Genomic DNA, 60,368 nt, shown 5'->3' on the forward strand with positions numbered 1-60,368 from the left:
TCAGGGCTTATTATGTGCAGTCAGTCTTCCAGTTGGGTCAAAATTGGCAGTCTTTAAGTGGTTGGGCTCCTTTCTACGAAAAATGTTGGCTTTCCAGTCAAGAGTTAGAATGTTTGAAATGAAAAGAGCTTCTAAATAACTCCAGTTTGGGTGCCCAGTGCTCCTACCCTCCTTTAGCATCCTCTGGTCAAATTATAACTCACATGCACGCACAAACATCCCATGACAAGTCCATTGCCAAGGTGCTCCATGAAAAATACAGTCTTGTTAATGTTCACCTCCAGATAAAACCCAGACCACTATAACCCAGGTGAAATATAACTTTCAGCCAATGTTTGTTCTGACAAAACACTTCTAGCCCATCCCATGGGGAGATTGGTGCACTGGTGCTGAGCCCTGCTGCCTTGCTGAGGCAACTAACTTTTTCAGTTCACTCTAAGTATCAAATAAATGAGCAAAGCCCTCTTTAGTGATAAATCTAGAGTCTGAAGCTGGGCAGTACCCAGCGCAGAACTTTTGGAAGGGACGCGGTAACATTAACATTGGAAACAGGAAACATCCAAACCAGATTACAACACATGGGCACACAAAGAAACACAATAAGCACTCCAACCATACAGAGCTAATGGAAAGCTGTTCTATACTGCCTCTGTCTCTTTTTTGGCAGTTCCTCAAATTCACAATTAAGAATGATGCAAGTGCGATTAGAATATTCAGCAAAATCTCAATAGTTTATGGTTTCTACTAAGTTATTTCCCATGAATCCAGAGAGCTCATAAGATCATTCTGAATAATGAAGTAAGTTATTCTTATAGGGACAAGGTATCATTATCTAATATTCATCATGACAGAATACAGTCATCTTGCAATTTATGCTGCAGTATCCAAGATGTTATCTAACATCCATTATCAGCTAGCCTTGAACTGCCTGTATTACATTTAAATAAAGAAACCCAGACAGGTGAGATGTTCTACAAAGACGCCATTTTCAAACAAGAAACAGAGAAAAATGCATTAGCTTCTATAAATGTAATAAACTCCTACTGATATCTGAAACTCATTACAGCACACTAACAAGCTTAAAGGCTGATTACTATGCTAAAAGAAAGAAATAGCTTTGTTTCCTTTATGGGAAAGGAAGTAGTATATCTGCTCTTCATTGTACCAGTCCATCTGACTGCCTTTGGGCATCTGTCCAGATTGCTCCGATCCTTTTTGTTAATGCTACATTCACGAAATAACCCCTTTTCTCCCTACAACTCGCAGTCTCTGAACACAATTTAAGATATACGGGATGAAATTTGCAGGGCTGCATTTACTGTTTCTAGGGAAGTAATTTAACTGATGATTTCTCTTTCAAATCCAAAAAGTTAAAGAAATGACAGAGCACAGCTGATAATGCCAGTTCTTTCCTCTGGCGAACTGATAGTAAGACGTCAACATAATGAAATTCAGCATTGTGCAACTAGGCAACTGGGTGCCAAAGGGGTTTTAGAACACCGTGTATAGGAATACAGATTCAACAGGTAACCAATCAGTGCTAGAACAGCCAGATCCTTCTATTGAATCATCCTCTCAACACAAACTAGCATGGGCCAAAAATATGTGGCTTGTTTCCCCTATGGAAAAAGAGCTATTTTGGAACAACTGCAAGATATGAGTTAAAATATGCAGGATCCTGGTGTCAAAAGGTATATCTTGAAAAGGTTTTTGTGGTGACTTTTCCTATGTTTTTTGCCTTGCATACCATCAGGATTTTAATCTTGCCTGAAGCTTTAATGTTCACTTCCTTTCTGATGATGTTAAAAAGCCAAAGCCAAATGTGGAAGCACAGGAGAGGATGGGGTTTCCCTGGAGCCTGTGTGAAACCAGGGCCATTCCTGTGAGTTGGCTGTAGGTGAGCCCTGCACCTCTGCCAGGGCTGTGATGCTGAGCCCTTCCTCCCTTCTCTCTGCCCTGAAATCCCTCTACTGCCACTATGAATCCCAATTAGCCAACAATACCAGATGTCCCATTCTGTGTGCACCTAATGGGAATTTATGGCTGGGGGTCAGAAATGACAAAAACACTACATTTTTTTTTAGCCATAGGGCTAAAGTATCAAGTATCTAACCAAACCAAAAGGAAGAAATGTGGCAGCGTGCGAAGGAAGAAGGCCTTAACACTTTGCATGGTGGAGGTCATCTGTGCTTACTTAAAGTACTGAGTTCAAAACACATTTAAAGAACCCCTTTCCACAGTAGTTCAAGCATTTTCAGTGCTGCTTGCAGTTAAAGGATAATGCATTTAATTGCTAATTGCCCCGATCAGAATTAACTTTCAAAAAGCCAAGGGAAAGTTGCTTTCTCTGAATTCCCTTAATTTAACTGGCATGCATAAACCACTGTGCCAACTGAAATAGTAGAAGCAGTGCGTTTAGCTGTTGGAGTCTTCACGCTACTTCAAGACGCTGTGTTCAAGAAACGTTTGGATGTTGTGTTGAGGAATATGATTTAGCTGGTTAGTATTGGTAATGGTTGGCCTAGATGATCTCCTAGGTCTTTTCCAACCTTGATAATTCTGTGATTCTGTGAAGACACAGCCAGCCAACTACAGGCCGCTTTGGAGACAATGATTCTGGCTGGATTTCTGGTCTGTTGCTGCACAGCAATTCTATCTATATCCATAATGCAGAAGAATATAAAAACAGAGAAAACTTTGCAAAGCAATCTTTTCTTTTAAGAAGATTTCATCCTATCTTAAAAAAGAAAGAAGGAAAGAAAGGAAGAAAAAAGTAAAAAGGTAAGCGGGTGTGAGGAGAAGGGGAGAAAATAACCACACAATTAAAAAGGAGAACACGATCAATCTTTTAAGAACAAATAAAGAAATTCCAGTCCTGTTTTGAAAATGCATGATGTGGATCAAGTTTGGCTATAAAAGTGCAGGAAGCCAGTCAGTCTTGAGGAGAGATGCCAAGAATTTTGCAGTAAGCAATGTCATTCAAGTCTTCTACGCGAGCTGCAAGCCTGACATAATGCCTCACGTTTGTTCTGAGCTGCTGTTATTATTAGGCAATAGCACATGTAAGCATCCTTAACACATTCAGCTTGTCAACATATTTCAATCTCAGGGGGAGTCAAAATCTTTGCCTATCATGTCCAATAATGCTCTCAAAAGGCAAGAGGGAAAGAGAAGGGCAAGATTATGGCATACAGTCCTTGGAGACTGTGGATTTTGAATCACTCAAAGCAGTAACGATCCACAGTCTCTTGCTTAATCTTTTATTTCCTTTCTCTAATGAGCCCGGCTCTATGAATATAGCAGCTCAGAGGCAGGAGATCTATCTGCCACTTCAGAAAGCAAACACAGCTTCAAATTTGACAGCTTTCTTGCTGTTAGTCTTTGTTCTGAAACCACAGTAACACTCTCCTGATCATCTGAAGAGCCAGGGGCTCTCAGCCCTATCCTGTACTGATTATGGTCTTGTCTCCTGTCAACTTGGTATATTTGTTCAATGCTTTATTTCCCACACCTCAAACTAAAGCATCTTTACAACTAGAATTATGGAGAGTATTCTGGAAGTTACTGAAAAACACTTGAAAGACAATACAGTTGCTGGCCATAGCCAACATGGGTTCACAAAGGGAAAGTCCTATTTAATGAACTTCATTTCCTTTTAGCTCCATCTAGCTGAGGAAGGGAAGTCAGTTGGTGTAATGTTTTTTGGATTTCAATTTAAAAAAATGACAAAACTTCAAAAAGTGAAAAAATTTTCATAGCAAGGACACTCATTAACAAATTCCACCAATCACACTGCTTATTTAATCTATCAGATAACTTCAGGAGTGAGACGTTTGGTGAGTAGTCACTTCTTACAGTCTGCAGCCTATGAGCAATGTTAGCTAGGTTTGTAGTGTTGTATTGGAACAACTACATTTAATAAGAACAGCCCCTCTGGATCTGAGAGAGGAACATTATGTCTCACATCCAGGCTCCCACAGTGATGAGATTCCTCTGATACTGAGCAGGAACTGGACAAGTATGCCACAAAACTTACCCCAGCATTCTCAAACAACCTGAAGGTAAGGCATATCCTAAATGTGATCTGCTACTTAACAGTCAAAGGACTTCTCATTTTCCTGTGTGTTTCTGAATGCAGATAAACCATCAGGTTTCTGTAACAAAGAAGTACCTCTTGTTTTATTTTGAGCTATCACACAATAGACCAGTTCAAGACACCATATATCAGTTCAAGACCACTACTTCTTAAAGAATACGAGGCCATCATGACAAGCACTCCCCTTGCACTACATCAGTCCTGATCTTACATGCAAACACTGAAGGTGTTGTTCAAATCACAGGATACGTGACTTCAGCACCTGAACATTTTCTTTTACTCTTCAATTTCAGTACATTTTAAAATTGGTCCTGCTGTTCAATCAAAGGGTCCCATATTTTCACAACAAAGGCAAAACAAGACGTGCAGTCAGATTCCAACTTTATCAGATTTGTTAATAGCTTCGCTTTATTTAATCCTTTGTTTTCTTTTGGAGAAGGATAGGTGGGAGTAAGGAGATGAAGGTATTTATAACACTGACTGGTAAAGAATATATTTGCTTTCAATCTTTGCGCAGCAGGAAATTTCAGGATTCTGACCTAAAAGTCAGGCTTTGGGGGAAGGACCTAAATATAAATATTTTATCACTGCTGACTCACCACCTGGTATACGTGCAGATTTCCTTGCATTTAATGCTTTAACAAGTGAAAACCTCCAAGCCATTCCCATCACAGCTGGTCATAATTAGACAAGAGGTTATTCCATTTTGTGTGACACCATCCAGAAGGGCACCAAGCTGGGGGGAATTAGAAGAAGGGGTGGCCAGTGCTGGGAGTTGCTGTGTCTAAGGTGTGAGTTGTTAGTGGGCAGCTCTACTGTTAGCTGGAAGTCAGCTGGGAGGACGCTGCATTGTGGCTGTATATATATTTATCATTGCTGATATACATATAATATATATGTATGACTATATATATAGTTATCATTGCTTTTTTTTCCCCTTGTTTCCTTTGCTGTCATAGTAAATAGTTTTTATCTCAACGTATGAGTTCTATTTTGTTTCCATTTCTCCCTCATTCCTCTGGGGAGGAAGAGTGAGTGAAGAACCACAACAGCCTGCTCCAGTCATGCATGTCAGAGTGAAGGAAACACAAGGAAAATCACATTTATACATAGTTAAGTGATCAAAGATTGATTTTAGACATTTAAGAAATCCAAGAAGTTTGTTTAGGGTAGCAGTATCTTATATAGAAGCCAGCAAACATGACATTAAATATGCTCAGGGAGCTTCAGACTATCTAGGGATGTAAGCTGAAGTAAGGAAATGCAGAAAGATCAAGCCAACAATCCTAAATGCCTGAAAGGCTATAATTGAGGGAATCTATTTCATTGTTTTTCATTATTTGCCTGAAATGAAATCAGGAAGGAGTTACTTAAATTTAATTAACTGAAAAACACCTGAATATTCAGAGCAGAACTGAATGCATGGCAGCTCAGCCTTCTTCACTCATTACTAAACACACCAGCAGACTGCCTTCGCCATTGCTGTCCTTGTCTAAAACCTGGAAACTCCATTCAAACATCCCAAAATAGCCATCAAAGCCCAGTTATGCTTCACTGTTGACTCCAGCAGTTACCAGTGAGAAACATGAAGTGAAGCCACCACTATAGCAAAGCTGAAGTGGAGATGACATAAACTATAATGACATAAGCACAGGACACAAGGCCATGAGAGGGAATGCCTCAGGACAAAGCCCCAGTGAAGGCAGACCCCTTAGCACTGCTCCCTTAACTTCCCAGGCTACCCAGCATGTGGGACTCAGTACACATATGGACTAAACATCCTTCTGAACGCTGCCCTTATTACCTAACACACCTGTCTATACGACTGCTTCCATCTCCAAGCAACTGCCAGCAAAACAAGATCAATAATACATGTAGCCCATTTGTGAGCATATGCTCAGCAAAATGCTTCAAATGCAGCAATCGTTTCTCACTTTGAATGAAGTAAGCAGAGCCACGCAAACTACTACTCTTGGTCATACAAGCAGGTCATACAAGCACACATAAAGAGACAGGAAAAAGGTGTTGAGAAAATGGTCTTAATTCAAATGTCTGATCACGAGACATTTCCTGGCAAACTGTATTTGGATTTCTAAACAGACAAGCAACAAAAGCTCAGGTTTTAGCAGCATTAACTTCCTTCAGGTTTTTATACAGGAGCATGGCAAATGTACTGGAGACATCCCAATATTTACATTTGCAACCTGCTCCTTTTAGGTTATCAGGTTAAAAAGGAAACTAAAACACAAATTGCAAAACATAATTTGAAACGTCACATAATAAGAGTAATCAAAACTTAATCGTGACTTGGTTAAATTGAGTTATAATAGTTATCAGAATGGTTCAGGTCTGGGATTTCATCCCTGACGACAAAGAAGAAACAGCTAAAAAGCACTCAATAGCAAAGTTAATGGAAAGAAAAAAGCTCTCCAGTGGTATAGGAGAGGTGTTCAGAGGGGAGAAATTGCTGCTTAGAGTTTTAATACATAAGGGGCTATTTGACCGGCACTATCTGTTCCCTCTCTTTCTCCCACACATCACAATTGTTCTCACTACAAGCAGTGCTCCTGAAGATAGCAAGGCAGATCCAAACAAACTCGTCACTTTGTACATGACATGCCCTTGGTTCCAGCAGATTGGTCCAGCCCCCTGGTGCAATTTCACAGTTTGATAAAGGTGATCTAAATCCATGATGTCACCTGAAGGAACAAAGCTGCTCCCAGACTCATGTTCCTACCTTTGTGCCAGCAGTTGCGCTCACATAGACGTCAGGACAACCAGGTCTACAAGCTGACACACAGTTGAAAATTAACCCTAGAAAATGACTGGCTAACTACAGATTCACTACACAGCCACCCACAAGTCAGTGCTGGCACAGGGAAGGGAGCAGAAACATGCAGACAGGCAAAGGGCAGCACTGGCCATTTCAGAGGTGGTAGACTTTGGTAAACTTCAAAGTCCATCCTGTATTAGCTGTGAAGCACCATCTCCCAGGTATATCAGTTTTTCATATTGTCATCCAAAATCAGGGAAGAAAACTCTAACTCCATTGAGGTGTCAGGAAGCTGCATTCCTTTATTCCTCACCATACATACCGGGTGACTTGATGAACAAGCACATGCTCTTGGAGTTCAGGTTCCACAGTGAAGAGGACCACTAAACCAAGTCCTTGTGCCACATCCACATGTCTCTTAAATACCTCACCTCACATACCTCTTAAATACCTGTGTTTTCACACAGTTGTAGAGTGATGAGGTCTCCCCTCAGCCTCCTCTTTTCCAGACTAAACAACCCGAAGTCCCTCACTTGCTCATCATAGTTCATTTTCTAGTCCTTTCACTAGCTTTGATGCTCGAGTAACTTAATGCCCTTGTTGTACTGAGGTGCCCAAAGCTGAACACATGCTTGAGGTGAGGTCTGACGGTGCCACATGTAAGGGGACAGTTGCTTCCCTAGTCCTGCGAGCCACATCATTTCTGATGCAGAACAAAATGTCATTGGCCTTCTTGGCCACCTGGGCACACTGCTGGCTCACGTTCAGCAATGTTCAGTTGTGAATGTAACTTATTAAAGACACAAATGAATTTAAGATTATGTTTTGATCATGCTTCACGGCTTTAAGATCTTCATATCACGATGTCCACAGCAGATGCAAAGCAGAGAGTTCATGCCAAAGATATAGTATGAATTTTCAGTTTCTGAAAATGGAAATAATCAGAGAACAATAACCAAAGTCTAAACTATTTTTTTCCCCTTTGAAAGCAGAATAAAAGGAGAGCTGATGACTTAGCTGTAAAAAAGAATGATTCAGCCCATAACGTGCCTCACAGGAGGTAAACCTGAATTTAAAACACTTAAAATAAATAAATAAATAAATAAGCCATAAAGTTGCCAGCAACCAGTATGAAAGGCTTTGCCTCTCATTTGATTACTGGCATAAAAGTCACTAAATCCCAACTCTCTGGATGAATCAGTAAAAGTGGGTTAACACAAGCTACCACTCGATATTTTCAGTTCTTTCAATTTATATATTACAGCCCAATAAACAAGATTTTCCTTGAGTCATCAGGCAGTCAATTATCAGTATCAAATTTATTCTCATTTGCTGAAGAGCATTAAGGAAGAGCCACTGTCACTTAAGCCAACCAACTTAGTTCATTTTTGCTAGTCAATAAAAGTAAATTGTTCTAACAATGAATCAGGGCAATTTTCTTAGGAGATGATATAACATGGCTGCTCATTGAAAGCAATATTCCAAGATCCTTTTCAAGTACAACATTCTCACAACTTCCAACAAAGATGTCAGTTACCAGCACATCTGAGAATCAGAGTCCAGACCTGAAGGATCTTTTTACTCTGACAATACAATCCATAGCCATTTATTTCAACAGCCTGTAATCTACACCTTTTTGTCTATGCCATTCATAGTTGTATGTAGTGGACCAATAGCATCTATGCAGACTTAGCTCTATTTTGATAGCTGTCAGTAGCATGTATGGTAATAGCACTTCCAAACGACTAAATCCTAGAGAGACTCTATTGCTAGGCCCTTGCTAGCAAGGAACAATAGCTATCATATATCAGAACAGCTGTCAAACAAACCTAAAATAAAATAATTGTAAGTATAAGAAATGCCAGTGGAAGAAAAACTGTCTCCTGGTTTGCAGTTTTACAGTGTATATTCACATGCAGTAAACAACAGGCTTTACAGCTGACAGCATCTGCTCTCTGGCCTTTCACAGTTTAAAATGAAAGTAGGTCCTCTGAAGTGAATTAAGGGTAAGAGAGCAGAAATGTCTCAGAAACAAGATAAGTTTGCCAGCCTGGAACTGGCACCCTGTTAATCAGTGCCACAGTTAAGCAAGAAAAGTGAAAAAACAGCCCTTCTTGTCCTGTTCCACACCCTATACCTGGGGCCACACTTAGTTTTGCCAGACCAAACACCTTGAGACAAGCAGCAAACAACTGGTCTGGATCCCAGCTCCTGAAGGTGGAGATGCTCCTTTGGCAGGTTGCAGGTCAATGAGAATCAGAACCTTCCAGCCTTGGGAGCCTGACCCCAGTTACACAAAAACACTTGTATCAGCTCAGAATTTATGGCTTCTCCTGGAGATTTTCTGGATCACATAAAATCTGATTATTTCCAAAGCAGTGCGGGAGCCATTTCAGTTCTTGCCTACACCCTGAGCACTTCCCCCTTTATAAAATAACATAACCACAGGAGATTTGGAAACAACTGTAAATTACCTTCTAGAACACGGGCACCTAATTTTGTTACATCTTGAATGACTAAACCTTCTTGTAGCTCTCCAGGATAGGACTGCAGGGAGGGAAACATGAATTAGAAAAGACAAGAATGGAAAGAGAACACAATTAAACGAGCAATAGTAATACAGAATAATATTAATTACGTGATACCTGACACCTCATTAACTCACTCTTTGAGATTCTACAGCAGAAAATCATGAGGAAAAATACAACAAATAAATGGAATCTGTGGGCCAAAAGTTTGAACAATTGAATGAGGTTTCTCATGCCCTTGGAGACACATCATTTATGAACATCTCTGTTTGAATCTGCAAAGCGAGGCAGGTAAACCTACCAGACATTTATCTGGAGTGCTGGATGTTAAATAATGACAATTCTTCCAATTTATATGCTATACATATAAAAATAACCTAATTGAAAGCAGAACACAATTTCCACCATGTATCAAATCCCATATTTTCCACTAATAATGAACAATATATATCTCATTTGGATGCCATAAGACATTCTTTCTTTCTCTTAGCAATGGTGATAAAGAAAGATTGTGCTAATAAAGGTGGCAAGATCTATTTTTGAGGATGGTAATACAAAAAAATGCTGCTCTAGAAGCAGTTGTAACATTTACCAAAGGTGCCCATAGATTTTACTTCCAGACAGGAAGATTATGACCACAGACTGGGCTACTAGGAAGCATCACTGACAGATGAAGCAATTTCTGCATCAAAGCCCATAAAACCCTGTTCTGACACCTCCTCACTTTCCAGAGGGCTGTCATGATTTACAGGTTTTATATCATATCTCTATGCTCCTGTGGGACTCAATGGCCATTAGCCCATTCTGTTAAATATGCACCTCACATACATAAAACAGTGTTACTGTGCGTAGTCATAGAACTGGAATTGTTTGAGTTTGAAGGGACCCTTAAAGGTCTAGTCATACACATATATGGATTATGAAAATGGCTATAAACTAAGAAATTTTACATCTTAGAAGAGAATTGCTGAAAGTCTCCTCTTCTTCCCTCCTCACACAAATGGAAGGGATCAAACCCAAACCTGTTGTCACCTGATTGCAAGCACTTTAGGGCCAATGTGCTGAATTCAGCCTCCTTGAGAAAGCTACACTACATCTTTGGGATGTTTCTACATAAATATCTTTATTAGGGCACAGTACCCCCATTAACTGGTGTTTTCATTAAGACAGTAGGTCCAAATACCTTTAAAGACACAAACATGTATTTCCTAGCAACATACCTAGGGAATCCATCTTTGTTTCGCTCTGGTGGTGACTAACACTGAAATCAGCACTGTCCTTGTGTGGGGTGGGCTGGGGGCAAGCTTTGGGCTCTGGCAAGGACCATCACTCGAGGTGGATCACAAGCTCTCAATAGGTCACAGTGAGCATCTACACCAGCCTGAAGTGCCTCCTCCTTCAGCCTCTCACCATTCCTCTTCCACCTCTTCAGTCTATACAATGTTTTTTGCCTTTTCTTGAATGCATTTTCCAAGAGGCACCACCAGCATGGCTGATGGGCTCAGCTGTGCCCTGGGTGGGTGCATTGGAACCAGCTGTGGACCACTGGTGCCACTGGAACCAGTGGCAAAAATGCATAGCAAGTGGGCTTAGTGACTACATTGAAAAACAATGTGTTGTAGCTGAGAATTTGCTCTATCAAACAATGCTATTGGACTCTTTGTACCTGCTATAGTTCCCATGGGAATAAACAGGAGGCATTACTTTCGGAGCAAGCTATCTATTGTGGTCACTTTATTAGCATAGTAATTTTATGTTATCTCCATCTGTCCCAATGAAAGAAACATCTCTAACCACCAAGCAGGACCCTTGTAATTTTTCTCATCAAGACTTCAGAAACAAAAATCCAGATCTAAGCAATTATCCCCTGAGAAAAAAAAAAACAAGAGCGAAACTGGAATGCATTAGCCATAAATGAGGCAATTAAGTCTAACCTTTGCTAACCTGGCAGGTCAATGGCACAAACAGTATGCCAGGAGTTATTTGGGTCCTATAGATGCCCTTTAAAAAGCCAATTATCTGGAAATGAGCAACTCTGACAGATTACAATACACCAGCCTTCAGAAAAGGCCGGCAGGGGAAGGGAGGGGCTTCGGGGTTGGCCCACACGCAGCTTTTCAGCATAATTGAAAAGCTCTCACTGTTCCGAGGAAGGCCAAGGCTCCTTTCAGCTGAAGGTCTTTGGAATTAATTGCGCTACCTCTTACTAAAGAACGGCAGGGCGTGTTTTCTTGGATGCTGTGTCAATGTGTGAATGGGTTTTTAAGAGGCACAACAAATTACAAAAGCAAAGCAAAAAAAAAGAGAGGGGACATGGCAAGTTATATAAATAAGAGTGCCAGATCTTTCCAAATTGACTGGATGAGATGAAACAAAACAGAACCAAGCTTCAGTTATTTCAGAAGGAAACTGAAAAAGGCACCAAAACAGCCATGGGGCACATACAGACAGTGGTTAGGAAGCAGGTAGGACAGCACAGCACATGTGTGTGCACACACACGTGGGGGAAAGGAGGGCCTTTGATTTCAGTTCAACTTTCACAAACCAAATCCTCATCTACACACCATTTTAGAAGGAGCAGGGCATGAAATCCCACCCCCGGGTCATCTCCAGGTAACACTGCTGGCCTCGCAGCTTATGCTTTAACCAAGGGATTCCAGCCCCAAATGTAGATTTGAGATCAATTATTTTGTTACAGATGTTATCATTTATTCATTTATTCATTTTAATTTTGTTTCTAAGTCCTTGAAACAAACTGAACCTGGGCAGTGTTAGGGATGATGGCTCAGCTATAGCTGACTGCATTACTGTAACATGCAAAAACCAACACTACTTTTATCCATCACAATACAAAAGGGACCTGCACATCAGCAGTACCAGTTCCACTGGCAAGACAAAGGCTACTATAATGCTTGAACAGCAGCAAACCTTCTGCACAGATGGGAGCTACTGCCATCTGCACTAGCACCAGGATGCAGCCAGCTGTGCCAGAGCATGGTCAACAGCACATGGTCAGTGCTTGCTACAAGCCAGGCCCTGAATACCTACACCAGCAGCCTGGGGTAGTCTGGTGTGGGAGGAGCAAAGAGCTACATGGGGTTAGGAAGTAACGCACGTGAGCGCTGCTGCTGATGCGGGCTCCTGCCCATGTGTGTGCTCTTGTTTGTGGGCAACGAGACAGAATATAGAAATCCATAAAGCATCAATAGAGAGCAGAGAGCAATCGGAAAACATGAGATCATGAAACAACAGAGTGCCACAAAATCATTACATGCTCATCTTCCACATATAGACTGGATACCTCCGGCTTGGGAAAACAAAAAACAACTTCCAGAGCACCCAGTGAGAATAAAAACAAGGGCAAAAACGGCCACATCCAGCAGCTCTGCAGCTACCCCATGCGGCTCCCCTGCTTAAAAAAAAAAAAACCACAAAAAACATCTTCAATGAGTATTTATTACCTTCAAATTCAGGTTTAAGGCATCAGAGTGCTACATGCCAGGAGCCCTCCATAGTCCACAGCACTGAGCAGCTGCTTACGCAGCCCATAACACAGGTGAGCCCAACAAACACATCTCCTGGGGTGCTACTTGTTTAATGAGCTGGGATATCTTAGCAGAAATAAATGCATGAGTTTTATATTTATTATAGCTCACGATATAAGCAAGTAAAATGCATGTACCATTAGTTAAGCCGCTTTCTCGTTTGATTACTCTGTTATCAGAACTCCCTGGGGCGATCCGACTACACATTGCCCTATATTTAATGGCAGTAACTGCTGGTGTACCTGATCTGACAATCACAGGGCTTTACAGCTTCTTTTCTAAGAAAATATCTCCAGAAAGTCTGACCTTGCTCCTTTCAAAGAACCAATGCACAAAGAACACACCAGGTTCCTCTCAGCAGCACCCACTGCCTCTCATTAACTTCCACTCAGCCTGCTGAATGTACGCCTCACCAACACGGGGGAGCAGCTTGTTTCTTACCAGTCCTTAAACAAAGTCCTGCCCATTCATCTCCATTCCCACTGCTATTTTTTCCATTCCATTTACTGCTCTGGTCTGCTTTTTCCCCCCATGTACATTATCACTGCGGTAGCTTTCCTACATCTCACACCAGCTGTTCACTAAGGACCCAGCTCTCAGCGCTGCCATCCCTATGTGCTGGCTTGATCCTGCAGGGCCAGCCCTGCACCCACCGTGGCCCCAATAGTATAGGGGCCACCATTCTTATGCTAATTCTGCTCCTTGTGCCATTCAAGTACATTCACTTCAGGGAACTGGCAGGACCAGGAAAACTGAGAGGAAAGGGAAAAGGTTCATGTGTTTCCCTTGGAAAATAACAGTGTGTTTGATTCTACCTCAAGTTAGTCCCAGCATCTGGGAACAAACCCTGTACCCTGTCTTCCTATGTCTGCCAGTCTCTGTAGGAAGGCTGTTAATGAAGAGCTGCACAAAGGGGGAACCACCTCTCTTTCAGAACCTGGAGAAATCAGTCTTTGAGATCTCATCAAAACTGCTACCTAACCTTATCTTCTCACATTTAGTCACCCAAGTTCCTGCACACCTCATTTTCTTACAGCCTTCTTAAACACACTTCTCCCATTTTATCCAGTTTCTCAGTCCTGCCTCCATAGGCACCAGACCAGGTCTGTTCTGAGCACACAGTCTTTCTCACTAATTCAACTCCTTCTCGCTGTTCCATGCAGGCTGCTCTTTCACAACTCATTTATCCCATTTCAGTGCTTTTACCTTCTGGTTCTAAACGTTACCAATCCAAATCAACTTTTTCTCCTTTTAAATGTTTAAAATGTTTCTTGATTAATTGCATGTTGCTCCCTGCTGCTTTGGCCAAAGACTCAAACAACAGGTCAGAATCATAACGTTATAGTAGCATCACCTGTCCCCTCACCTAGCGCACTGACAGCACTTCTTATTGCTGAGCTTTCAGCTGCCAAACCCAATACCCCAGTAATTAACAAACAGCCACTTGGCAAGTCCTCCTGCTGCTTAAGTGTGTGGAGGTCTTCATCGAAGGTCAGTGCAAATGGATCCTTCAACTTGACCGTGCATAGATACTCTGTAGGGTATGTGCACACTTGGTGTCAAGCACTCCTTCAGTGTAACGTCAAGTGGAGACAGTCAGACTGAAGGGACACTCTCAACACAAAGTTTGGAGCTGTAGCACATTTTCACTCAGGCCTATGCCAAACAACGACTGCGTACATCCACAAAGAAAAAGCAATCAAGGAATTCATTTGTTTGGGTTATTCTCGCTTCACAGTGCTGGAACAGATGCTCAACTCCCTATTCATTTTCTCCAGCAAAACCAAACGACTGCCAGTTTATTTCCACACTCAAAGCTGAAATAAAAAACCAGGATCCCACACACTCGCTGAGCAGCCTCTACAAAGGGACTCTTTTTCTTGGAATGGGCTACAGCAATAAGAACTTTCTTAAGTGAAGACGTAGTGAACAAAAGAGCAATGGTTGTGACCTCCTTTTCTATTTTATGTCCTGAAAAGGCAGCCCAATGGGTTTATTTTGTTCCCTGTGAGACTTCTTTCTGTTCAGCACTTCTGTCATCGAAATCTGGCGATGTCAGAAATGTTCCATCTTTTCTCCGAAACAACCCAGAAATACCAGGTAGGAAAAAGGTCCTGCATCAACGTTTTATCCATGTGCCAGCAATTTAAGACACATCGACTTCATAGACAGCATATGAAAGAGACCTTTAAAGAGTCCTAAGCAATGAATCGTGTCACCTCAGTCAGCTGCATTCATTAGGTTATAATGCACGATGCTACCGATACTTTCAGAACAAAATGGGTCAGGCAAGATAAGGACCTTGTAGTACAACAGCAGACAGCAGAAATTCTAGCTGTGGTTCTAATAAGAGCAGCAAGAAGTCAGACTCCTCTTCCCCTTTGCAGATAATTAAATAAATCACTTAGAAGCTGCACCATCATTTCCAAATCCCTTGTCTAAAAAAGGAAGCTCTAATTAAATTAGATATTAAACCCAATTAATTAAAGCTGCACAACTTCTGTACAGACGCACTTGCTTTTGCGCGAGACTTACTCGCATTCAACTCTCTTTCTAATCAACATAAGCAAAATCAATACATGAGAGTTAATGCAGCTTGCTGTAGTTGAAGGATGAGTTCCAAGTCACTTAGTTATAGTTAATTTAGAAAAAATGTTCTCTACTATAAAAAGTCTGCCCAAATCGCCATTATCTCTTATTTGAGAATCAATTGTCTGACTTGATGACAAGGAGTGGGGCGATGCATCGTTCCACTCTACACATTGAATGACTAATTTGTGTTTTCCAGGTAGCATTTTAAGTGACAAAAAGTCGAGTTTTGACTGTAACAACTTGTCAGGGCCTCGGGAGGGCCTCCCGCCACCCCAAATGCCCTCTGCTTGGCAGCAGCGGGCCAGGCTCCCTGTTCCACAGCTCCACAAGGACAGGCCCATGCTATGAGGCCCAAGAAGGAACTTACATCCCTGAGGGTCAACCCAATAAACCAGCCTCAGCCACACACCCATTTAAGTGTCAGAAACTGCAGAAATTGCTGCTTGGCACAATGTTCACAATTTGTATGAATGAAAGCCATCCTAACAGAGGCAGCAGCATCGTGCTGCTCACAGCCAGCACCAAGGAAAGCCCTTCCACTGCTGGGAACAGCACGAGCTCCCACAAACTGCTCCACAAAAAGGCTTGCCATAGTTTTGACTCATCTTCCCTCTCTTCCCACTCACCCCACTTGCTTTCATCATGTTTTTTCCATTCAGCAATTCCTATGTTTCCTGTATTAGTTCCTTACAGCCTGCACACCCCTCTCAAGCCCTTCCTTCCTCCAGTCCCCTTCTCCATCCTTCCCCACATCGCTTTACAAGCACTTAAAAAGGCAACTGCTCAGCACTCAGCAGAATGGGAAAGCCCAGGCCCCCAGGGAACCTTCTTGCTTCGTCCCAACCTCGAATAGACTGACATGGGAGCAATTAGAATGCAATTTTATGTAATAAGATGATTTATTCATTAGTACAAGGCACAGATAAAAGCTTACGGCTGATGAGAGAAGCAGGTTTGTTACAGCTGTCAGTTCCACCAGCAAAACGTATTAGTCACTTCATCTTTCTTTTTATCAAACACCAAAAGCATCCTATAATTATGTGTATGTGCCCTTCCTTATGGGAGCCTTTGCAGTTATTTTCATAATAAAGTAGCAACAATTAAAGTGTCATTAAATGATCGGTCTGTCAGTACATTTGATTGACCCATGCATTCCTGATTTTTTAATTATTTTTATTTTTTAAAGATTAAACAGTAAGATTTTGGACTCGTTATCTGTCTTCTCCTCAGCGCAAAGGCTAACAAACTTTGGGTACCTTTAAGCACACTATTGACCAACAGACCTATACAAAATTTCAGATGAATTCTTTTCAATGCAGCAGGAGTCTTATTCCTTGCTTGCTTTTGAAACTATTTTGGCAAAGTCTTAGTACCTACTTGGGCTCTTTTGAGGTTATACTTCCACGATGAATCATACCTGCACCACTGTTGGTATAAGGAAGAGACTTAAGAACCTTGATGCTTTGGTTCACTATCTCACATGCTAGGAAAAATGGGCTGAAAAAGCCCTTACCCAGTTCTCCTGGGTCCTTTCATATTCCCCCTATTTCCCAGCTGCCCCCCAAGGACTTTCTGTTCTTCAGAACAGGAAATTACAGACAAACCACCAAAGAACAGTGTCTATCACAGAAATGCTGGTGATGGTTCAACCTCCTTCTGTATGAACCACGCCATTCACGCCATTATTCAGCATCCAGCACAAGAGAGGAGAGCATGAGCTCTACCCTGTCACTGTTACAGTGTGTAGGTGATAGTTTTTATACATTAGAGCCTAGAAAAAACAACAGCATGCATTGGCCTCGTTAAAGTTTCAGAGAGTGAAATTAAATCCCCAGCACCCAAGCAACAGTAGAAAGGAAATCTGTGGAATCAACTGAGTCTAATAGAAAGACATCATATGCAACGCATGAGGCTCCAGATCTCCCTCCCCAGAGTAAGTGAAGCATGACAACAGCTAGGGCCTCTGAAAATCAAAGGAAAATCAGGGGAAATTATGTTCCATCCATGGATTTCTTAGGGCACAAAGACCAAGTTGTGGCCTCATCATGGATGAGTTTTACACCACTGGTGATTTCTCTACAGCAGAGGAAAGCAAATGTCTTCTAAAGAAGAGCGTGAAGTCTAACAACCTGAAGATCAGGCGTTGTGTTTGCAAAGGGTGCTGTGATAGGCAGGCTATGTATTAAAGAAAAAAACTTAGAGAATGGAAACATCTTAATTGCGTTAAAAGAGCTCATTAAATGCTGTCATTAAACGTTGTTTCTTTCACTCATGCTTTTTTTTTTTTTTAGTGAAAGAGAAGTGTCAGAAAAAGCAACAAAAGACTTGATATCTTACTTTGTAAAGGATAACATTCATAATGCTCCTTTCTGCAAGGATGCCTCTCCACCTCTCCCTTCACTGGAGGGAAATAACTAATTAATCACCCTAATATCCCAGTCTTCCAACACTCTTCAAATCAGAGGTACACGCAGTAGGCAAAAGGGTGTCTGCCTGGATTTGAACTGCAAAAGCAGTACATAAAAAGTAATGAGGATTACTCATAAAGCACTCAAGACACATTGTTCTGTGCTTCATGAGGAAGTATCCACTACAGAAGACAGCAGTACGGCATGGGAATACACCGATGCTCTGTACAGACCTCAGTAAGCAATGTGACCAATGGCTTACATGGGCTAAAAGAAGAGATTTCTCAGAAGAATTCCCATTTTTGTTTCAGTTTGCATCTATGTTTCATCATGGCTGACTCAACTCTCATTATTTGAGACAGCACATCCAATGAACCTTTGTTCATTGCACTACTTAGGAACAGAAAAGCATTCATGTAGTTCACTGTAGGCTTAATCCTGAAGCAAGTTACGCTCCCTGCAGCCCCATCCAAGCATGTCCTAGAGCCTCCTGCCACCAGCCGGCTGGCACTTCTCTGCAACAGCTACACGAGCTACCTTCCATTCTTCTGTGCAGACTCCACACCAGTCCCTGGCTACAAACAAAAAGTGTTTTCTTCCCACAACAGTGGGACTTGAATATCTCTGCTGGAAATGTATGTATTTCCATTGCTTTTGTACAGAAATAAAGATATGCCTTCAAAGCAGTTCCTCTGGCAAACACATTCTGTTTCTTAAAATATTTCAGAGATGATCACTTGCTCTATTAGGTGCAAAGCATCCAGCTTCTAAGTCAGCAGGCTCTGTGGCAATAAACTGACAACACACATGAGCCCTAGGCCAGCAGTGGTGGTGCCTCTCTGCTGAGACTAACTGCAGATATCTGACAGTGTCATAACTAAGGACAATTAGTGAGGTTACAGCAGCCTGCAGCAAATTAGCCTGAAGATAAAGCTACATGAGTCATAACCAGGCTCTTTCGGGAAAATATCAGTACAAACATCCTTGCTGTCTATATAAAAGCACTGCTGTTTAAAGGTTTAAGGTGCCAATATGCACAACACAGTGATAAAATCCTGCACTGAGGATGTACTGCAACAACAGAACATTCAACTGTTTGCACCAGAACGCTCAAAAAACAAAAATCAAAGAGAAACCCAACAAAAAGCAGGAGCATGTCATACCGGTGTTGCAATTCTGTTTATTCATATAAGTGATATAAACCTTTTCAGACACTGCTTTACTAGAAATTTTGTTCCAGGTTGGAGAAAGATCCTGAGAAATTTCTCTCTAGTCTTCTCACAGGTGATAGGAACCAGCACAAACCAAACACTGCTGTTGAAATCAACAGGTGACATGCTAAATCACACTGAGGATGAATAGCAGCCTCCTGCCAGCAGGCACAGCCAGCGAGCAGATCCTGATTCAGCTGCACTGAGGTTTTTCAGCATCTGTGCAGCAGGCACATGATGGCCCAAAGTGAGACAACATCCAGAGATTCTTTAATCGCCTGGGGTTTAAGCCATACTAGTTCATACTCCAAGAACACATGCTGCCACCAGCAGGCTGAGGGAGGAGATTTCTTCCCCTCTGCTTAGTGCTGGACTTGCCCACTCTAGAAGGACACAGAGATACTGGAGCAAGTCCAGCTGTCTTTATGACTTTGTGGCACCTTCCAATCTCATCCACTCTGTGATCCTGTGACACATTGGCTTCAAGTGTCTGTCACTGGCCTTACATTCATACAAGCAAACAGCACCCAAGGCAGAAAGAGTGAATACACAAAAGGACATGCAGGACAGATCAACTTCTCAAAAATATTACCTTTTTCCTTTATTTCTTCAATCGTAGCATGTGTACATTATGCATCTGCCTACCCACGTACTTGTGACAGTTCTGCTTTGGCATGCCCAAGTTGTCCACATAATTCTGGGGAGTATTAAACTAAAATGCCAGCTTTCAGATTAGATAGATGAGTGGCTTTCTGTATTCTTGTCATTAGTTAGGAGACATATCTCTGAAGATCTCAGATGCAAATAGGCTTTGCCCTAATGTTTACTGACTCCTGGAGGAAAGTAACTGAGCTGAGTCACAGCACACACAAAAAAGGGAAACAAGCACATATGCACACGTGTGTTTCAATCATCTCCCCCAGGAGTTTGCACTTATTTCACACAGCAACACAAGTATAAGATGCAAACGCCTCTTTCTATACAAAAAATTAACAGCCACAAAGAAATACAATTTCCAACAGGTGTTTTATACACATTAAAAAGTTTTAGCATCTGGAGGAATTGAGCAGCTGCAATTTGATGTCTGACAAATGCTACAACTGAAGAATGGATCAAAGCTGAAGGCCCAGTGCTGTAACACAGATACAGAATGCTCTGTATCCCTTAACCTTCATAAAATAAGGACTGGATAAACATCTGCACATGAACAGAGAACCCACCTGTACTATTACCTGGCATGGGAAGTGATGCAACCCCACAAAGTTACCCTTAAAGGGGGGAGATTTAAGAAAAAAAAGATGGGGTAAAGACAAGAAACACAATTTACAGATCGATAAATCAATTTAAAATAAATCAATGCATTAATGAAACTGGAAAAACTTGTTTTCCACCCCACTTCTGCATGGGGAAGCATGTCCCGTGGCATGGAAGAAACCACACAGCTGTCAGCTGATCTTTTAGCTTCATCTGAAGGGTACGCTGGAACTTATCCAAATAGGTCCATGCCAACACCACCTCCTTCTGCATTCAAAGAGAGTCAAGGAACATGCACCAAATTTAGCAGTATTATTAATCCTGATCTGCAGAAAACACTGACACTGTGAAACTCAGCACTTCATCCTGGGGGTCAGAAAACTTCTTCCTCATTTAAAATAGACCAGGAAAGGCACAAGGTAACAAGTATTCCAAATAAGGTGATAGTTTTAGTCTTCTTTTCACATTATTATTTTTAATAAGCCCACTTAGTTTAGAACAGCAAAACACATCACAGTTGTGTTTTGGCAACAGCATTCTCTATAGTTGTATATTCTCTATATAGTAGTATATTCTCTATAGTAGTATAGTAAGATTTTGAAGCCATTTCTCAGATCAATCTCTGCCTCCAACAGAACTCAGATCTGTCACAAACAGTCCTACATCAACTCCAGCTTCCTATTAGACACCTTTCATGCAACCTACTTCAGTGGAAGAGGAAAGAATCTCCAGTAATTTATTGGGGTTTGGGCAAGATCTCTACAAGCAATAGACTTAATTGCACTGAAGGAAAGAATCTGTGTTCCAGTAATCATTTGCACTGTACTTAGTTACTAAGTCAGTACCTCTTCACATTCAGTGATCCTCATAGCTCACTTACTGCCATTAAGTTTAGTGCTGGCCCTTAGTATGGCAGAAACATGGTCCAGTATAAAGCAGGAAGCTAAATTTTGTTAACTGCTGTCTATCGGGGCTTTTGCAAGAACACTGTCTCTTAGGATTTATTTCCAGTGCCTGAAGAAACCCATAGCACCACAACAGCCTATCAGCCCTGTGCAGCAGAGGTAGCACTCCAGCACCTCTACCCTGAAGGTTGCACATCCTTATTCAACAAGTGGAATTAAGAGAAGCAGAGCCCCTTCCCACTCACCTCTTGCTCCTCAATACAGGCATACACACCTGACGTGCCTTCATCAGCAGGCACTACAGAGCAGCTCAGGACACTGGCCTTAAACTTAGTAAGGTAACTCACTCCTCTGAGAAGCTGCCACTCCACAGAGCACATCCAGGGCAATACAGAGCACTCTTCTCTAGTTTGAAAGAGCTATGTTTGTTTTGCTAATGCTATGCATTTCTGAAAGAACTCCTACCTTTTACGAGCTCTGATATTCGAGAACCAGAGCCCATTTACACTACATATGTACTCCAGCACTCTCCCTGTCAGAGGGAAGGAAATAGGTTTATGGATATAAGAAAGGAACTGCATAAAGAATATGCAGGGAAGCCTGAGAGGTTACAAGGAGAATTTCTGGAAGCCATTACGCTATGAAGAGCACTAGCAGTACAGGAATGCTGTGATTCTAAATACCAACACAGTAGAAATGACAGCAGTAAATGCAAGAAAAACATGTTTAGTCAAACAACACAGCTTGGTCTGGGGCAGAGGCCAGAAATTGTAAGATTTGCTTTGCTTCACAGAAACTACTGCAATTTCAAGCAAGTCTAGCTAGGCATCAGGGCATCCTGCCACACAGGAGCTACAAAGTTCTGAGAGCACAGCTGAGAAAACAGTGACCCTGGATCAGCTTCACCAAGCATTCAACACAGCTGCTTCAATCCACCTTCCCTCAACAAGCATTTCAGCACAAACCCAAGCACTTTTTTAGCCAACATCTTCAAGTCTCTGCCAGTGGTGGACTTAGAACTGTGGCGCATACTCTAAATTCAGTACACTTTTTAGGGTCACATCACATGGCCCAGCACTACCCTGACTGTAAATATACAGCAAGCAGAACACTCATTGCCTCAACAACCCACTTGTGAGAGAAGGAACACTTCAGCCTCTGCTTACTCCTTTTAATTGGTGCAAATGGGCCAGGTGGATTCATTTCCCCTCAGCTGGTTCAGGATTCTCCATACCTCTGATATTTTCAGATTTCCTGTGAAAAAGACAAATACAGTGCAGAGCTATCGGGCTAAAACATTCTACAGATTGCATCTCCTCTGAAATAGCTGGCACGCCACTCCATTTCTGAACGTGTCTACTTGCATCATGTATACATATTTTTTTATATTATTTCTACCAGGGATGACAGAACAAAAGCAGGTGTTTCTTGGAAGTGCAACCCTGCCTGAAGGCAACTGTGACCAATCATCATAGCCCTCTGCAGCAGAGATATCTAACAAGCACAGCAGATACAGAACCAACAGCAGATGACAATAAGAAAGGAATCCTGTTTTCACTGGTGGATGCCATTAAAAGAACAAAAGGTTTAAGAAGAGGCCTGCAATTATAAGGAAGGTCAGGGGAGGCGACCCTCCCCCTCTACTCTGCCCTGGTGAGGCCACATTTATACTGCTGTGTCCTGTTCTTGGCTCCCCAGCTCTTTATAAATATCTAAAGGTGGGAGACAAGTGGATGAGGTCAGGCTCTTCTCAGTGTAATGTAGCAATAGGAAAAGGAGCAACAGCCTAAAACTTGAACATAGGAAGTTTCATACTAACATGCAGAACTTCTTTACAGTAAGGGTGAGAGAGCACTGGTAGAGGATGCCCAGAGCTGGTGTGGAGTCTCCTTCTATGGAAGTATTCCAAACCCACCTGATGCCCACCTGTGTGACCTGTTATAGGGCACCTGCATTAATTAGCACAGGGGTTGGACTTGATCTCAAGGTCCCTTCCAACCTGTGTGGGTCTGTGAACAGAGGACAGGACTTCAGTAACCTCACTCAAGGGACAAAGCAAGCCCCCTTTAAAGCATGTTTTTGGCAGGTTCCCTGTAAACATGAATGTAAATGTGATTTCCTTCCCCTTTTGATGACAAGTTACCAACAGGTGGTGCATTATCTGGCAATTCTTCCCCCGTGGCAGATTAGACATACAGGCAGAACACTCCAAATAGAATGTTTCCCAACAGGATGAGAAAGCCATGGGTGTTTTCAGCCTTATATCCAAACAAAGCTCAATATCTTACTAATCACATGCTCATAACAATCTGGCCACAAAAGACGTTACTGCCTGCAGAAAGACATTTGACAACCAGTTAAGGAAGACAGGTTTTTGTATTAAACACTTTAAAATTGATTTGCAAATGAATGCAACAAAGCTTTATGAGTGATAAAGCTTTTGCTCAAGTCATCTTCACAGACAGAGCCTATTATTTCGAGTGCCTCAAGTCTCTGCAAATATCAATCTACCTTTGGTACGCAGCAAATCACGTGTGCAGCTTCCAATAGATAGAAGGTAGATATTATTTAAGCTTTCTAGAACTAGAATTGCAAATGGATCTGGATTGCATTCAGTTAACCTCTCTCTCCATTCACTGTGATCTGCAAAAAAGATGTGAAAATCAGGGTCACAATATCAGTTTATGCAATTCAAGACCTTATTCCACGTTCACAGTTTTACTTGATGATCTAACCTGTCTAGTAGCAAAGTGATCAAAAAAAAAGGAAAAAAGTAATATACTACAAGAGACAAAACAGAACAAATAAGATTATCCAGTCCACCTTCCATCCCTTCTTCCACTGGTTATACATATTTAAATCATTCCTGCCAGATGGTTGTCTCATCTTAGTACAGTCCTAACAGGCTCCAAGTGTCCCTAAGGAATATATTCCAGGGCTCAACTACACGGAATTAGAATGTTTCTAATATCCAGCCTTCGCTTCCTCTACTGCACAATTCAGCCCCTTAATCCCCAATGGGCAGAAGTAATAGTAACTCCATTCTGTTCATCTCTCTTCTGGGCTTTTACCTCTTAAAACACTTAAAATGCACTCTTTGTTTACTTAAGTCTTTTTTTCCAGATCACAGACCCATGCCTGTAGACATGAGACTTCTTCATATTCTTATATGAATTATCTGAGGTTTTACTCTTCCTTGATGCGTGATTCCCAAGTCTGGAAAAAGTATCTTAGCCAAGAAAAAGGCTATGAAGGAATTCCCAATATTTTACTGAGAAGACAAGCTGTAGCACCAAAGTCAGCAGAGATGGTTACAGTATCCAAGAATACTGTCTACTGCTCTGCTGCTCAGACAGCCAGAAGTGCGTGTAAGCTGGTAGATCCCTTTAAGACTGATGTTTAAGTAGGGATCTCAAAATGCATACAGGTGTGCATATATGCATCTGATAGTATCGCCCTCCTGGAACACTGGATAGAAGGCACGTGGCACTAGGAGGCCCTGGAAAAATTTTATGAAGGCAAAGTTTGAATGAGAAATCATCTCTCAGTGGAAAACTACAATTATATTATTACTTCTGGTTATCAGACAGTCAAGTTAGTGCCTAGAGGCAATACCCCAGCAGTTTAAGCTTTGATGACATTTACCTTTTCATAAGATACAAGGAGGGAAATGTCAGCAATACACTGGCAACAGGCTTGTAACTTTTCTCCTCACCGTGCCAACTGCTAAAGAAGTAATGACGATTATTAGAGCATAATTCATTCCCTTGAGCGTTGCAAATACCAGTTTAGTAATCCATCCCTGCCTGTCCTCAGGAGGACTGACCATTTCTGGAGAGCTTTTCAAACTTGCAAGAAAAGTTATTATGTGGCAGGTACTACCGCTGGTACAGCAGATAAACAGAAGGGACGCTCCAAAACAAGTCATGTTACTTGAGGATTTGAAGCGGAAAGTGAACCCACAGAGTCTAATGAAAAGATTAGGTTTTCCCTAATTATGTTAGAGACATCAACTATTCAAGAGCCTGACAGTACTTCCGTAGAAGCACCGACTTAACATTAAGCGAATGCTGATTGCTTCCTACTTAAATCAACCCAGATTCTATGGCAACAAGTCACCTTCAGCAAGTGAACAGATATTTCCAAATACTTTCCTCAAACTGTCAACTTTAGGTTGAGATAGCAGCCCTCTGATAATCTTAATGCCTTATTCATTAAGTGTCCCACTGAAGCACAGGAACTTAATAGGTCAGAGGGAGATTTACAGTATGTACATAGGAACAATCAAACCAGCTTCTCTTACAACTGAGATGAGACTGCTCTACCACCTCACTGTTGAGCTATTTACCTGATGACACACTAAAAAAGCAACAAATAGACTTATGAATCACAAAATGATACTAACTGCAGAAGATGATGAAACTCATGACTCAGGTTACTAAGATTACCACGTTCCAAATTATACTACATGAATCCCTTTCACGCGTTCCTTTGCAACTAGTATAATTTACGGTTACTATCAATTAAATGACAGTCAGAAACAGAGCTTCTAAAAGTTAAAAATGAATCGTGACATTGAGTTAAAAATCAAATTAAAATGTCAAAAGATTAATTTGGTATTATATCTCAGGGCATTTATAAAGATACTAACACAACATGCTGGGTCTGTCAGCACTCTCCAACTAAGAAGTGCTTTGCATTTCCAATAAGACAAGTTCAACATTTTGGCCCTTATAACAACTGTTACACACATTGTTTCCTGCTCTGCGATCTCACTAAGGAGGCAAATGGGAATTTCCTGAAGAGTTGGGACTAACAGGAAACAATATTACCACCAATGCTTTGAAATAGCACATGAATTATAAGGATGGTAAGAATGGTAAGAATAGGCACTATCAAGTGCTCTTTAATCGTATTGTTTAGAAGAAGTTTCAATGTTCATTTCTTAAGCTTCCTACTGAAATCTGTTGTCTTCTGAAGTCACTTCCACTAAAGAGAATGATAGGGAATTAAATACTGAAATATAAAGGCCACTCAGTCATAGTCACCATACTACAAGGCCCTGGCAACAAATATGTCAAATTAATCTTTTAGCTTTGCAGATGCATGAGGCAGTAATACAACAAAGTCATACTCTGTCATACACAGTACTTCAGAGGATTATTAGGAAAAGGTCATTAATGTGAACATGTTTTCATCCACTAGTAACAACTCTGTAATATTCATTTCATTCCAGTGTTGAAACCAGCTCCAGCTTTGCCTACACATCCCACACATATTCACTTATTGAGCATTCTACATTAGCAGGCATAGGTGGCTGACCCAGCACAAACAAGCCCCAGCTCTTCATGCTCTCCAACATTAGAAGAGGAGAGGCCACAAGGAACACACTGACCACACATCCTTCCCAGAGGAAGGTAGTAGTGAGGTACACAACACAGAGTAACAGCAATAGAAGACTCAAAATATATGCATGGAAAAATTGCCCAAACAGAAGTGTAATCTGTTTGACCAGGATGACACAGCAGTGTTCCTCTGAGCATTACCTGACACAGTGCAAAAGGAAGGAGTATGCTTGCCTTAAAAGGATGGACATCAGTTTGTAGGAGCTCAAACATTGTGAAAGTCAGCAGATCCTGGGTGCTAGACTGGGGAACACAGGAAGGGCTTTTTCTTTGAGACTATGGAGACCATACTACCAGAATTACATATTATCACACCAGGGCAAGAGCCATCATAAAACTTCATCCTTTCCTTGCTAAGTGTAAGGTCACTTTTGCTCTAATACCCCAGTGTTTCTCAATCCAGGATCAACTCTACAGGAAACTATCACAAGATCTGATGAAAAGAAGAAAACTGAGAAAGGTATAACCTGAAGTATATCCAGATGCTGCAAAATTCAACATGCCAGTACAATGATTTTTATTTCATCAAAAGATTACACAAAGGTACATAGTAAGTATGTAGGCACAGCAGCCAATCCATAGACAGATGGTTTTAAAAATAAAAGAAGGCATCCACAGACAGAGGGGTAAGAGAAAAACAAAACACTTGTCCTACATAAAGAGTGGCAGCCAAAAGAAGACTTGAATAACAGCTCCACCTCTTGCTGGCAAGGAAAGAGCACAAAAAAAAAAACCATCAGGCAGAAATCTGACTGATGAGCTTCTAACAACTACATACCCGTAACATGAACACTGCCAACAACGAGCCTTCAAAAACTAGCGTGCACTGCTTCTGTGAAATCAGTGTTTTGACAGTTACTTCAAATGAGAAGAAAATTGTGAGGGAATAAACCTGTATTTCACAAGAGTGGACTTCAGTTTTAAACTATTCTAACAGGAGAAAAAAAAAATGCCTTCAAATAAAAATAACTCCAATTCTAGCAGCCTTCACAAGCATCTTCTGCTATCAATTTCAGCACACGTTCACTTTTAAGTATTCATCCAGCTTTCATCTCAAAAGTTGGACCAAAGTAACTTCAATCTATCTTCTCCAAAGGAATTCTCCCGGCTATACACACCTACAGATGTTTGTACAGTCTTTCAGCCAGCAGGCCTTGCACAGCACGTGGCATTCTGCAGTTTACTATGGTTCAGTAAGTGATGGAAAGGCAATCATAATCGTTCCTTTAGCCAGTGGAACTAACACAGCCCTATGCTGCCTGAAAGGCCAGAACCTGTTAAGTATCCTAGACTACACTTGGGAGGACAAACCAAGTCACAGATGCTAAGGGCAAAATGTTCTACAAAACTAATACCTTGCACCTCAAAGCCCCACAGCTTACAGACATAATCTCCTTTTCCACTTCAAACAAAGGCTCCCTTTCCAGAAGCATCAAAACTGGAAATATTCTCCATCGTTATGACAGAAGAATTGCATCAATGAGTTTTGGCAAGCCTTCCCAGCTCTGCTCAGCAATGGAAGGGTCTTTATCTACAGCAGTTGGCGAGCTACTAGCAACACAGAAGTATAACAAACGCAAGTGAACATCACTTAGTCTCACAGCAAAGCAAAGAGTGTTTCTCTCCACCTACTGGTGATTTGTTTTTACAGCATTAACACAAAAACACCAGACAAAACAAGAAACCCGACTCCGTGTTCCTTCAGAAGATGCATCTACATGGTGTGATCTTGATGTATTCCCTTTCAAGCTCGGGAAATGAAGCAACTGCAGACAAAATAAATCTTTACCTCATTTAGGGGAAGTCTTTGAGACAGCTGCTACAGCGTAATTTAACCTACAAGCTGTACATAACTTTCAGCCAACATCATCAGGAGAAAACCTGTGAAAACACCAGTGAATGTTAATGAGGACTTACAGATAACTATTCTGTAATACAACAAACAAACATCTAAAAACTACGCAGGCAGAAACGTCAAATGCTAGTGGTGTGACCAGCAAATTACATGGAAGATGTGAAGTTATTATGGATGTTGGGACCAACATGCAGTTTAGGATGCAGTGAACACAACAGCAGGAGTCTCAAAAAATGACTGGATGCTTATTCCTATAACTCCACCCAAACAATGCGGATAAAAGCCTTTGCTTCCTCCAAACCTCCTGAAAAAGGTCCTCTTCAGTAAGAGGAACAGCCCTATCTCAGGTCTGGAAGATAAGCTGGGTAAAGCCAAAGCAAGTGGCTGTTTGTACCTGCCTAAAGAAAGCATAAGGTCTTACACGGCTCATACCAGATCTATAGGTAAGAAGGTGACTGTGGTAACTGACTGGGGTCCAGTGGAGAAGCTGACTGATCAGACACATGAAAGGGAGACACCAAAGCCAGGAGAGCAGAGAGAAGAGAAAACTGAATAAATAAAAGATCACAGCACTCAGCTTTTAAAAAGTCAGTTCTGCAAATTGCAAAAACAGGTTCACTACTGGAAGCCATAAGATACTAATGAAGTAAGGGCATTGTGTGCTGTTTGCTGAAATGAAGCATAGCCTGTTAGTCTGCACAAGACTACTGCTTAGAACTGCAAAACACTAGTAACAAGAAAGAGTGAGGGAAGTTCAGCTTGAGTTTCTTAGCTAGTTAGTAGAGACACAGCAAATCTACAGCAAGCATCACTTCATTGTCCCATCTTCCAGACAAAAGAGATGCTTTTTAATAAAACATGCCTCAAACTAAACAGCAGGCAGCCCATTACCATGATTACCATGGAACTTCTGCAGGATAACTCTGCAACATGACCCTGAACCAACATGCTTTAAGGCCTCTAGAAAACAGCAAAGGAGAAGAAAGCCAATGAAACATTACAGAAATTGCAAAGCAGAAATAAACAAAACTAGTGACCCTGTAGGACTCTCACCACTTAAATCTACACTTCATTTGAATAGAAAAGCTGTCCCATACCCTGGTGCTTGCACATACCAGAAGCTTTCAAAGGCTTACTTGCAGATTTTATAACTAATATCATCTCTTATGTTAGGTTCCACATGTAAAAAAATCAGATTACTTACAGCTGGTGGAGAGATGCTGAAAAGGCTGCAGTTTTTGAATCAAGCACAAAGACTTCAGAAAACAAAGGAAGTTAAAAACTGTGGGATTTAAGAAGTACAGTTTAGGCTGCGTGGAGAAAACAGGTGCAGAAAACTGGGCAAAAGTTTATTAAATGACAGAACAACAGGTTACAGTTACAAACTCAGTTCAGTGTTTAATACTGAATTTAGCATTTGTGAACAGCAAAAGGCTTCAATCAGCATTTGGAAAGCATCCCACAGAACTGCTCACAGTTGTTTTCACCAACAAAAAGGAAGGAAATCAGTCTTCTGTAATTTCAGCAACAAAAATACATTAATCACACTAACCAAGAAGTTCAATTTATTTTAACAAGTGTTTTAATAACATTAATTATATACACAATAGAAATAAAAAATCATTACAATGAAAATAGGACCAGGCATTTTACTTTGAGTAAAGAACAGTGACATAGGCAAGCCAGCCTGTTATCACAGAAGGAACTGCCAGAATGATATATTCTACTGTTGACTATTATTGTACCTGAGGGCTTTCTAGTTTCCCTGCTGCTGCATCTTGCCCATTACACACCAAATTTTTACATTCTTCATCTGACAACATGCATCTTCAGTAATTCCTCTGCAAAATACTAGTCTGCCAACAGCACTGTCCAAGAGCAACACCCAGAGGCTAAACCTATTGCTACAGAAATTCTGAACGTTAACCTCTTCCTCTCCCAAGAGAGAAGAACTATAGATAAGCAACAGTTTCCTATAAAATAAAGCGCTAACAAAACTCTTTTAAGGGTAACACTAACAGAAAAGCGCTGCAGGCAAGTAAACAAGCTCAAAATGCCAAACTACAGTCAACAATATCTAAGAACAAATGATACACAGAGTAGAACAGATAAGCAGTGATTTCTGCAACACACACTAGGGTAGTATTCCACTTAGCACAGCAACACTGTGAAAGAACAACTGAAACAATGCTTGCAATCTAGAAGTCTTGAAATGCAGAAAGGGAAGAGACAGCTTGCTTCCTATTTTCTAGACCAGTTGAAGTTGTGTTTTTTTCCTTAAATCTTGAAGACAGTCGCAGTAGGAAACACCTTGACTGCAGCAACAAAAAACTTAACTGAAAAGAAATCACCCTAGAGCGTCTCTAGTAGGAACATGTATTCCTGAACTGCAGCAAGAGGGATAGAAAGTTGGATACAAAAGTCACTTGACCTTAATCTTAAATACTCCTATCATTAACAAACTATACTTCATAAACACAAAGCCTACATACCAGGCAAAGAGAAGGGTAACAAATCAAGGGGGGGAAAAAAAAAAAAAATCACTTATTTCTGAACTCTTAGACTTCATACTTTAAAGAAAACAATGATTATTTAAAACATGACTGCACCTATCAAACCATTTATACTTTGAGATTTTAAATCAGGATAACTGATCTCAAAACAAAACAGAAACAGAAGCATCAAACACCAGATAGACAAGCTCCGTATCTATTGGGTAGAGTTTAATGCATTCTCCTCAGAGTTAACTGCATCTTCCTCTTCATCTTTCTTCTCAGAATCATGTTGTTCCTCAGGCAGCTCATGCTCTTCACCTTGCTGTGTAGGAACTGGATCAGCATCAGCTAAGAGGAAGCAATCGCTCCTCAGCACCTGCTCAGCTGTCAGTCTGTCACAGCAGAACAAATTCAGGATAAGAGATTTAACTTTATCATCCTACAAACAGAGGGAGAAGAATTTCATCAGCAAGCGAAACAAACATGATTCCAAATAACAACAAGCATTTGATGAACAGGTCCCATAATTGCATAATACAAGGAAGTTTTTAGCACTAGGTTGGCCAACTTTGAGCTAGCAGATTTCACAGAAAAGCAAAAAATTTTGTTTTAAACACCAATTCCATGAACTACTATAGATTACAGAAATGCTGAAGTCTGCCTTTTTACTGGGAAGGAACAGAACCAAAGCCAGTGACCCTCAACAACATCAACTTTTAACTGTCCTATCACTTTATACATTAACCAAAGCTGGGCTCTAAATCAACAGCAGCTGTTTTGCTAATCAACCACAAACTTACACCTCTGCTTTTTGGATTTTTCAGAAGGATTACATAGTAAATGCTTGGAACAACAACAGCAATAGACTTACTTAAAATACTAGAACAGCTTACTTAAAATACAAGAACACATCTGCTACACGTACACATAAACATCAGTTGTTGAGGAAGGGTACGCACTGGATTCAGACAAGGGAGCCACAAGAAACGCTCAAACATTCACCTAGAGACATATTACCAAAACAGGGCACGACAAGAACCTTTCCACAAGAACACTTGATTGTTTGTAGCCTCTACAAACCAGCATCACCACCGACCTGGCTCAGTAAGACAGCAAAGCATGAGACACCTGTACACCTAAAAGCCATTCAGACAAAAGAGGATCTGTGATGGAAAGGAATATACACAAGTTGCCAAAAGCCTGAAGACAGAAGCAAAGCAGACAATTTCCAGCTCTCACTGACTAGCCAAGTGACTCAAGAAAATTAACCTCTCCCCAGATGACTGGAAACCTGGGTGAAAACATGAGATCTGAAAACTGTTGATCTTACAGATATAAAGGATTTTTAAAATGCTCACAAGCCATCAGCAGTGCTTGAAGGAGAATCTCTAGACAAAAGCATCTGAATATCTCACGCACTACAAAGCAGGGGTAAACCGTGCCTGTGCACCTCCTCAGTAGAATGAAAAATGAAGAAAGGCCAAACATTTATGGAGCTTGAAAAGCTTTGCACTTATGTATTTCCATTCCACAAAAATATCAAGTGTTCATCAACAGGTTTCCCCCTGCTCATCAGTTTCTCACACTACAGCAACTGAAAACTGATCCCCAAAGGTAATACTGCTGTAGGAAAACATCTCATTGCGCTTGGACTCATTTACATCTTTGTATAAACTTAACAAAACTGAATGCTGACATACATCAAACACAGAAGCTGAGCATGACTAAATGGGTACATACAAGACGCTGCCTCTAATCAATGGCTTCCTAAAACTAACATCCCCTTTTCGAAGCTTAGTGCTGCCTTCCTGCATCAATTTGACATTTCTGGAAAACAATAAATATTTTACTAGATGACAGTGTTCAATTCCTCTGGGCATAGGACAGAGATGGAAGAGAATTTACCAGCCTGTGAAGAGCTTGCAGATGGGCATAGAGATTAATTCTGAATAAGCTGATTATAGATAAAGTCCTTAAAAGCAACGTATATTTTTCTCCAAGAACTGGGGCAAGGCTTAACAGCCAGAGTTAAGTGTCCTCGAGAAACAGTTGGAATAGATTTATTAGTATTACGGCTTTTAATATACTCTCATGGGTGTTCACGTGAGCTGTAGGAAACACAGATCTCTTTGCAACAAACTTTGGTATTTGGTGCACATGCATCAACACATATCAGGAATGAATGCTTCAAAATTAACAATGATGTATTGACTGTCATTGTATCACCCCATCAAGGTTAAAAAAAGTTCTTTTCATCAGTGAAAAAAATTAAGCAATCTAAAAACAATCCATAAGAATATTGATCTTTCAGATGAAAGCAGTTGTTAGGATTTCAGAACACACCTACTAGAGAAGAAGAAAACTAAGATAAGCTGAAACTGGCTCACTTTTATGCAGGAGTCTTAAGGAAAACAAAAGTGAATCGTTTCCTATTTTGATGTCTGCAGAAACTCTTCTACTTCCTCAAACAAGTTTCCCTTATGAAAACTTCCTTTTTTCATTATCTAAGGATTATTACACATAACCCCAAATGATGCAGTGACCAGACGGTTCTGTACAAGTTTTATGGAATCAAGTTTAAATCTTACAGTTAGCACTAATGGTGATTCATGAAGTACCAAATCTTCTTTCCTATAATCCTACACATTTCATGAGACTCATTTAAACTTTAATTAAGAACCAAGAACCAACAATGAGAAATAAGAAATACTATTGACAGGATCACCTCACTGCTCAAATGTTACACTTTTAATTCATTTTTCATAATGGTGTCACATTTGAATTAATTTGGTAGACAGTCTTGTGCTTTGTTAGCAGCAATTTCATCACTGGAGAATCTGGCTGAATGTTATTAAAAAGACATACTGTAGAGGAGATAAGTAACCTAATAAAATTGTTTACAGTACTGGGCTATGCAGTGATAACACACTGTCAGCACTGGAAGCACAGCAGCTATGTTAGTCTAGGACTGCCTCATACAGTTTCTTAACTTAAACAGCTAAGCTCAGAACAAACAAAACTCTAGTAAACCTAGACCAATTTTTGCCCTGTGCTATCTAAGATATCTTTGCAAAGCATTCACATCATTAGGTTAATACATGTAGCAAAATCAACAGAAAAAGCATGATCTCCAGTGATTAAAAAAAATACAGGAGTCACACATAGGGAGAACTGGAAGGGGCAAATGACAAGAGCAAAACAGTCACTAACTAGAAGAGAACAAGGACAGCAGTGGTCTGAGGCAAGTGATTTTTTAAAAAGGTCCATTAATTTCCCAGGGAATTTCTTTAAAACTATGTATGATAACATAAAAGTCAGAATAACATTAAGACATATAAGAAGAAAGGCAGCGCCTGTGGCAAAGGTGGAAGTTAAAAGCAGGCAAAAGAAAAGGTCTTAAGTCCCGGCAAGACAGAAAACTTATGGGAAAGAGTCACACTGGAAAATAAACCCAAGGAAAGAGAAGTACTCAGGTTAACAAAGATCTAGAGAAGGCCATAAAATCATCTAACTATGATTAACATCCAAGAGATGTTTCCTATTGTAAGGAAAGGATTAAATTCAGAAGCTGAGGAACTAAGTCAGGAAATACAAAGGCGCACAGATCTACTCCTACTTTCAAAAGAATCAAGACATTGGATAACACTCAGTCTCAAAATACAGACCAAAAATATAGTTCAAGGTGTCAAAAGTTGCTGATGCAAAGGCAGACACAGAACAACAGCTGACAGGAGAGTGAAAGCAGCAACAAAAGTTCACGTCACACAAGGTTCTCTTATGTCTCTGGATTTGTTTCAGAGGCAGGGGAAAGCTCACACTTCACACACACGAAGAGCAAATGGGAAAAAGACAAAGAGTATGTTACATGCTTACAACTGCAATTAAGTGATTAAAATGGAAATTGGCCATTTTATTAATGCTCAAGAATTGTGCGATTATCTGTAAAAGACAGATTAGCAAAGTCAGCCTCCTTGACTTGAGAAAAAGGCACGTTCCTACCTCAATTACCATCTTTGAGGCACAAATCTCAATTAATTATCTCCAGGTCTTTAATTGAGGGATACCAAGACAATACACATACCATGTCAACCGCATCCACCTCAGGTGTTCCATCTTCTTTTATGCCAAATTCTTGGTTTTGAATGCAAAGCTGTAAATTAAAAGATACCTAATATGTAACACTGGTTTTCCCCTTAGTTTAAACAAATATCAGTCAGGGAGATTCCATGTTTCAAGTGAGAATGAACTGTTGTGGAAAATAGGTGAGGGAAGACTTACTTGTCTTTTCACAATAGGAAAAAATCCACAGGGGCCTTGGAGTGCCTTTGCACAGAAACAAGACCCATATAAAAATACAGTATCAGAATAGTAACTATTAGATGTCCAAAAAAATGGACTTTTTGAAACATGACTCAAAGTCCATGCCTGAGCTGTACACTTAATTCCATTCCCCACAGCACCTCTTAGAGCGTCTCTACAGATGTGAATCCTACACCCATAAAGTAAAATTTCCACAGCCCTTTACTATTGCCTAGAACTATGCCTATATAGAGAGCTTTTTTCCAAAATTCTGCTTGCAATTTAAGCTGCAAATGCCTGTTCTGTACAAAGACAGGAAAAAGAAACACATTTTAGTCAGTGCTGGGCAGCTGTGACATGAGAGCCTCTGAGAGCTCACAAAACCATTGTCCCCATTTTAAAAGTGGCAGTATAGCCCAATAAAGAACACAATTTCAGATACCTGTCACTAAACTGGGAACTGTTGATGAAAAAATTTAGCTCGTGTTGGTTCAAACGATCAATACAACAAGACTGAGCTGCAGATTAAATATAGTTATGTAGCATATATAAATATATGCTTTCTGTTCAACCTTAACTCTGCTCCACACCTACCACCTTGTTTATTAAAGAATCATCATAGAATGGCCTGGGTTGGAAGAGACCTCAAGGATCATTAAGTGCCAACCCTCCTGCCACAGATCTAGCTAACCAATAGATCAAGTACTAGATCAGGTTGTCCAGGGACCCATCCTAATACGAGCGTTTATTTCTCCAATATATTTCAAAGTAAAAATAACATTGATTCATTTACTGCTACCCTTGACACGTGCTACAGTAATATTACCAGAAATTCTCTCATAATCCATAACATACCCAGAACAGAAGGCAGCCATAGGCATACATGTCAGAAGCAGGAGAAGCTGGCTGTCCCATCTTCAGTTCAGGAGAAACCAAGCTCAGAGTACCAATGACCATCGTGTCTGCAGCAGCACGTTGCTCCTATGGGGAAAAAGCTGTACTCAGAATTTCAAGTGAGATCAATAGCATGTTGCAGCAGAGGTATCACCCTCTCCCTTTTAACAGGTCAGCCGACTTGAATAACAACATTCTATGCTGACTCCAAAAGAACCGTAAAACACTCTTTTACTGACAGAAAAAGATGTGTGTAGAGTAGAAAGGAGATAAAGTCATGCACCTATCATCTCTAACTGTAACAAAAGAATAGCACTGGCAGATTTTACCCCACACTAGAACTATCAAAGGTCACAGAGATGATAATACAAACTGTGACACTTCTCAAATAACAAAAAATGATAGAAAATGTTTAAAGATATTCAACACTACTTTGGAAAATGTTAGTTCTGTTATCAGTTCTGCCAGCTTTCTCATTTATTCTTTTTCCTGGTGTAACTTGCTGCTTCCTCCCTCCTGGTTTCCAGCACCTTTTGGGAAACAACACAAGCTAGCCTCCAACTTTCAATCATTTTTCATGGTCACCCATCACAGCCGAACTGAAGGGAGACTGGTCTCTACATTGCTAAGAGCATCCAATAACACGACAGTTTGCAGCTCTGCTCATCAACTCGTGACCACACAGAAAATACAATCACCAATCAATACTCTGACACCATCTATTGAAATGGAACAAACTGGGCTGTGAACCACAGTTGAATCTTTCCTGCTCTATTATAACATTTCAGTACAGTCCACAGCCTCAGGGTATGGAAAAGAAAGAGAAAACTCTCATCAGCTCTTACAGCTTCCAAGGTAACACTATCTGCAATGAGGATGACCTTTCAGAATCCAGCTGTAAAAGTTTTGAAAGCACTTTTCCTTGGCACATTAAAAATTGCCATCTATTTCAGACAAGCTATGCTTTGTTGTCCAAACATTTGACATACCTTGTAAGATTAATATGTGAATTATATTTATATATTGCTATAAAAATTAAACATAGAGCAGACCTCTGGCACAAAAATGTTCATAAGGCTATTTGAGTTTCTACGATTCTGTGAACCTATGAACATGTAGAAAGGCAAAAATATGAGTGAGATTATTTTTCCTTCCTCTAACACAAGTTATTACTCTGCTGATACTGATTACCATTAAATACAGAAGACAGACAAGTAAGAAGTACTTGAACCTCTACATTTTTCTGTTCCACTGTGTTCTTTAACCTGGGCCCAATTCTCAATACTTGTTTTTTCACACCCTCCAAGATTAGATCATATTGCGCCTTGCTGAGATTTTTGTCAAACTGCCCAGCACTAATCAGAAGCTGAGACAGAAACTGCTGCAATGTTTATCAATATATCTTATAAACTGCAGATGCACTTCATTTTTTATACATAACTGACTAAAAAAAATAATAAATGAACTAAAAACACACTGCAAGTTTGGGTTTTTTTGTTGTTTTTTTTTTACCTCTGATTTAGTGAAGTCAAAGTCTCCAACAATTCCTTGTTTTCGATTCACAGCAAAAATGTTATTTCCATGCAGAGATCCGTGTACTATGTTAGCTCCATGCAATGTTTGCAGACCTTGGGCCACTCCTTTCATCACTTTTAATGTCTCCTAGTGATTTAATTCAGGTGCTTTTTAAGAAGATAGATATGGGAGAACCAAAGCAAAACATGTTTCTCTTCCAAAACTAGAACAGATTTAATTTAAGATTCGTACACTTTCAAAGTTTCTGATAATTGTTTTAAGTAAGGATTAATTCTCAGTACGATTGTGATAACCTGCAGTCAGTCACAAACAAATTGCAATCATTTATTAACAAATCATTAACATGAAACAGAGGATTAAACTAACAATAAAATAAAAGAATCCCTGCAACATGCTCTGAGAAATGCACCTTTACAAGTGTCTCCAAGTTAGCAGCCAGAAGCTTTAAGCCATCAAACACAACTAGGGAATAAATTTGTACTGGCTTCTGGCTACCTCTTCTTTGGGAAGGGCTGGTTAAACAAACTGCCAATAAACTGCGTATGGAAAGGAAAGAGAGGAGAGAGAACAACACACCCAACCTCCCAAAAAGCAACCTCCTCCCCACCCAACAAGTTCTCTAAACTCCAACACAAGAATGCCTACACTAACAAATTAGATATGCCCACTCCAGTGATTAAATGTACTAGTAAGACAACTGAGGCATTGATTTCAATAAAACAGTAAATCCAAGCAAAATCTCTTTCGGAAAATTACAGTCTACTACTCGTTAAAATCTAACCAACCTATTTTGTGCAATTGTACAGTTAGAACTCAGCCACGTAAGGAAGAATACTGCTAAACATCTTCAGCAGCAAAAATATGGTAAGAGTACAGCCCAAACACATAAATAGGAAAACACTCATAGTCTAAGTAATTGTACTTACTTCTAAAGTTAAAGGTGTATCAGCCTGTACAGCAGTCAGACTTGCTCCAGGGTAGTACGGGACCATTAAATACATCAAAGGATCAGACTTGAGCAAGAAAATAATATATTATTTCAAATGTCAAGAACACTGGAAAGTTTCACACGCACTAGATATATGATGAGTCAATCAATTAACGAAACTATTTCCTTAGTAAACATAAAGTAAGGTCAGAAAGTAAAAGATAAATTGATTTAATGATCCAACTTAACAGTCTTCCAGCTTAAGCAAAAAAAACACCAGCATTACAGGTTTGAATCTTGCCTTGCAGAAAAGAAGAAACAACAGCTGTAATAAACCGGATTCCTCCTTCTGCTGATCCCAGGCTTTGTGATACTTGGCAACTCTCTCTATCACTTTGGCTTCTGAGCTCACATCTACAGAGTATCCCTGAAAAAAACAAGACAAATACCCAAACTCCTATTCCTAATGCCTGTATCACCACCATGAGATACTTACAGTTAAAGAACGGCATACTGTTACATTCTACCAAGTAACCTTCTATTCATAAAAAAGAAAAAGAACTAACATCCAAATGTCTTATGCCCATTTATCAACACTTAAAGTCTGTACCAGTGAAAAACAGTCTCCCATTTAATATTAAGTCCAACACAATTATAACAGTGCTTCCCATAATATAACATCCCTTGATTTTTAATTGCTAGCACATAGGAAAAGAAGCAGAGCAGAGGAAAAGCAGCAGTTCCTGGAGTTTCACAGTTACATTATCTGGAAGACAAACCTGCATTTACAAAAAGAAACAAGAATGAATAAGTTAAAGGGCTGATCAAATATCAGAATGAACAGGTAACAGTAGAGAACCACTGTTTACTACAGCTGCCCTCAAATGGAGAGAGAATAAAAAGAAAAGTAAACAACAGGGAAGCAATCCAGAGGGAGAACAATGCTGTGTTCTACAGGCCCCAATAAAAAAGAAAGTGCAATCAGAAAAGGGTTTTTGAATGCAGGAATTGAAAAGAAACTGAAGAGTTAATTCAGAATCAGCACATTCACAAGCCAAAAGTCTCACCTGCAGTGGTACCTGACAGCCTGGACAAACATTACCTTTAGAAGAACCTTCTGATCCTGAATTTCTGAACACACTAATGGCCGCTTTGTGCTCAGTTTCTTCAAGGGTTCAGCATCTAAAAGGTCTCGCTCCAGACTGTGTGACAGAAGTCCACCTGAATTCTGAAGCACATGTACACACACACAGCCAAGGTAAGAGCACAGCTTTAACAGTCTGTAAGGCTCACAGGCTTTGACAACCTCTCCTCTTTCTCAAACAGCTTAGCAAAGCACAAACAGTGGGGACTTGTTAAAATTAAAATTACAACGTGTGTTAGCAGGAGTCTAGCCTCAGACAAAATGGATCTGCAAGGCAGTTAGAAAGATACTGAACATCACCTAGGAGAACGGGCAGGAAGAAATGAAAAGCCATGGTACTGCCCCAAACATTAACTAACAACGTGCTCAAACACAACCTATACTTACCATATAGCTTAGAATTCCTGCTTCTGGATACAGAAGTGGCAGCTCAGGGAACCATTTCTGTACCAAATATGAAAGTTTCTCCTAAATGAAGGAAACAAGGCAGCTTTAGGTCACTACCTTCTCACATCACAGATGTTGACATTTGAAAAGTATGTATGTTGTAGCATCTTGCATACACATGTTTGTACTTCCTTTAGCAATACCCCTTAAAGTAACACCACCACTTTTTTTCTAACAAAGAAAAAACTCACCTCTCCCAGTAATACAGCAGTTCAATACAGACAGATTTCCAAAAGCTCTAAGGGTGAGACCACTAATGTTAAGGTACAAAAGGAAGTGCTTTTTCTACAGTATACCACTTTTTCCAACAACACAAGAGGTACAACTTCACTGAGACTAAATGGAAAAGACAAATCAAGTAGTAATGCAGACCAAAGCAATCAAATCAGCACCAGAGCTGTCATAGCTATAATGCAAGGTAACTATTACACAAAAACTGCTGTGTTTGCAGAGGAAAGCTGCAAGGCAGTGGTTTCAACTCTCCCCTCTAGATGGAGGACTCAGTGAAACAGTTATCTCCTTCAATTCAGGATAAACCCTATTTTAGCCTAGTCATAAGGAAATATTTCCCCTTTCAAGAAATAATCTTTCTTCTACACATAATCTTATACTCACACCAGCAGTTTTTCTTGGTCAAGAACTACAGTTCATTTTCTCTTGCTTCACCTGCTTTAGGTGGGGGGGAAGTACTGGTAGAACATGGCGGAAGAATTGTCTGAAAAGATCGCACCCAAATACCTGCTTCCTTTCCTCAGAGATTTTGCCAAGGAAGAGCAACCTTAACATTCAACACTAGAAAAAACACCTTTTTTTTTTTTTCCTATTTTATCCACAACATAAAAAAAAAAAAATCATCTGAAAAGCAGATGGGGCTCAAATAGCTTTATTTTAGTTGCCTAACTAATACTTACATATTCTTCTTGTTCCTTATATATTTCCTGAAAAAGCTTATTTCGCAAAGCAGCAATTTCTTCTTTTATTCTTGTAATTTCAAGCTCACTGTAATCATCAGACTGCATCAGGAATAACAAAGTTAGTGTATAATTCTCATTCTGCTATTACACCAAACAACAGTTATCTACTATATTAGGATTAAAAAGCAGCTCCCATGTTACAGTTCTGGAGCCTAAAGTTTTAGTTTCTATCCTGGAAACCCGAAGGATTCTCTTAAAAGAATTGCTATCCTTCCTAGATGGGCTCCCTTCAGAGCCAGCCCAAGCTTCACAACAGCAGTATTTGGCGAGGGATTTCCTATGATTTCTACATAACTGTAGTTCCTAGCTTGACATGAAGGGAATGCAGGTTATTCAACTCTAGTTAAAAGCAATGGTAGTGTGGCTGGGGAAAAAGAATGGCTATGCACAGTTACAAGAATCCAGATCAAGCAACTTCCTAAATGAACCTGAAGAACACATCTTCAAAGCACCAAAAGCACATTTTGTTCTGTCTAGTTGCCACTGATTTTAACAAAACTTGCATTTCTAAATAAACTTGGGAAAAAAGACCCCTAAGATTTTCATACTTCCTCAATGTTCTTTTTCTCAGTCAACTTCCATCTTAACTGGGCCTTCAAACTTTTCACTGTTTTTTTGATTGATAGTAAGTTGTCAGAATTAGGTCTTTTATTCAGCCATTTCTCAGCTTGTTTTTTGAACTAGGAAAAAAAAGAGTAATTAAAAAATAAAAATCAGAAAACATTCAAGAATTCTATTTTAATATGCTTTAATCCATGAACTAGAGAAACCGCCTGAAACTCATCTGAATTCAGCTTTTCAGAATGTTCCCTGCAAAAATGGGGTTTTAATTGTGTTTAATTTTAATTACATTTACAACCTGCTGGAAAACATCCTACTGGAAGTTCTCTTGAGTTACATACTACCGATTTGCAATGAATCCACAGATTCCAGCTCCCACTGCCTTAGCAAAGCAACACCATTCAAACCACCCAAACACACAACACTGTATTCATACAAAACAAAGCCTTTTCTAACTCTCTCAAACTTTAACTTAACCATCCTCTCACCACCAGCATACACTATAACTCCCATTGTAAGAGAGAAAAAAATAAAAGGACATATTTTTTAAGAGGTACACCAGAAAGCATTATTAATGTAGATCAGCAAGGCACAAATAAGTCAAGAGCTAACCTCAACACTGGCCAAGTATGTTTTTTGTATGACTGTGATCAGATTTTGCTCCTGACGAACTTCATGCATAACTTTACTGTATGCACTCTTAATTACTTCTTTCTCTTTCTCATCATGTTCCTAGATTGAATTACAAAGATTAAAGTTTAAGAGTCATTCGCTATTTATACGCACTAACATTTCATATGTAACAACATCACTTAAATTCTGAAGCTAACGGAAAAACTCGCATATTAGATTTTTCATCATAAAGATACTGAAAAAGGAAAGCTACTGAGTTCAAAAGATCAACCAGTAGTTTCAGTAAAATAAAGATAAATAGCACTTCTACACAGAGAATCCATTTCATGCTAAGAAAATAATAACTTCAATATAGAATATTAAGTACATATGGAGCACCAAAGTATACAACCATTCTTTCAAAGCAGACACTGGTTCTGTTGCAGGTAGCAGGCACAAGCGACAATCCTGTAACTCAAGGCTGCCCTCTGCCTGTTGCCTGGAAAACATTCTTTTCCCTCCAAGGAACAACCGGAGTGATTTTTCATCGCATGCCCCCAATTCCCTGGCCCAATAAAGAAAAACAAAATTAAGAAAGAAAACATACTGTTAAGTCTGTCTTCAGCTCTTTGCAAATACACAACTCGGCTTCTTTGAGAGCTTCATCCACATTACCAGGAATTTCCTCTGTATTAGAAGACTCTTCTGAGCTCAGGTCAAAACACTTCAAAAGAGGGGGGGAAAAAAAATAAGCTCAGCCTTGCTATCTCCTTGCTGTATTTTAGCTTTTAATTACAAGAACAGACAAAAGAATACAGAAGTCATCACTAATGGAGATCTAATCAGAATGTATGTCAAATATCACCTTTAACTGCCTGACTCTTCAGTGATACACCAATTTCTAGAACTAACATAACTGCAAATTCTCCAAGAAAAGTTGACTCTTGCCTTGATCATGTTTTACTTTCCTAATCTCACTATGTCTAAGGAAAAAAAGAAATATAGTAGACAGATCCTAATCCTCACACCATTGGGTCTAATGTGCAAAGCAAACGTTAGTGCTGCCCACAGAGTGATACACAAAATGTTGACAGCAAAGCTCAGTGTGGCACTCTCAGTGCTGAGTGGGTTTTGTGTTTCTTTTAATACACAGCTGCTTGAGATAAAGATGCACCTTGAGATCTATTTCACTGCTGATAAACAGAGATGTAAAGTTTAACATTACCACAAAGAAACCTTGGATGTTTCCATACAAGACGGAACTAACAGCTTTGAAATAAAGATGTAGATAACACTAGATGAGTAAGATCAGTTTATAATTGCATTGGACGTTGTTTTTGGCAAAAATTTATTACTTTCATCTATGCAAGAGATAGTACATCAGCAACCAAAACTGCAATGAAAATTTGTTTCTGAATTTAATATGCAATATACACCATCATAATCGGAGGCAGTAAACTCTTCCTCATTCATTTACCTGTCAAGCATGGGTATTTCACTACAGATCACAAAAACATTTTGTTGTCTTAAATAAACAAAAACTTCTATAGTCATGTTCAAATGGTATATTGCTTCCAAAAACTTCGAGTTACACAGTGGAAAGGAACCATTCATTCTCTAAAAACAAAAACCATTATCATTCACTGATCCTATTCCATTTTAGATTTTGATGGATGTTACTCCTGATTACACACATTAGTAGAATCACAGAATGGCTTTGGTTGGAAGGGACCTCAAGGATCATGAAGCTTCAACCCCCCTGCTACAGGCAGGGCCTCCAACTTCCACATTTAAAATAGGGCATGCTTCTATCCAAAGGCTACTTTAATCCTTTAAAGTATTTCAGTCACAAAAGGATTAGACAGTGCACACACAAGTTACACAGAAGCACTTCACTTAATGGAAAAGATGTCCTCTCACACGAAAGCATAAACCCTTACTTGGTATGTGTTCCTCAAGATACATCTTCTCCCTGTGTACTGTGGCTAAGGCTTTGTGTACATGAACAGTAGAACTAGCTCCCTCTCTGCTAATGACTACTGCACACAAGCTTGGTTACATACATCATACTTAATCTTCTTCAGGAACAAGAAAGACAGACTTGTTTGCTTTACCTTTAGGATGCCACTGAACAAGTCAGTGAGAATTTTCAAAGCAGCATCTGTATTATTTCTAATATCAATGAACTCCTCTATTTTAGCACACTTCCACTTAAGGAACTGTTGAAACACCTCTTCAGAGTCATTCACTTCACAAACTTGACCATAAGTTGCCTCCAAAGAAACAGACAGTTCCTGTGCATTAAGCAAACAAAAACAGCATGTCAGCACATGAGAAGTACTTTTTTTTAACCACTATTTTATTTAAAACAAACAAAAAAAAACCAAAAAACACTTAATGCAGAAAGAGTAAGAAATAGCCTGATGTCAGCAAGCAGCACTATCACAAAATCCTCTTACAGTGAAGTTCTTTTCATATTCCACTTTCCTGACAAATTTCCTGGCAGCATGTCTATCAGGAAACACGACGCAGAAGAGAATCAAGCATTACTGAGTCTGATACTCCCTTCAAAATATGGAAGGGAAGGATCACAAAAAACAGATCTTAATATGACAAATGTTCCAGGGTCTTCTACTTACAGATTGGACTTCGACACCACATTCATCGAGACAAAAAGCAAGAACAGGTTCAGTTCACAACGCTCCTCAAAACAAAGTGTACTTGTACTAAGGAGCAAGGTGAGCAGCCAAGTGTCCAATGAATGATTCTGGACACTGATACCTCCCATTCAGAGTCACGAGGCAAATCTTTTCTGACACACTTTCATCACCACATTGATCTCTAGATGGAACCAAACCATCTGTGTGTCCAGTATCTCCAAGGACCTATAAAGTTATTTTCACTGCGTAGAAACATTTACTTCCACCTAGATGCCAAGTTTTAAACACCTCCTTTTGATTTGCATTGGAAAACATATCAGTGGCACACGTACAGGAAAGGCACAACAGGTAAAGCTCAGGGCAAACAGATATAAGACCAGTCAAATGACCTCAACAACAAGCAGGTCATTATGTCAGTCAGCACTTGAGATAACACCTTTACAGAAGGCAGCCTTCCTTGTATCCAAGTAGAAAGTCATGTTGAAAAACACTTGAGCTACAAAGATGTCTAAACACTATTTGCCACAGCTCAAAAGGTTGAATTCTCTCTGAAGGATGGGATTTGACCCATGTCTACCAGGACCCTGAATCTCTAGGTGAGAGTTAGGAGAGCAGATTCCATCTGAACAAGTTCAAACAAGTCAAAGACCTCCTCATGCAATTGAATGTGTGCAAGTCCACAGGACCAGATGATATCCATTGTAGGGTTCTGACAGAGATGGCTGATGTGGTTGCTAAGCTGCTCTCAATCATATCTGAAAAATCATAGCTGTCCAGTGAAGTCCTCGGTGACTGGAAAAAGGGAAACATTACTCCTGTTTCTAAGAAAGGGAGAAAGGATGACCTGGGAAACTACAGACCAGTGAGCCTCACCTCCATGCCTGGGATGATGATGTAGCAAATCCCCCTGGAAGAGGGGTCTCATGAGTCCTATTTCTTCCCATTTATCTGTTTTTTATAAACACACTTTTCTAAAGCATTAGCAGCTTTACCGGCAGGAGGATATGGGAACAGATTTCAAAATAACAAGCTGCCAACCAAAAACTGTTCAATGGCCCACAAACATTGAAACCAGCCACTATATGCACACATGGAATTGAAAGTGCAGAATTCCAAGGGAGAGGAATATGCTACCAGAAATTAACTGTGTGCTTATGGACAGGTAACATGGAAAAGCTCACAACTGTTCAGCTCATCCTGGCCGACTGTAAAGTAACATACAATATGTATGCCCACACATCTTTTTTTTCTTAACCAATGCAGTTTTACCACTTAGAAAGCAGGGATCTAAAAAACAACTGTTTACTTGGATCAGCTGGATTCAGCTGAGGTGGAAGCTGTTTGAATTTGTCTGTCAGAAACCCAGTTCTGTACATTTGGGGAAGAATCATAGAATGGCTTGAGTCAAAGGGGCCTCAAAGATCATGAGGCTCCAACTCCCAGGAAGCATCCAGGATTTGTACAAGCTGTCAAACTAACAACCTTTTTTCCTGTCCAAATACATCTGCACAGTCAAAACGAAAGTAGTATTTCTGCAGTTAAAAAGAAGAAAATAGATTATTTCCAGTAATAAAATCCCCAATACCAGTTTGGTAGTACTTCCATTAGTAATTTTCAAGAGTTCCTACTGCATCTATGAAGATTAATTCCTCCCTTATAACTTTCCTGAATTGTAGGTTCTTATCAGCACTTGTCTTTTGTGTTCTCTCTGCTTTGTGAATTCCTGTTAGTCACCAAACACAGTATGTTAAGATAAAACCCTTGCCCAAACCCAGGATCAACATTATTTGCTTCTAGAAACAAAACATCCCCAAGACCAGGGTAGCAAGAAATGCTGAGAACCACAAGTGTCAGATGTACAGCTTAGCTCAGAAGTGAGATCTTAAGCTTCAGCTTCTGCTTGGGTCTACAACCATAAAATGTTTAAGAAGCATTCCCAAAGGTTCTCAGTGTTTCAGACTCAGTAATTAGACGCCCTGCCATACCTGTAATATGTTTGAGCGCTCACAGATGAACAGCTGATCCACTTCCAAAATAAATTCTTTAACTGCAGAATACAAGTCTTGCTGCACTCCATTTCTTTTCGTAATCAACTCATCTCTTTCATCCTATGCAGAAAGAAAAGCACATCAGGAACTTGCTCACAAATGCCACGCACAGTAGTGATAATAAAGAAAATACTAAGTTTTCTAGGAAATGAAAAGCTCTGTCTGGAGGACTGGCAGCATTAGTTCTGCTGTTGGAAGAAGAATCCCGCATTCCTATCAGACAAGGTACCTAACAGACTAATCAATATCAAATCTCTTGAAATGGCACTGCATAATAATGTCGAAGGACACCTCATCATAAAGAGCACTTTCCAAGAAAAGATTCCTGAAAAATACTGCTTTAGAAATGGGAACAATGGAGACTTAAGTGCAGCAAGATTCCACCAAGCAACCGAACTCCAACTAATGCCAGCTCAAGCACCGTCAATTCAACAGTCTACACAGGACAGAGCCCAGGAAGTCAATACATTGTTCAGGAGCCACAAGTCCCCTTCCTTCCCATGTTTGCCATGTCTCTGGGTACATACAGAAGTGCACGCCTCAGGAAATGCCTGTTATTTAACTCCAGAAAGCATTAACTGTTTTAAAAGCTGACATTACAAAGACTTAAGCTCATCACCACAGCAGACAGTGGAATTGACTGAGGGTGAAAACTTCTCAAACTACAGCTAGAAAAGTGATTTATCCATCTCATACTTCAAACAGACACATACAAAAACCCCAGCACCCCACTGGTCTCGGTCACACCAAACACCAGTACTCTTCAGCAACTTGTTTCCAACAACAGCAATCTTTATTATTAAAGATTGTGAGAGCAGGATAAAATAGTGCAACCACTTCATCAATGCCTTCTCGCCTTAGTGACCTCATAAGCAAGAGGAAAATGCATCCCTTTCCATGGATACTTTTTAATCCATGTTTTCAGCCCCTTCCTACTTTTGGCATCAGATTTTGGCTTTTTTAGTGCAAATTATTAACTTGCAGGATGTGAAATAGTTAAAACTAGCACTGGAATCAGCATCTTCATTAAACTGCTCTATTTATCCCACCTTCATAATGCAAATCTTGAATCTATTTCTAATACCAAAACATAAATTAAGCAACACTCCATAGAACAGTGTCTACAGCGTCTGAGTATGCAATGCTTGCTTTCCAATGTTACACTATAAGCATGCATTGCAATCAGAGCAACTTCTAATTATCCATTCCTTTACCTGTAGAGCTGCCACTCTCTCAGAAGTTTCACTCAAGAGCTGCTTAAGTAACCAGCATCAGCATCCTTTCTATTTCAGTCTATCCCTTCCCATGTTGAGCAGACAGTTTACATCCAATTCTACAATGACTTTCACATACATTTTCAAGCCCTTCCACTCCAGATGAGCAACCTACACTATTTTTATGCAAATCATACCTCGGTACCATCTCAGTTCACTAACGGTTATGTTTTCAAGATATCCATTACATAATCACCTTATTCAAGACCAAATAATTCCACCATGCATCTTCATTTGAGGATATTTAAACTAAGCAAAAAAAGTATTAAAAAACAAGGACAAATCAGAAGTGACCAAGTTAAATCAGCAAAAATTAACTATTAAACTAAAGAATGTGAATACTGAAACACCACTTACTCTACATTCAAATTCTACTGGGCTTACACACCTGTAATGCTGTTCAAGATGTACTAGGTTTCTCCAAAAGCAAGATAACACATTTACTTTCAAGTGCTGACAAACCAGATTTGTTACAGGGAGAGAGGAAAGTTAAAGGAAGAGCACACTGCTCAGGTGACCTAATAGCAAAAGCTATCTTTATAAAACTAATTTTGATAGCAAAGTTAACAGCCAAAGCAAATAGAGTTAAAACCATCTGTTATAGCTCAATAGGCAGCTATTTCTTCCATCTATTTGGGTTCAGTGGGCTTCCCGTGCATTGGTATCTCATTTCCACTAAATGGGAAACAAAATGCAACTGAGTATGCTGATGTTGCTGGCTATTAAAAATATTTGTTAAAATACTTAAATCATCATCAAGCAGAATAACATGCAGACCATTTTACTGTGAGCTTCTTGGACATTTCTTATATCTGCAGGTAAATTCTACAAGAGCCTTGGAATATCCCGCTTCCAGCAATTCATCTTAAAAACTAAATAAACCCTTCAGGGAGCTCTGCTCCTCAGCACACATTCCCAGTCACACACCCTGTGCAGTTCTCAGGCACTCTAGAGGATACCTGACACTTAGAGATCCTGTCATTTCTCCTTTTCCCCTATTTAAAATATGAGTGACACTGCCATGACAACCTTCCATAGCAGGAATCTTTGAAAGCCACAGAAGGCTCTTGAGAAGTCATAAGAGTTTGTGCCACTGTTCATTAATGCCTTAGTTTAAGCAATTAGGAACAACGCCAAAAAGGAAGACGGGGGTTTCATTTCTGAACAGAACTGGTTTTCAGACTGTTGCGAGGCCACACTTTGCCAACACAGAACATGGGGCTGAACAAACAACTGGAAGATCACAGTGCAGTCTGACCATAGCATTTCAACTGCTTTAACAGTTGAACACTACCACGCATCCTGTAGACAGCATCATTGTTAGCCATTCACAACTAAAAACAACCAGCACTGTCAAGATGGCCAAACATATTCCAGTAAATTCATTCATATATATATATCCTGAAGCACTTGTCATAATTGAGACCTCTTCTCACGAAGAAGTATCTTCCTGCTGCTTCCTGGGGTTGGTGACTCAAGAGGAGAGAAAAGAAGAGGCAGCAGCTATTCTTTTATGTTGCCAGCCTATACAAAGCAAGCCCAAACTGCTGTATGCATACTAACACCTACCTTAGACATCTGACTAAGTTTTCAGTAAATAAAAGAATCACTTCTCACCTACAGCAACTGAATGTGTGCTGTGCTACAGACGTTCTACTTCTTGCCCCAGCACAGAAACAGAATGTATTTTATTCAACCAGAAGGCTTATTGTTTTTCAGTCAAATTTCATGAGCTATTAAATTCACTGAAGCGCTGCAACATCTCTTCAGCAAAGACATTTAAAAAGGTTTCAGGTTATATATATGAGAATACAACATGTTTGCTGCCATCTTCCCAGGGTGCTGCTACCTTCCCAGCCCCATCACACCACACCACTTGCCCCAGAGCACAGAACCCTCCTGTTCCCAAAAGCAGCACCTCCACTGAGAGGCAGTACATAAGCATATTTATCATCACAGCCGCTTGTACATACTCAGGCAGGCTCTCACTGATTGTAACAGCTGAGAAGTTGCACTAGATGGCATATTTCCCCCGTAGAAGCCCATCTTCCTGCACTGTTGCTATTTGCATACCAATTTCCCTACACACCCCCGCGGGAGGGACTTGCATAATACTGTAGTGGCATAACGCTTCAGGAAAGGTTTTAAAGACACATAAGCTGCTCAGCTAAAGTGGTTTGCAATTATTACAGAATAGAAGCCCTTTAGTTAATGTGTTCTGACATCTTCAGATGTCTTCATAAATACCAACGGTGTCAAAGAAGTCTACATTAACAGAAAAATAACGCTTCATAAATATACCAGCTGCAGCAGGTAACAAAGCTCTGATGTCTGCCTTTTGCCAGGTAGCGTTTCCTTTCTGTGCTCATGACACCCCGCTACACTTACAAGACTAAAACACTCTTGTCAAAACTTACCTCGTTTTTGCATAACTGAATCATCTCCTGAGCCAAGTCATGCTCTGTCCAAAGCTTCTGCAATTTTTCCAAGGAACATGGAACGGTGATATTTCCTTCTGTAACCAGTTTTATGGCTTGTGAAAGCTGCTCCCCAAAACCAGCGTTCTTTTTCGCATGCCTGAATATTAAGGAAGAAACAGACTTTTTAATCCAGAAAATATTTATGTCTCCCCAGAACTCAAAGCACTTTAGAACTCAATGCTATTCACACACCTTTGACATACGGAGCTTGACAACTATCATGTTAACCTAGTTTCTACCACAAGGCAGTAGCAGCAGCGTGCCTCCCTCAGCTGTTAAATCCCAATTTGAGGAAGAAGGCAGTAACAAGAATATGTTCATTATACCACAAAATTCTGCTTTTAATTTCTCCTGTTTTATTTCACCCCTTTACATTTTCTTTACTCAACTGTTACAAACATGTGAGTATATATTATATATGCTCCTTCTTACCAGCACTGACAGTCATTTCTATGTCTCAGTCCCACTGCAGCTTTGTTCCTTCTTTTAATACTAGAGAGGTAACTTCAACTACCCAATGAAATGTATCTCTACCAGAAATAAAGATACCTAAACTAAATCGTTTAGTACACTTTCAGGGGATAAACAGGGCAATAATAAAAAGTACTAGTTTTGAAACAAATACCTTGTTTCTTTCAACACCTTCACGTTAGCAGCCAAATCTTTCATTTTTGTTCCAACGTACTTATGCAGGGTTTCCTCAAGACATTCAGCTCTTTTCCTGGATGCTTCCTTCTCTTGATTAATCATCTGTCAATTTTGAAGTAGCATTTCAGACAGCAAGATAGAATCAGCTGGTATGACTAATATACAGACCACAGATTAGACCTTAATAAGCCTAGCTGTTATTGAAACACTAACAAAATGTGTGGGGTATTTGCATCTTCTCTATTAAGCAGCAATTAAGAAAACATTTTCCTCCAGTCCTAAAATTCAACAGCTGCTACGATTCCATGATGCTTTGGAGTTCTCAGCCTAGTATACAGAGTTTTATTTAGCCTTTAAGCGAGGAGAAAAAAGAATGACAACATCCTTAGAAACAAAGCACATTTTTAAATCACAAAATGCAAAACTCAAAGCTCAAACTGCATGAAGCGCAGCAGCAAGCTGGTACGTGCACCCAAGGGAGTGATGGTGCAGCGTGGACCACAGTGCACGTGACAGTGCTGCCAGCATGCCCTGCACTGGAGGAAACCAAGTCTCTGTCTAAAGACTGTGATACTGCTGTATTTCAGCACTGCCCTGAACTGCAGCCCAAAGAAACTACAAGACAGAAGCACCATGAAAAACACCTGCAACCAGGAAAGTAGTCTACTTTTTTTTTTTAATGTCCACACACCTGAAGTTCACCTTTCAGATGCTCAACTTCCAGTTCTAGTTCCTTCTGTCTTCTCAATAGATTGACATTCTCCTTTCTGTTAGCTTCTTTCTCCTCTTCAAAGACGCCATTCTCTTCAGCCAGGTTCTCATCTCTTACACGTGTAAAACCTCTGTTAAGCACTGGGGCAGAAGCTGGTGGTTTTTCCCTTTAAAAAAAATATAGGGGAATTAAAAAGGAATTAAAAAGCCACCACGATGTGCATTCTTTCATGCTACCATAGTTTCAGTAATGATTACAAAACACCCCCCAAAAGAGACTATAAAAGCATCTTAATCATGCTTTACTTCTTCACAATTTATAACACTCTCCACTGCAGTCTTCAAAGACTGTTACACAACACTGAAGAAGAAAACAAACAAGAAGCACAACACACACACATCCTTTGAAGAGAACCCTTTATATGTTTTACTATCACCAACTCAAAGGCCTTCCCTTGAGGGAAAAAAAAAAATCCTGCTCTATTACACATCAGACCCAGAATAGCCAAGGTCCAGCATAATTCCAATTTTATACCTACGGAATAGGCTGAAGTACTTTAAGGAAAGCATTTTGTATCTCTACCCCTGCATAGTATTAGTTACATCACAGCTTTTCTTTCCACTTCATGATTACGTCCCTCCTGCAACATACGAACATCACCAGAATATGTGGAAATGGAATAAGGAACCTGCAGCTGCTCAGACCAGACAGGATTCTTTGGGGTACAGTGCCAGCTCAACAGTGGAGACATATGTTATAACAACAATATTAAATAATGATTATTATCTCTATTTTAAAAATTAGATTTGAAGTGTATATAACTCAGAAAACAGGCCAGATTACTTGATTCATGATAAAACACTACGCTATAAATTCAGACTCCTTTGAAGAGCACTTCATCTCATGTTAGTATTTTTTATTAGCAGCACAGAATCACCCAGGAGATTTAACTGTAATTTTAAACAACTCGGGGTGTTTGGGGTTGGGTTGTTTTGGTTTGTTTTTCCGGAAGAACAGAATTTCTTACATCACTGCAGCTCTGAATGAGAAATACCATCTTTTCCACCCACAAACATCTTCCCCAGCAGCCTGTTGCCATGGCAATCCGAGCAATTGTAGGACAAGTTTATTTTAAAAGATTTCTGACAATTCTAAGTGCCAAGTTACCACTAGCTCTTGTCAATGTAATTACAAGCTTCAGACATCACTACCCCCTAAAGCTCACATCAGATTGCAATAGATGCTTTATTCCCTATAAGCACACACAGTTGAGCTCCTGCACAAATAAATAACCAAAATATGTTTGTCCTGCCAGGTGAACGTACTTTCACATTCCACATTTGAGTCTGATGAGCTTTTAATACATGTAAATAAACAGGGAGTAGCAACAAAGAGTCTCAAGGACAAGCACGTAGCAATTACGCAAATACATAAATGAACATCACTGTCAGTGCAGAATCTCTAAGAAGCCCAATATCCTGCAACCTTCACTTCCAACTACGGTTCACTGTTTAACAGATGTTACACTTCCTACGTTTTCAGAAATCTCACATTAAGATACAATCAAAATTCTCTGTGGAAAGTAAATGAAGAACAACATGCAACAACAGTAACAAACAGGATTTGTACAGATTACTGTCCTAACTCCCATCACCACAGCACACCACACACATCTTGTATACATACTCTCCTTCCACTCAGTACCAGCATTATTGGGTGCTGGGAAGACAGGAGAAGAACCTTTCATTTTAGATACTCATTTACCCCGCTGCTTTCTCATATAAACATATCCCAACAACTACACCCATCACAACACTCACACAACCCTTTCCCTGATATCCCATTGCCTTACTTTGTAAGAACCATATGGTTTCCAGCAAAAACCTCATTCCTCGCAGTGGGACCCACAGGGTCCAAGAAAGCTCTGGGATGGTTGCACAGCGCATGACCAGGTCTGTTCAGCCACAGCTGGGCAGGAGACTTCATCTTCTTACGCTGGTTTTGCAAGGCATCTTCTCTCTTTTCCACATCTTCAGTGCTTCCTGGAGATCTGTTCTTTTCAGCAAATCCCGCCTTGGCCACCTCTTCTCCAATGTCTACTTTTTCACATTCAGCCTGGACAAGAATGGTATCACCCTTCTGCTTGGCCTTCTCTCGGACTTTTATTGCCTTTTCAAAAACTAGGCTACCCAAGAACGTCTTCCCCTGTGAAGTGAAATATACTGTTGTTGTGAACTGGTCATTTTGAGAACTTACAACTCAATTTAGACAACTTCCTACTATGAAACCAAACCAAAACAGAATTTAAGACCAAAACCCAAAGAGAAACACAAATAAAGCTTCTTATGTTTAACACACTTATTCTGAAACAATAGTGCACCTATACAACTCTGACTGCACTCGATCTAATCCCTGTTAATGCCAGACTGGACATCAACACCAACATTTCTCCCTCATTATTCAACTTTGAAGAATTTGGTATCATTCATGGATAACAAGTCCAAAATGCCATCAACTAACAGGTTTTATTTTTGTTCAGCCACATCTGAACATAAGTTGCTGCCCCTTAAAAATTGAGACTGGAAGAGACTGGAGGAAGGAAGGAGCTATAGTTTCAACACACAGCAAGCACAGAAAGCTTTACTGCAAGAAATACAAAGTGATGGAAAGACAAGCAAACAAAAACCAAACAGAAATCGTAACAGATTTTCACGTTTTCATCACATTAAGCAACGTGAACAGGACCACGGAGAAAAAACTCTATACACAAGCAGTCTCAGTATCTCCTCTGAATGGCACAGAGGTACAAGGCAAACAAGACAGCCATTCCCTGCTCTCGAAGCAGCTGCTGGTGAAGCGCTGGCAGCACCAGCAACAAGAGCATAATTCCAAGAGTGCAGAATGAGTGGTGTCCACAAGAAAGAGATCACCACTCAAAACTGGATCGACCGGTGCCACTCAGAACAGCTCTGAGCTGTTATCAGTCCTGTTGGTAACAGCTGCTGAGCACACAGAACTCAAAAGTACAAAAGCATACTCTTAAAAGCATTCCCTCCCAACACACCATGAACCAGACCATTTCAGCTTCTGGAGTTAGTTCAGGGCGAGCAACCAGTACTTCTCAGCATGTCCTGCTATCACAACTGAGCACTCGGCTCGTCAAAAACTCCTCAAGACACTATGTAGATATATGGCACCATCTGTTCCAGGCACATCTGCCACTCACCTGGTCAAACATGTTTAAGTTCTGGTCAGCTGGTAACTGCAGTCCCCAGAGTCTGTACTTCTTGGCAACACCTGGATATTGCAAGTTTTCGGGAATTTCAACTATTTCTGATCTATTTATGATCTCAGAATTTCCATAGTCAATGTATAATACCTGACACTGTAACAATGATACAAAACATAATTAAGCAGAAGTTGTGTGAACCTCCTACCAAAACATGAACTGAAAACAACTACAGCACAAGCATTTTAACGTGTGTGACACAGCGCTATGCCTGACATCAGACCCTCTCATACTATGTCTAACACACCCTTCAAAGAAAGGCAGTTAGAGTTGAACAAAAACTGAGAAAACTTGGAGTTTTCATATTTACTGGTGACATCCTTTTACCCCTCCAGGAACTACAGTTTGGAAGTAATATAGAAGACTTCCTTCCATAGGCAATCTAAGGTGCTCAGAAATCATCACTTTAAAAAGGACCTACAAACCTTCTGGGTCAGCCACCCAAAAGCAACAAACAACCCTTTGAGTGCAACTGGATCAGTGCTAACACACCACACAACAGCTACCATTTTCACCTCTCAGCAGTCTGAAATTAAACTGCATCGTTTAACAACATTAACTATCGCTTGTGATCTTCTTTTTTCCCCAAGACATCCCAACAGCACTTTGCAAGTACGTCACGTCTTGTCAGTCTTCTCATCAGCAACATTCAAAACTGCAGGTTGCTTGGATTTGTGTCACACATCCATATTCATTGGTTTTTCTATTTATTCAGACAGGGAGGTTAGGAGGAGGAGGATGGAGGAGTCACTTTTATTTCCTGCAAGAGTGTAAAAAAGTCGATATATTTTTAAAACTGGAGGAAAAAAAAATGTTTCCTGCCTTTTCGTTGTTGATCATACGCTGCACCATACATCTGTACCAACATCTATCTTCAGAAAAACAGCCACCATAGATCTAAAAAGTAGGAAAAAAAAGATCAAGAACAGCATTTTGAAAATACAAGCACAGATCAAAATGATATTCCTAACACGCTGCAAATCTTACTTTCACTCTGCTAGAATGATCTCAGCAGCACTATGAAAACAAAGGGATGCATTTGATGTCCCACCTCTCATAACAACATACACTGCTTCAAAAACTATAAACCTCTACTCCACAAACAATAGCTCAAAGATAATCCTCTAACTATAAAAACTAAAGTTTTACACAGCGGGTTCATACATTTTTTTTGTCTACAAACGTGTTGCTACAACATTTAATTGCATTGACAGCTCAGTAAGCTGAGGTAAGGAACAGACAGTCACACCACAAATGTGATGAGCTTGCTGTCGATGTGCTTTCTTCCAGAGGAATGCAGATGGCCATTTACCTGCACACAAAAAACAGCTCAAAGATAGACTGCTTTATTAAATCTTCTTTAGCAGTAAGCCATTAGCGGCTCACACAAAGGTTGCTACCACTCTTTATAGGCTGAACTCACCATAAAACTGCTACTAAACATATTCTTGTTATTTTCGTAAGACCACTTTGTACGGCCCAGTAAGCACTACAGATTTTCACCTGATCTTCCATATTTTCTGAGAGGCAGCAAAGATCCCCTTCCCTAGAAAAGCATTACTCTATAGCTATAGGCCATAATCTTATATCAATGCATACATGCACACACGGTTGCACAATTTAACTGAGATCTGAAGTAAAGAAAGAAAGAAAATTTGCTCTTCTTTAAGATCAACAGCAGTTCTTAAATAGGTTTGGAGAGCACAGACCCACAACATAAAGACCAATAAAACAGCAAAGAAAATGGCTGCGTTCAATTAAAGCTTTTACATCCAAGGGGAAAACAACTTTTACATACAAATGCCTACATACCTTATTAAAATCAAGCTTGCCAAATGCTGCTTGAGCCCGAGGACAAGCTTCTGCCAGAGCACAACTTAATTTCAAGAGGTCATTACAGCTACTGATATTCTAGGTGTGGAGAGAGGGCATGAATTACTGTCATTTTTAATTGCTGTTTGATGGATTACAACAGACAAAAATTAAGACAGAACAGTTGCGCAGCTGCTGAAGTAAGTAATGCCCCACCTTAAACTTCAGAACCTCGTGGTTCTAGCTGTACTTCTCAGCCTGCTCTTATCTTTCAAAACTTCATGGAGAGGTAGACAAACAATCCCAGATGAACAGTCCTCAAAGAGCACTTTTAACAGTTTAATTACCAGATTCTTCAAGAAATACACAGGTCCATGTATCAATCCTGCATCACAAACTTTTGTGTGTTCAGTGTTCTTTGTATCTCTCTCCATAAACACAAGAGACAACAGCTCTAGCACACCCCTCATCTCCTTACTTTGAAGACTTAGGGTTTGGTTTAGCTAAGCAATGCAGATACTTTCTAGTTACAGCTTGGTTATGTGAACCACTGAGAGGCTTGGTCAGATCCAGAAGCGTGGTATACATTCAATGTCAATTTCACATGTAATTCAAAGCAAAACATTCAGAGCTTAGAAAGAAAACATCAGTGCAGCTAAACATTGTCATCCTCAGAAGTACACTCCTAACTTCTACACCTTACAGAATGAAAAAAGGACCATAACTGAGACTAAGAACACAAGGGTAAGAACCCAAAGGAGAATGAACTACTAGATCTACTTTTATTTTAAAGGGGAAGCTGTTACATAAACAGTACAAGCTTGCTCTCACTCCCCGCTAGCTCTTATTAACAGAGCCAGTGCCTGCGGTGCCCATGGGGCTTGCAGTGAGACAGGTGCTGACAACACACACTCCATCAGTCAACAGCAGCCAACAGACCAACCAGACAATGTAAACCCAGAACCACCTGGATTTCTCTTCTCCCTTCTGCACCCAATTAATTAAAGCTGCTGTTTTTCATCTCATTCACACCTCTCTCCTGCCCACATAGCCCAAAAGGGAAAGAACCTGTTGCCTCAAGCAGAGCAGAGGACACCCACCCACCCCCCAGCTGCCTGCTGAGGTGCTCCCGTTGCCTCCTATGGTACTTTGCAAGTAATATCAAAAATACTTTATTTTTTACATAATGACTGCCAAACATTTGTGGAACAAGCTGCCCAAGGAGGTGCTGGAGTCACCATCATGGCGATGTTCAAGAAATGCATATGTGTGGCACTAAGAGACATGGCTCAGTGGGTGTGGTGGTGACAGGCTAATAGCTAGACTTGATCTTAGTCACTTCTTCCAACCAGTGATTCCATGAAAACCTGGCTACAGCTCAAACAGATAGGCATTACTTTTGACTTTTTAAAGGAGTGACTGATTTCAGTTTTCAATGACACGTTGCTCGTGAGTATGAGATCTAAATTAACCTTTTTTGTTTACACCCACCTGTGCCCAAAACGTTATGGCATCTTCAACATGGCAGCCCACAACATCCTCAGCTTGAAGGAGAAAGAAAAAGGTTAGTATACCAAACAAGTGCTACACAAAGCAATTGCTCACCACCTGCTGACCAATACCAGACAGTCCCCATGCAAGCAGCTCCTCAGCTCTGCAGTTCTACCACAGGATGGCACAGGGCAGGAATACCCCTGTGAGCAGCTCAGCTCAGCTGCTGTGGTTCTGGCCCTCTCACCCCTCACTGGCAGGACAGCAGAAGCAAAGAAAACTGACAGGTTGGTGGCACTGTGCAGGGCTACTCAGCAACAACTGAAACATCACTGTGTTACCAACACTGTTTTTCTCCTACAAACACAACACAGCATCACACCAGACACTGTGAAGCAAAACAACTCCGTCCCAGGCAAAACCAGGCTGACTTCATTCTCAGATGTAAGGTTACATTGTTTGTAGAAAAAAAAAGAAGATAACAAAACAACCTCGCATTACCTTTTCCATACTCCGTGCCGTCATCCGTGCAGCCACTCGTGACAGAATTCATGACAGCCCCTGAAACACCACAGACTGCCCTCAGCTGAGGCAAGGCAGCGCTATCACCTGAACAGCCACCAGACCCCTCTGAGGCTAAAAGCAAGACCTCAGCACCTCCTACTCTCACCTTACCCACAGATCAGACCCCGCTGAGGGAGCTCAAACCGCATTTAACCACAAACCCCCCCCCCTTGTTGCACCACCTCCTCACACCCGACGGCTGCACACGCTGCCGCCTTTCGTCCAGCTTCCCGCCGCCCGCCCTGCGCATGCGCGCACCGCGCCGGGCCGCAAAGTGCGGGAGAGATGGGCTGAGGGGAACGGGGTCGTGAGGAGGGTGCGTGTAGTGCTTGGTGTGCTTAATTAGTGCTTAATTCACACAGTTCCCTTCCCCCAAAAACTGAGAAGGACACGGATATTTAGCGTCAGAGAAGCACAGGGCCAGAAGGAACCCCTTCTCCTTCCCTTATCGCTGGCCATTCTGTAGTGTCGTGAATACCACACCTCAGTTCTTCCACAGGAAGATGAGAATGAGGGAAAAAAACTATCTTCTACTCTGAGCGTTGTAATAATGGCAAATATTCGTTTGAAAGCCAATTGTTCTAAACACGAAAAGTGGCTAAATGCCACCTCAGACCTATGCAATTACATTTTAATAGGTTAGAGCACTCTATGTATGACAAATCCTCATATCCTATGCCTGACTCCTTGGATCAGAGTCAGGAATGGTTAATGTGTGCAGCTGAATGACAGACGGATGCCCACAGATAAATCATAAAGTGAAACTTCTCTGCCCTCTGACACCCTGCTCAGAGTCCAGGACCTCTCTCAGGAAACAAGTCATCAACAAGCTCACACAAAATTGAGCTCCTCAATGACCGCTGTCACTGGCTGACACTTGGGCATCTGATCTCTGCTTTTGCCTTTAACAAAATTCCTCTTCTCATAC

At 40.4% G+C, this 60,368-nt stretch overlaps 1 protein-coding gene across 4 annotated transcripts; it reads right to left on the minus strand.

Annotated features, from left to right (window-relative positions):
- Positions 1–29,900: 29,900 nt before the first annotated feature.
- STK31 (serine/threonine kinase 31) lies at positions 29,901–59,694 on the minus strand. Of its 4 annotated transcripts, none has more exons than XM_015853875.3 (24): positions 59,552–59,694; positions 59,378–59,437; positions 58,877–58,929; positions 57,386–57,484; positions 56,396–56,470; positions 55,511–55,669; positions 54,137–54,489; positions 52,264–52,450; positions 51,550–51,674; positions 50,862–51,021; positions 47,108–47,230; positions 44,577–44,756; positions 43,070–43,186; positions 42,463–42,582; positions 41,838–41,969; positions 41,227–41,328; positions 40,256–40,336; positions 39,827–39,952; positions 39,026–39,151; positions 38,723–38,809; positions 37,773–37,922; positions 36,222–36,347; positions 35,149–35,217; positions 29,901–31,506 (listed from the first exon to the last, which is right to left on the minus strand). In XM_015853875.3, exons 2-24 carry the CDS (start codon positions 59,427–59,429, stop codon positions 31,282–31,284), a joined length of 3,027 nt encoding a protein of 1,008 aa, XP_015709361.2. In that variant the 5' UTR covers positions 59,430–59,437; positions 59,552–59,694; the 3' UTR covers positions 29,901–31,281. The 4 variants fall into 4 exon arrangements, with proteins under 4 accessions (XP_015709361.2, XP_015709360.2, XP_015709359.2 ...); XM_015853874.3 differs by having other exon boundaries at positions 59,623–59,688; XM_015853873.3 differs by having other exon boundaries at positions 59,547–59,684.
- Between the last annotated feature and the right edge of the window lie 674 nt (positions 59,695–60,368).

The sequence above is a fragment of the Coturnix japonica genome, chromosome 2 (assembly GCF_054131305.1).
Source record: "Coturnix japonica strain WE chromosome 2, WE-NBRP24, whole genome shotgun sequence".
Lineage (NCBI taxonomy): Eukaryota > Metazoa > Chordata > Aves > Galliformes > Phasianidae > Coturnix > Coturnix japonica.

Bases quoted from the DNA above. Each gene is read 5' to 3' on its own strand.
- STK31 (XM_015853875.3), bottom strand. From the start codon at position 59,429: ATGAATTCTGTCACGAGTGGCTGCACGGATGACGGCACGGAGTATGGA. The intron at 43,187-44,576 runs GTAAAGCAAACA...CCTCTTTTGAAG, and splicing joins TGTTCAGTGGCATCCTAAAG to TGTTTTGACCTGAGCTCAGA. The intron at 39,953-40,255 runs GTAAGTATAGGT...CATGTGCTTCAG, and splicing joins CAGGAATTCTAAGCTATATG to AATTCAGGTGGACTTCTGTC.